This window comes from Carassius auratus, chromosome 49 (genome assembly GCF_003368295.1).
Source record: "Carassius auratus strain Wakin chromosome 49, ASM336829v1, whole genome shotgun sequence".
Lineage (NCBI taxonomy): Eukaryota > Metazoa > Chordata > Actinopteri > Cypriniformes > Cyprinidae > Carassius > Carassius auratus.
Window position 1 is genome coordinate 9805051 of NC_039291.1, and position 66322 is coordinate 9871372.

Consider the following 66322-nt stretch of genomic DNA (forward strand, 5'->3'; position numbering starts at 1 on the left):
GGGATTATGTTCTAAATATGCAAATTGTGGCACTCAAAACTAAACTTTTTTTTTTTTGAACATTCCAACCATCCTGATACGACAACATTGGCTCAACCAATAGTTTGAGTTTAAGGGCAGGCATTTCTCTTTGACTGACCAATGCCTATGGCTTAAGTTCTTTGTTCTAAAATGTTATCTATGTTGTGTGTGTGTGTGTGGGTGTGTGTTCTTGTTTTTGTGACATATCAGGACTCAACTCTGTATAATGACATGGGTATGACACAGGTATTACAAGGAGAGGGTGACTTATGAGGACATAACCCATGTCCCCATTTTTCAAAACGCTTATAAATCATACAGAATTTTTTTTTTTTTTTTTTTTGAGAAAGTAAAAATGCACTTTCCTGTGAGGGTTAGGGTTAGGTGTAGGGTTGGTGTAGGGGCATAGAATATACAGTTTGTACAGTATAAAAACCATAACGACTATGGGATGAACCCGCTTTTCACAAAAGCAAACATTTTGTGTGTGTGTGTATGTTTTTGAAATATATTTTAAGATAATTTTGAATTCAGATATTCAATTAATTTAATTTGTGGTTTTTGTTCTTTCCTACACGCAATATACTGCAAAAAGGATATTATAACATAAATTAATTACAGAAACTTTGAAGCAAAGTTGAATTTTTGCAATCCGTTTGGTGTGATTCTAATGGAACAGAAATTAAACACTTTTTAAGAAATAATGTAAATGGAAAATTAACGTCCAATTGCTATAGATTCTAATTCATCCTTTTATGTCATCCATTTCTCCACTAGAATGCTCAGCTTGATGATTACTGTAGAGGAAATGCAGGCTAAGAGAACAGATGGGTCGGACTGATGAGAGCGAACTGTAGAATCTTACCCATCAATCCTGTATGAACGATCCCCAAGGACTCACATGTGGCCTGCTTCCGTCTGTCGTGTTTCCAAGTATAGGCCCTAAAAACGTACACTCTTTTGCACATACTCTCACCGCTGACTCATGGGTGGGCTTCAGCGGGCCCCAGATATGCAGATGTACACTGCCAGATGAGCATCACTGTTCCACTTACTGCCACATCCTCTTTCGTCTTTGCTTTCACTCCATCCCCCTCTCTGTCCCTTCTATTACCGTTCTCTCCTTTTCCTTCTCAGCAGCTCTGGTCTCTACTATTCTTACATCGTAATCAGGAAACACTTCTCTGCAGCCCCTTGAATGTACCATTTAATTAATCCTGCAATTATTGCATCTGGAGCTTATTAACATATCAAATGAGCAACCACTGGGATGCAAAAGGGAACTGGGGCTTTTTGGGAGGCATTGATTACCTTTTCAATGCACAGCTTGCTTTAGTATGACTCATTGTGTTTAAAGCAGCCTGTTCATTTTCTCCCATGCAAATGTGTTGTAGCACATTTTCTCGGCTCATTAGTTTGAGGTTCACGTCAGCAGCGTGCAGAGATGGAGTTGGTGGATGTGATGCACATATTTCTGCAAGTTTTCTGTGTTGGTTTAATATATGAATAAGTTCTTTTTTGCTGATTATGCCGAGGTTGATCAGCACAGGGCGATAGGTTTCAGTTCATTGTGGCTCGGCAGATGGGACGTTTCTGTCTTTATTGAAGTCAGTACATCATTGAGATGTAGTCAAATTCCAACAGTTATTACAAAATTGATTGTTAGCATTTTAGCTTGTACGTTTCTATTATCCAAACTTTGGTCAGTCGTGTATTTCATTGCTGTAAAAGGGCACTTGATTTCAGATCTGTTCTGTTGAATAACCGCACACGTTTGTGTTTGACCTCTGATGTTGTTCTTTGCATCCACGGCTTAGCACAGATGGTTTTAATTGTGATTTTGCAGGCATGATGAGTTCTGCCCTTAGAAAGACAACAAGGAGCATATGGATAGACTTGTAGGATTGGAGAGGGATACCAGGTGCTGGGGTTCTAGGACTTTTGTTAACCTGTGGGCAACCAATAAAGTCAAAGGCATACCTTGATGAGTAATTTTATCACAAGATTCCTTGTCCTACAAAGAGAGAAGGAGAGGGAGTGAAGGGTGAAGTAGTGAAAGAAAGCAATTATTTCTGGGAGAGGACCCTTTCGGAGCCTGGTGAACATATATAAGATCTCACATATGGAGAGAGGTCTGATTGGCTATGAGCTGATGAGGAAACCTGCACAGGTGTGTTTCTACCAATCTCACAACCCTCAGAGTGTCAGAGACGAACTACAGGTCATTAGAGACACTTCACCGTCTTTTCACGTAACACAAATAACATCTGTCTGGGAGCAAAAAAACTTTTCACACTAACCACGAGGGGTATCATTGCCAACATATCGGTTAAATTTAAATTACTTTCGTTCTTTTTTTTTTCAAATCTTCCTTAACATATGCAATCTAGAAAATACATTTCTTAAAACAATTTGTATAAGCAGCAGCACGAAATGGATCACCTGCAAAAGCCTGCACATTGCTCAAAATCCTTAGTTCATTTCAAATATAAATAGTTATGTCAGTAAGCACAACGATACCATCAGAATGACTAATCCTGGTGTCATTGTACACAAACAAGACTAACAATTCTTATCCATGTTATTATCAGTATAACGATGTACTGTCTATATTTACTTTTGTAAACTGTGGCTACTTTTTTTAATGTCAATTAGGGCTGGGCGATATATCTAACGATATGATCATGCGCATCTAGTCAGTAAATCTGGTTCCGTGATTACAGCTAAATCGCCATCACCTGTTTTTAAAATGGAGCAGCATTTAATAGACAGAGCCGTAGATCGCTGACAAGCTACGCAATATCGCTTTCATTATCGAAGGCGATTCATCTGCGATAATGAACGCGATATTGCGTAGCTTGTCAGCGATCTACGGCTCTGTCTATTAAATGCCACTCCAATTATAAGCAGGTGATGAAGATTTTAGCGGTGATCATGGAAGTAGCTTTACTGATTAGATGCGCATGATCATATCGTCAGATATATTGCCCAGCCCTATAAAGTCAATGATTTAATACATTACTGTATATGGATACTGGATTGCACATATGTGGGATACTGGCTGCAAGACACTGGGCAAGATTTACATTTATGCATTTACTTTTGGTCTGTCAGTAAATGACAGTACAATGTATATACAAAATGGAATGTCGAATCAATTCAGGACAAAAATATCTAATAGAAATGTGTTGAAAAACTATGACCACTGCTTCAACCATTTTGCATTTAATGACTTATGCAATAAACTAATGCTTAGATGTTCTGGGGAGTAAGCCTTTTCAACTGAAAACCAGTGTAATACTGTATGTTTCGATGAACTTGACATTAGCAGCTGATAATGCAGATTTGTACATAATCAGTTGGCAATTGGTTCAAAAAGAATGAAAATTGTTTTTATAGTGTGCACAAGTGACTAGATTGATTGAGTTGTTTGGAGCACTTCAGATGTAATCTGGAAAATACCAAGTGCCTGAAAAAAACTGTCAAGTGGAATAAGAGAAAGTATTTTAACATCATAATTAAACACTACATTAAATAAAGAAATAAAAGAATGTGCTTTAGTAAGAGCCTAGAAGAGCAAAACTGAATGCATTTAAGTGCTTTGGTGTCACACAAGGCGTCTGCAAACATTTTTGCCGTTTCCAGTCTCCTTTTGTGTGAGTGTTTGTAGGTGCATGTTATTTCATTATCTCTGAATGTGTGCTGTTCGAGGTCATGATGGAAAGTATGAATTTAACAACTCTTTGCTTTCATGGCATGCTCGACAAGCCACCTTGTCTCTGGGAGGCGTGTGGATTTGTCTAATCTAATTTTGCTTTGCAGCTGCCTCGCTCTCTGGCATCAGCCCTTTGTGCTTCAAAGGCGAACCCACAGAAACTGAAATATGGAAGGAGTTATTTTGCTACAATTAATCCATGGCCCCAAGCAAATTCATAATTTTCACACTACTGATACGCTGGAGCCAGTGTCTTTGCACTTACTGCCTTTTATAGCTTTCTGAAACGTTCCAGTGCTCAGGCACGCTGAGTCAGAGGAGACATTCATTCTCATTTGTCAATTTAAATGACCAAACTAATCATGCTGGGGAACATCATGGAACATTTGTAACCCTATAGTGACAATAAAAGTCCATTAAATAGAGAAAGTCTCATATTGTTAAAGTGCTCTGGTCAGTTCCGTTGTTGGATTGGTTGCAAACAATGTGAACTTAATGTCTCAACCGTGAAACAGGGTTCAAATTCCACACATGCATTGCTTATATATTGCAAGGTACCCCGAAGTGGACCATTTAAAGTCTGGTTAATGATCAAACATGTTTAACCATTAATACACCATATATTTCTGTCATTCTTTGAAGACTAAGTGTCCACTATACTCTTTTTTTTTTTCATTCTTCGCTAGGGGTAAAAAGAGCATATGTGAAGTATGAGGGTCTTAACTTATTCAGCTTCACTGTCTCTCATTCAGGTGAATTATATCATGTACTACTTTGCCTTTGACAAACTTAAATGTTAAATGCAAATGAATAAATAAAATGTACATGATGAACATCTACCGAAAAACATTTCAGAAAAAAAAAAAACATCATAAATGATGTATTTGTATAAAATATAGTTTTTGTGCCAACATTTTGAGAACATTATTAAAGATCAAATAACGTTGTTAATGTATGCTCTGTTAATGTTACTGGAAGAACATTTGTTCATAACTTTGAGAGAACCTTGCTGAAAACTTTCAGACAATGTTCTGGCAACATTTCCTGATCTCTGGGTAGTCACTTTGGTAATAATTTAATATAGCAAAAAAAAAAAACATATTCTGAAGACATGTACACATTCTCACAGTCAGTACAAGGGTGCAGATGCAATATAACAGGAAGTGCTTCCTGTTCTATGAAACAGTAGATGTTCAGTGCTCAGCTGCATTCAATAGATCTGCTTCTGTTTTAAAAAAAGAGCATTGTGATGTGTGGATGAGTCCTGAATGCATATACACTACATCAGTATATCCTTCAGACCTTTCACTTCTATGGGCATCAATTTGTATTAAAAAGCAGACACATCCTGGCTCATAATTATTACTTTGGTTGTGCAAAAAAATGTAAATATGAACTTCTGCTGCTTTAATAAATAATACTGACTATGGAAACAAAACTCAGAAACTTAATAATCAATAATTATTCTTCTGTATAGAATTAAAAACCATGGTCTGAAACTGCAGTTTTATGTTCTGTCAGGGAAAACTTCTGTAAATGTGGACTAAGTACTATGCTGTGATAAGTTATGCAGAGCAAAATGTGGTGTTTGATGACAAAACATCCCAACAGCAGCAGGGAAACACGCAAGGCACACTTTGCAGCCATGCATGTGCTCTTAAAAAAAGAGAAATATTTCCTCTTTTAATCCAATAAATGCAAACCATCTGCATTACCAAAGAGGCATAATGATTACAAAAAAGTGCATAAGCGACACCAAACATATCGCATGACAGTCTTTTTCCATTTAATATGCTGTTTACCTCGATTTTCCATAATGATCATGACTGGTTTGGGTCAGACTCTATGATCACTGGTCAATAAGAAGAAGAATTAAATGCATTTTAACATTAAGTTGGGTTACTGTGTCCTTGCTCATTATAGGAACTTGAACCACTTTCTTGCTTCAATGCTTTCACCCCTTAAGGCAAATAACAAGGTTAAAGCCAAGGACACTCAGACAATGTTATGAGCAAGGCCAAGTCAGACGCGATGCATTAGACGAACAATTGCAATTGTTAATCTCAGGTCCTTCTTAAAAAACATTTAATTAATTGAGCTCCTAAGCTCTCATGTTCAGATGCCAATGGTTTTTGTTAAATTAAAAGAGGTACCTGAATAGCAGAATATACATACCTAAACTACATACAGAAATAACTTAATTGTGTATTAGAAAAGGGGAGGGGGGAAAGGAAATGTAATCTTCACTTTGCAGGAGTCCAGATGTCTATAATCAGTCGTCTATAATGGAAACTCAATTAAATGCTATATTCTGTCAGGAGATTGAAGGTAAATGTAGTTTGCACAATCAGTATTAGTCATTATCTTTCAGGATACAGGCCGTATTCACAAATCTGTTTACTATGGGCAATGACTTCCTATTGGTCATGTGAATAGAAAGTGAAAGTGAAATTGACGTGACATTCAGCCAAGTATGATGACCCATACTCAGAATTCGTGCTCTGCTTTTAACCCATTCAAAGTGCACACACACAGAGCTGTGAACACACACACACACACACACACCCGGAGCAGTGGGCAGCCATTTATGCTGCGGCGCCTGGGGAGTAAATATTAGAGTAAATGCTTTTCATAAGCCCATCCCCAAACTTGTCCTATGTATGCTGGCGCCTTATGTGAAATGTATATAAATATAAGTACAATACACTCTATGTGTATTATTTAATTTATTTCTACACTTTTTGTACAATGATGGAGGATGTTACTTTTTTGGTTTAAAAATACTTAAAATGTATCCTATTCTAACTATTCAACTATACGTAAGCCGCCTATTGTTTTTGTGGCTATCTGTACTTCTGTTCAGGGTTATTTTGGTTAACAAACTAAAACCATACAAAAATAGTTACTTTAAATAATATTAATCTTAAATTAAATTAGATATTGAAAAACTTTAACTTATTTTATTTCACTTAGTTGCCAAAGCTTGTACTTAACTAAAACCAAAAGCATTTTTTTCTGACTAGTTGCTAAAGCGACACCTAACCTCTCTCATTGTCATTTGTACTAAAGTAACTAAAACAAAAACTGAAATAAAAAATGATTAAAAACTATATTGACATTAAAAATCTAAAAATTACAGATTTAGCAAAAACTAATGTAAAATAAAAAATGAAAAATACTAAAATACAAATGAATTCAAAATTATTTTTAAAAAGTATATATTAAAAATAGTATCTTAATAATGCTAAATTAACACTGCTTTCAATAAATTGCTGATAAATGGCATATTGGGAAGTTGTTTTGAAAACTGCTTATTTTGGATTCCCTCTTTGAGATCTGTTTGAGGATATTTGTAATTGCTTAATAAATTGCTGTAAGATGTGTTGATTTTAATTATAATAATAATAAATATAATAATTATTTTTGGAGTTTGGTGGTGCTAGTGGCACAGGATTTGAAAACATTAATAACATGCGAGTATACAGGTGCTGGCCATATAAATAGAATATCATCAAAAAGTTTATTTATTTCATTAATTCCATTCAAAAAGTGAAACTTGGAAACTTGGAATTTTCTGAGATACTGAATTTGGGATTTTCCTTAGTTGTCAGTTATAATCATCAAAATTAAAAGAAATAAACATTTGAAATATATCAGTCTGTGTGTGATGAATGAATATAATATACAAGTTTCACTTTTTGAATGGACTTAGTGAAATAAATACACTTTTTCATGATATTCTAATTATATGACCAGCACCATGTATGTTTGCTGATAGAAGGCTAGTTTGTAAAAAAAAATCATATTCTTTTATGCATAATTTAACCATTTAAAATGCTGTGATGGTTCCGCTGCATGATATCATTTCATTTATTTGCTAATGGACTCTCTCCAGAGATAAATAAAGAGATATAGAAAAAAAAGAAAAACACAGCTGATTGCTTCATTGAAGTGACAAAAGAGATAGTTCACCTCTGTATTGTCAACAAATATGCCTGGGATCAAGCAATCTATTTCAGCCGAGCTGACATAAACATAGAATATTACATGGGTATGTAGTCAGGTGAACTGTACTGTGAGGCTGACCCTAAAGGTTCATTTAAAGCTCATATTATCATAAGTATTTGAGCTAAAAGGGGTTGAGGTCAGGCTTCCTACAGAAATTTTAGACTGACAAATGGAGCTGGAACACGTGTAAATGACTACGGGGAAAACTGAAGGCAAAGCAGATTTCAATGGAACACCACTCAGAAACTGTACAGCGTCTACGTGGGTTCGTTCACAGTCACGACAGCCACATATAACATGAAATAAGCTTACTTCTAAGCCTTATTGTCCCTGATAGTGGGTTCTGAAATGGAACATTTAAGACCTAAATATATTGCTTTACTTGCACTCAAGCTTAAATTCAAAAGCCTTAGTGGATGAAAAATCCTGTGTCACAAATCATCCATGACCATCCATCACTACTGCTTCTGCTTTTAGATCTACTTTGAAAATAAAGCTTAAATGGCAGAATAAGACATTCATAGGGAGGAATTTTACATGCCATCGTCAGGCCTCGTTCTCTTCTGTGTCGCCCCCTGTCAGTTCTGTGTGGAGTCGCGGAACAACTCTAAATCTCTTCAATTACTGCAGGTTTGATGTTTCGGTTCTCGTTCGAAATTCCTTTATGCTCCGTGCACCGGCATAAAGCTATTTAATTATTTTCAAGTTACTAGTGCAAGTCCACTATAAAACATGACGAAACACAATAAACTTTAAACGAAAATACTATTTATATTAAATGTCTTTTTTAAACAAAATTATTATGATCTAGACCTTTCTTTAGCCTATTTGTATCTCTTGCCTTACACACACACACACAAATATAGAGATGAATAAAATATATAAAAATTAAAGGTCTAGATGATAAGTTAGTATAAAAGTTTTTTTAATAAAATTTGTAATTATATTTCAGATATTAATGTGTGTCTTTTTAATAATTAAATCAAATAAAAGTTAAATATTTTTTTTTTTTAAAAAGTTAACCTAAAAGCTAATTCTGTAAATCCAGTAGCCTATTTTGTTTACACAGTATAAATTGGTCTTTATATGTGAAATAGGGCCCCTTGAAAGCTATCTACATATTTGAGGATCTTTAGAATTAAAAACTGAAAACATGTCTGTTAATAAAATAGTCCACGACTAAAGGCTTCCTCAAAAAAAAAAAAAAAAAAAAACCTGCAAGCGAGAACTCCAAACCGAATTTTCTTCATAGTTACGAGCATGAGGTTGATGTGTGTGCGTGTGTGTGTTGGGGGGAAAGTGGGTGTCGCTGTGTAGAATAATTATACGAGACAAGGGAGGTATTTTCTGACGGGTGGCTTGGCTTCACTCAACAACTCGAGGTTTGAGGACTGCTCTGCCTTCATCTGCAAGAGTCCCTTGAACGGATTCGAACTGGATTTTAGACAGGTAGGACCGGTCGTAATGTGGATATAATGTATCCAAACACACATTGTCTGCAGATTCTGAACTCTTAAGTGGAGCTATGATGATCTGCCTCCGGAGAGACGAGAAGGGTGCAAGCCACCACAGAAGCACCGCGGACTGTTGTTGTCTGAGAAATGATAACAAATGAACGACACGGAAAGGAACATGGTTGAAAGGACCAGTAAATTTCTGTTGATCGTCGTCGGATCAGTCTTCTTCATGCTGATTTTGTACCAGTACGTGGCGCCCGGGGTGATAAACTTCGGCTCCCCGCACGGGTATGAAGAGGACATGACCATTTTCCCCACTCCGGACCCGCACTATGTGAAAAAGTACTACTTCCCTATTAAAGATCTCGAGCGCAAGATAGATTTCGAAATCAAGGGGGAGGACGTGATTGTGTTTCTCCACATCCAAAAGACCGGCGGGACGACCTTCGGGAGGCATCTAGTCCAAAATGTTCGACTTGAGCTTCCTTGTGATTGTAGACCAGGCCAGAAGAAGTGTACTTGCTACCGTCCGAACCGAAAGGAGACCTGGCTGTTCTCTCGCTTCTCCACCGGCTGGAGTTGCGGCTTGCACGCGGACTGGACCGAGCTCACCAGCTGCGTCCCGGGGGTTCTCAACAAGAAAGAAAGCAAGTCGAATAAAACGAGGTGGGTTTGCTTGTTTCACCCTGCAAGTGCTGTAACGTTAGTCGCAAGGTTTTCCAAACATTCAGTGTCGCCGGGAGTTTAAATAGCATAAGTTACCTCTGAGAGATTCGGCGTAAGGGAGATTTGCAAAAAGTCTCAGATATTGGGATTGGCTGTGCCTATATTGATACTATTACCGTTTTAAACATTTTTTCTGTGTAAAATCTCCTCCGTATACATTTTCAGTTGTGCTTAAACCGTAGACTCTGTCTATTATTCTCGCTAAACCGTTCAAGTCGTTGTTTTTTCTCATTCAATATTACTGTATCAGTTTCAGGAAGGAAAATATACTTGAATCGGATACATTGTTATTGAAATAATATAGGTATGATCCGGTTAGGCAATTTAATTATATTATTATTATTATTATTATTTATTTATTTTATTTTTTTTTCATTTACTGCTTCATGACGGGATGAGGTTTCCACTTTAATTTAACTGAAGTTATGCTGGAAAAGTCCAAAGGGACATTCTACATTTTCCATTTTTTAAATGGGAGTTTCTTTTGTTTTTTAATCATTTTCATCAGACATGTAGCTATGTTATGATTTATAGCTAGAGTTCTTTAGCCATTAGTCTTGAGTTCACGGTAGTGGCACTGCAAGGCGTTTGCTAGAAATATTTACACATGCTGATGTTTGTACAAATGTCCATTTTTCAATAACCAGTTGTTAACTGTGAGAAATCATGGTAAAAGGGCCGACTTTTTAAGACCGTTCAGCCAACTCATCTGACATTTATCTTTAAAGTGTCCACTTCCAGAAGGGTTGAAGATGTTATTATGAGAGATTTGTTTGTAATTATTTATAAAATAATACATCATTTTTAGTTGTCACTTTTATGTAGAACTCTTATTTTGACCTGTGGTAATAGTTAATTGTTTCATCCCTTCGGGTTTGAAATTGTCCTTACTCAAATTAATATGTTAACCATAATTTTCTATAATGTCAAAGTTGCTGCAATATAATATAACTCTGTCCCTCTCTCATTGAATATTTTTCTTTCTTTCTTTTGGATGACAGTGGCACCACAATTGACTATAGTTATATTTTGGTATTCTTTTTCTCTTTTTTATGTAAAGGAAAGGATGCAGGGCTTGAACCTACAACCTTTCAGTTCATAGCTTGGAGCTTCAACCACCATGCTATATCTCCCCCTTTCTAACCCTGTGCGCCATTTCTCTGTGTTGAGCACAAAATAAAGTGGCTTGATTATGTTTATTGTCACAAGATCTAGAAAACCAAAGCAGTTGCAGGTTATACACAAGGAAGCTCTCCAGCTGTGTAACCAGTCAGACACGCAACAGGGTGTGTTTTAGCAGGCCTGCAGGGAGAGCTGAAATAACATGTTGATATCTTCCTATTCTGGACAACTTAGACTTCTTTCAAGACTTCTCTGTGCATTTGAAAATCACTGGCCTTAAATGTGATAATGGATACTGTTACTCATGTTTCAGAGTTACTAAGTGCAAGGAAAAAGGCATCCTAGAACTTGCCTTGGCTTTCACTTTCCCAGGTGGTTTTCTATGGACTTTTTTGATTCTGCCGGGGGAACTTTGTGGAATGCCTGTGCATTCCAATGTACTTTTTAGCAAATGGCCAATTAACCTCTTAAACCTTGAACTGACAACCTGTTCATTCATGATGGTGATGATGGTGATAGTACAAATGTGCACTTTTCAGTAAAAACTTTCTACATCCACAGGCATTGCAGCCGTTAAATAGCCAAATTCTGTCAACTGTACACTTGGTTGGTGAAAATTGGGATTTTCATGGGTGGTTATGTCCAGTCTCTGAGAAAGAGGGTTTAAAAGCTGGTCCAGCTAGCCTAATAGGTACCCTGTTGGCTGAGTGCATCACACTTGCCTTGACACAGGCCTAAGTGACTCGCACAACCAAGAGAACTGTCAGTTTTTACTGGATGAGCTCAACGGCCCCACACCATCAGCCACACTTACACTTAGGGCTGCAAAAAGGTGGAAAATTTCCAGTAAATTATGGAAACAATCCAGAAATTTTAAATATTCCAGAGATTTTTTGGAGAATTTCTGGAAATTTACCTAAAATGTTCCTCCCCTTTGCAACCCTAGTCAAACTTAAACAAGTGGAGTGCTGTTCACACTTCCCTGTTGTTGACATGTTTTCGTGTTATGGCACGACCCTTTTACCAGGTGTTTTGAAGGCAGATCGACATTCACGATGGAAAAAAATTGTGCAAACTGTAATGAAGCAGAGATCAGTTCCTCATTTTCTGCGCTTATGCTAGATCGTTCACCAGCTTAAGTTAACGTACCTAGTTTTCAACTCGTAAATTACACGTCACATTCTGATGTCACATGTCTTTACGGGACCTTTATGGGTTGTGTGTGAACGCACGCACATATACCAGGTAATCACTGGCAGTGTGAAAGGGGCAAATTCTAGCAACCCAGGAACAATTGCCGGAACACATTACACGTGTATTTTCTGGAATCGCAGTGTGAAAGAGGCTTGAGTGTCACGGCGGATGCCCAAATAAAATAATAAGGTTTTTGTGTCACGAAATGTAGTTTTGAGAGGTTTTTTTGTACTTGTTTAGACTTCAAATATGCAGTTTGTTTGTTGTTAAGATGTTGTCTATTTGAAAATTTGCTTCAGTGTTTTCAGAGATGTGAGCTCCAGGGCATCTGCTCATGAACCTGCCTAGAGCAGCCTCACCTCGGCCAGATCTTCATTTCAATTAAAATTTTGACTATCTTTGCCATCATCTACTTGCTGATTAAATTTTTTTTAATAAAAATATTGCTAAATGTAAGCAGCAAATCTGAAAAAGAATATCAATTTTTTTATGTTATAATGTTATAGTAATGTTGTAATGCCTAGATTACATTTTAGTATTTAAAATAAAATTATTGCAAGTTTTAAATGCTTCATTATTAATTTATTTATATATAGTAGTGTAGAATTTGAATTTTACTTAATACAGCTATTTATCAGCTCTAACATGAAATTAATATCATCTTACTGGCATCAGACAAAAAATTTACATCTGTGTAAAAACTTTTTGTGCTGCCTGAACATGAGAATTAGAGTTCACTGAAGTCTTGTTTTGACATTTTCAGTTTATATATAAATTCATCTGTTTCTACTCTAGTCGACTGACTATTGATTCTGCCAGAAGTAGTTGAACCTCTTGCTCTAATGGGTTTTATGGTGAGGGCAGTAGCTTGTTAAGATTATCATAAACTCCACACTAAAGGCTCATTATCTGTTCTCCCCCTGGGTAACATCTCAATGACACACACATTTGTATATATGTGTGTGTGTGTGCAGAGAGAGGGAGAGCAATTTGACTCTCAACCAAAAATAGAATAAGGTTAGTTGCACTTGAGGAAGATGTTGTAACTGATAGGTAGGATATGGTCTGTGCACTACTAAATTAATGTTGCAGCATGCAGTTGCATGGCGAGGAGTTATCTGAATGACTGGTCAAGGGGTTTAGCTTCATGGTGACTCATCAGAATTGCATTTGTGGCTGTGTTTCTTTGTGCATCTTGTGTTAGAAATACAGGAGATGCATGTACAAGTTAGTAAGCAGCCTTTAAAACATTTAGGCAAACTTAGCAGATTTCCCAGTGCGTCTGTAAAGAAATAGATTTCTTGTTTTCTGAAGAAAATGTGGGTGTGTGGACAAAAGCAGTCATCACAATACAAAGTTGATGCAAGGGTTGCTTCTATATTGTTTTGGATGGTTTTCCAAGTCAAAAGTAGCGGTTGACCGATATTTTTTGACAGCCAATGCCGATAGTTTGGAAAGCAGGGGGCCGATAGCTGATATAAAGCCGATGTAATTTCCTAAAATTATTATTTTAATTAAGATTTGATAAATTTGAAATCTTTTAATAATGGATTAAAAAAATATGAAAATAAACACACTTTGGAAGACAAAATATATTTTTTAAAATAAATATTTAATAAAAATGTAACTAAAACGCAAGTAAACTCTGTTACAAACAGGGCACTCAGAATTCTGGAAAGTTTGTGCATTGGGAATCATATTTTCTTAAATGAAGCCAGGATAACACTCATTTTACATACAGTACACTGTGAATATGAAATGAATATGACAGCGGGCAAATGCATTAAGCACAGCATAATTTTAAATCATTAAATTAAAAGTATAATGCATTCAATTCACATTGACCGACTGTCACGCAGAGAACACGCGATCAGGCTGGATAAAAATGCTCACGTTACAAGATATAACAGCTGGATTTCGTGAAATATTCATTAGCCATTCAAAGATTTGTTTAAATTATATAAAAGCGTGTTTGCTTTCTGCTGATGGCAAAAAATATTTTTACTAATAATTATTACTAATAATATAAAAGCAATCAATTTAATACTTTTTTTAGACTTTAATTCCTTGTTTTAACTGTTCTATCTGATTATTAGACCGATTTCTATCCGTATAAGACAGAACTGTTAACGACACCAGGGAACAAGAGAGAGAATGTGAGCTGTGTGCACATTCTCACTGGCGTCAAAATAAAAGTCCCGCCTCAAACACATCGGCCAAGCAGAAGAAAATATCGGCCAATGCTGAATTAGAAAAATGCCAAATATCGGCTGATATATATAGGCCTTGGCGATATATCAGTCGACCACTTGTCAAAAGAGCACATCTGTTGGCCTTTGACATTCTGTTTGTGCTTTGATTAAATGTATTTCTTTACTTTCTTTATTCACTCATTTTATTGTAGTTCCAAGGGAATTTCAAAGGTGAATAGTCATCAACAAACTACACTTAGTTGGTCATCGGTCATGTTAATAGCACAATCCGTGAACATTGCAACTTTAATGCTGAGCATTTTGAAGAAGACTCTGTATTCTGGCCCTTTGTTTAACCCATCACCCACACACCGTGTTAGTTTTCACCTAAGCACACAACTATTGACAGCCTTAAGTCCAGTCTGTCTGTAGCTTCTGGCAACAGAGTGTTTACATTGTCTGCATATTTTGAGAGTTGCTTATCTTAACGTTTATGCAGGACTGCAGTTAAAAAGCCTGTGAAAGCATCCATAAACCTTGTCATTATCAGATAATTAGATTGTTGCAGTAATGTTATTTAATAGTTGATGTGTTAAGTATCACCGCACCTCGGTGATGTTGTGCAGTTCAGAGTTGAGGTGCGATGAAATGCTGGCTGTCTCGATTTGGATCAGGCGTGATGGTGACATAGATTTAGACAGAGCTGCTTTTGTGCTAAATTTGGGTCTCTGGATCCACTGGGAACTGTTCAGGGATATTATGTCTAGTTAAGGTCTCTTTGTAGCTGGAATGCTTATAAGAGGATTTATGGACATAAATGCTGATAATCAGTTCGGAAGATCTTCAGCTTGAATTTCTAATACACCTATTAAGAAACTTGTGTGCAGCACAGGTTGATTTATGAATTGCTTTGCTTTATTCATGGTGCTTTTGACGCTTTGGGATAAACGGAGTAGAATGGAGAAACGGAGTTAAAATGGCTTCATTCAAGGATGTACTGTAATTAAAGTGCTTCATGTGTTAAACTGTAGCATCCGGAGAAAGCTATTTGTATTCCCAGTTCTCAGTGTCCAATGTGGGTATTAGGGCGATTTTTTTTAGACATAAGTGTTCATTGAATCGATTGTAAAGTCGATTTTCCATGTCTAAAAAAAGACCTTTCCTTTTTCAACGTCCAATAACGGACGAATGTAAAGAGAGCGCTGGAAACGCACAAGTCAGCAATATTTCTTATTTATTGGCATGAAGTTTCGTGCAGAATAACAAACAACAACAGGAGTGCAACATTCTCGAAAAAATATATATGCAGAGGGGACGGCTGCCATAACAAAAGAAAAACATCACTGCAGGCTTCAACCCGGCTGCATTTATGATTTAGGCAATTCAATTCAAAATCTCCAAGATTATTTTTAATAATGATTCAATCCATTTCAAACAACGGTTAAAAAAATGAAACTTTAAATGGACTTGAGAACAGGCCATGTGTGTTTTTTTTTATTGAACGTAACTGACATAAGGCTAGGGCCATTACAAATTTATTGGACTGGAAAACAAGTCGATCAACATTGTCGGGGTCCAGAGCAGTGCATTTTTAATCCACTAATGTCCAGCTGTTGAGAAGACGTGCTCCGACCGCACTGATGTACCAGGGACACTCGGGTACAGCTGCGCAAGGTGGGGGTATTACTGCCAATTTTCCATCACCAAAGCCGGTCGCTCACAGCTTGCAATGGTCCTTTTCATAACTCAGAATCTCCTGTAACTAAATGCGCGAATGAGGCGAATTTGCTTGTACCGCGGTAATGTTAGCCTAATGTTAAACCTTAAAATGATTAAAGTTGTTATTTAATATTTAAGTAATCATTAAATGTTTGTAATTGTATTTCGAAACTGATGCATTGCAATTTAAAAATGCTTTTAAAAGAAGCCTTTTATGCTTTCCAATGCTGCATTTATTTGATTTAAAATGATGTGAAAGTAGTATTATTGTGAAATAATATTTTAATAAAAATAAAAAAAACACTATTCTAAATGACTACTTTTTAAAGGTCCTTCTTTTTGCTTTTTGCTCTTGATTTAATGTAGTTTTGCCATCTGCCAGTTGGCACTAACTGCTAAACATAACCAGCCAACAATTAAAGCAATGAGCAATGGCAACACGGGGTCAGGAAACCATAGGATCAGAGGTTATAAATGGAATCCCAATGGATGAATCCTCTTTGCCACACTGGTGTAATCTTGGAGAAGGTGCACAGACTGGTAATAATAGTGGTGCTGGCTGTGGGATGTGATTTACTGTGAGCTAGAGAGACAGGACAGCAGTCTGTGAGGGAACAGGCCAGCGGTAAGCCACTAACTACCTGTCCGCAGAGACAAATGATTGCCAAATTCTCTCAGACTTTCCCCCGCTCTTATTTTCTCATTGTGCTCATTGCCTTCCTCACTGTATCTACTCCTCTCACTTTATAGCTTCTCTCTCCCTATCCTTCTCTGTGAGCGTGACTGAAGTGTCTCTTTTAATGTAAAACTACACAAATATAACCATTTTCTTTTGTATTGCTTGTTAAGTAAATAATGTTGGCAGATTAGGGTAAACTACTATATAAATTGTGGTTCCCTTACATATGGGTTTAATGCAGAAGTCCCTTTAACCCTTTAAGGTATGGATTTCCTGTGGTAGGCATGAAACTGGATGAGCAGTGGTCTGTAGCAGCGGTGAGAAGCAGGAGGTTCGTCTCTAAATTCTCTAAACTCTAAACGGTTCAGTGAGAGCCACTCAGAGACACTTTGGAGATAATTGGAGGACTTTTCTCTTCAACCTCACTCGTCCTTTAGATGATTTATCTTAAAATATGACTGTAGTGCTGGTAAAATTTGACACTGATATCACACATTCAGACCCACTTCTGGGTCTGAAGTCTCATGTAGCCTTTTGAAGAGAGCCTTTAAGAAATTGTTACTTAAAATAAATGTCAACTGAAATAAAAACATAAAAAAAAAATGATATAATTTCAAATTTGGTGTAGTTTAACTTGAAATGCAAAAATAACTAAAACTAATAAATAAAAATTATTCTAAACTATAAACACACTTATTCTAAGCACCTTGATTGAGATTCCGAGTGAACCGCACTATTACCAAAACGTGACATGTAAACTCTGCTGATCACGTATTGGCCGGAGAGAATCGTATACAAAACCCAACAGGTTCGCCAGATTTAAATCAGCACATCTAGCAAAGGCTCGAACACAACTATTTTGAACAAGCGCACCTTTTTTTAACAATTTTTGTTTTCTGGTGCTGATACACAGATGTTCCTCTTGTTGGTAGCAGAGGGAGCATATCCAGCGAGAGCTTGATGATGCAACGCGGAATGAATGTTTAGGAGTCATGGCAGTAGAGGCGGTGCAACTATAACGATGTGAATAATCACACCCACTCTAAAGTGATACTAAACTGCAGCGGAAAAGCAAACCAAGCCCGAGCTGTGCTGTACTGAGTCATACCACGCAGTGGAAAAGCGCCATTAGATTCTTGTGGGTCTCTCAGTATTAAGGTCAGTTTATGAGGGGACACGCCTGAACCTTGGGACGTTGGCTGTGTCAAGTGGCCACACATGGCATGATAGCATAGCACACAGCCATGCCCCTGTGAGCCGGGACAGCCTTAGTGTGTTAATCCAATCAGATCAGCAGGGTATTAGAGACCGTTGTCTCCAAAGAAGACCATGGAGTTATGCTAATCTCTTTAGTGATGAGTGCTGGGGCCAGAGCGTCTTTCTCTAGTGAGATGCAGACAGACAGTTGGTTCCTGTTTTGAGAGGGTTATTTAATGCAAAAGCGAACATCCATGATGATGTTGCATGCTTTAGGACTACATAAGCCCCTTTCACACTTCACGTCGGACCCGCAATATTTCCGGAACATTGCCGGGTCGCCTTCTGTGTGAAAGCAACCACGTCCCGGAATTGATTACCGAATTGAACCCGGGTAGGGGACCTAGTAACAATGAGGGGTTTGACCCGGGACGAGCGCTGTGTGAACAAAAGCCAGATCTAATTCCGTGACGAAGTGATGACGCGCGACTCTTTTAGCGGCTGTTTTGAAGGAAGATCAACATTCGCGACGAAAACATATGTGTAAACTGTAATGAAGCAGAGATCAGTTAGTTCCTCACTTTCCGCGCTGACGCAGAGACCGTTTGCTTGCTTCAGTGAAAGTATAACGTGCCTAGCGTTTTTGACTCGTACATTACACGTCACGCACTGATGTCAATGTTAATACACAGAGCCATTGTTAACTGAGAAGATGCACCAAAAAACGCTGAAAATAAAGTGGATTTGCGCATCTTCTCTATTAACAACAGCTCTGTGTAGTAACAGCTGCTCTATGTGAAATCACGCAGCTGATGGAATTAACCGCTGATAACTGGCTTTACTGATGAGATGCGCATAACGATCGGCTGATGGTGATCGGAGCACCCCTACTTCTAATTGAGAAAAGTTCCATTAAACAAAAAGTGCTGGAACTGAATGATGTTCCAAATGACGTGGACAAATGATTCCAATGAGTTTGTTCTCCTTAGTGAAACATATGGCACAACCATTGTGGTCTGATTCCTAGAATAATGATTCTTAGTCATTTCTTTTTAGTAAATCAGAAATATACAGCACATTTAGTGTGGAATGATTTCCAAATGAGTGAATATAATAGATTGGGTCATTTTAGTGAATCCGAAACATACAGTACAGTGCAATCAGTGTAATCCGATTCCTGGTAGAATTAATCTTATGAACTGGTTCTTTTTATTGAATCAAAAACCTACAGCACAACCAGTGTAATCCCATTGAGTTTGTTAATTTTAGACAATTAGAAAAATGCAGAGCAACTAGTGTAATCCGATTCCTAAAACGAAAGTATCTTATAAACTGGTTCTTTTTAGTGAATATAAAACATGCAGCGCAACCAGTGTAATCCAATTCCTGAATGAATGAATCTTATGAGCTGGTCCATTTTAGTCAAGTAGAAACATTCAGAGCAACTGGTGTATTCCGATTCCTGAGTGGATGAATTATTATGAGCTGGTTCATTATAGTAAATCAAAAACTTTGAGCACAACCTGTGTAGTCTGATTCCCAAACAAATGATTCATCTGAATTGGTTCTTCTAGTGAATACAAATACCACATGCAACAATGAGTCCTAATTGTGAGTCACTGACTGATGTATTTAAAGATGCATATTATGTTTATTCCTTTCAAACACTGAAAATGTTGTCAATGAAACCGTTAAAGAACTAAAATCGAATTGAAACCTATGGACATCAGTGTCACGAAAAGGGCACACTTGAAAGTCCTTTTTTAAATATGAAACTCCTTGTCCTTACCAAACTTGTTCTGCATGAAAGTTAAAAAATTGATGCTTGCAAATGCATTACACTTTTAATGGCCAAAAGTCCTGCTCGAATACGCCCCTCGCTGCCTCAGTGACTAGATGACTGATCTTCACATCATTTGCCGGGACTCAGTGCTGTATGAAATTGAATTCAGGGTAAGTATAAACCACAATATGGGGATTTAGAAGCTGATTATTGTATTCTACTGTGTTATCAGTTACTCCCTTCAGGAAAAGCAGGCTTAAACCAAAGCAAACGCACACTGACTTCACCACACAGGAAGTACACGAAAGCTCACCGGTCGATCTGTAAAATAAAAGATTCCCTCACGATCTTTGTTCCTATCATCCTCATCTAGCATCAAGGACGTGAGGGGGATGAGGAATTCTTGTGTTAGTAATCATGACCGTTGTTCTTTTTCAGCTTTAACTCAATCATTTTGCTACAAACTTTGATTTTCTTGGGCCTCATTTGTCTTTGTGTGTCTGCTGTGAATGACATCTCACTTAGCACGTCTTCAGATCTATACCGGTGCGCACAGGAAATGCGAAGTCCTGCTGTCCTGCACTAGATTGATGCTCTACAAGGGCAAATTACAAGGTAATGAGTGGTTAGCAGGAAACACTCTTTAATTACGGCTTGATGGTCTTGAGTAAGTCTGAAGGACAGCTATGGATTGTTGTGAGCCTGTCTATGCATGTCTGGATGTTTCAAGTAGCGGCTTGAAACCGTCTCACACTTTCTCCTGTATTTTTAGTCTATTCCAAATCTGGAGGTTCATCTCAAGGCGGACTAATAATAGCCCAGGGGCCTATTATGACAATGACGTGCAATCTGTCTCTTTCTACTGAACGGCTGGCAGGGCGCAAGCAGACTGCAGAGATTCGGCTCATGCTAGCTGCGATACCCTCATTAAAGTGTGGTCTTATTAAAATATGTGAAAACCGGTGATGAAGGAGAGCAGTTTGTGCGGGAACGATGACAGAACCAAAGCTGTGAACCAAATGGTTGCTCCCAGTGGGATTTCATTATCGAATTGTCGAGCACATGTCAACATATTTACACATGCACACTTAGTGGTGTGTGTAGGATTTTTTTGCTTTGCTTTTTTTGGCTACATTCGGACGTCATTGGTGACATTGGGAAGCACAGGCTGTGTTACCCACAACTGTGTCCACACAGAATCCGCACACTTTTTTTACATTTTCCATACTGGTTGTGGATGGAATTTATTTAAATATGATCATTTTAAACAGAATTTTAGCTTTTTGCTTTGGCACATGGGGGAACATGTGAGAGAAATACTAAATGAAAGCACATTCACTCTCTGACAGAAGATGGCGCAAAACTGCAGAAAATGCAGCCATTACATTGGAAACCCCATAAATAAAGCTACTTTCTAAAACATATTTCAATTATTTAAATAGCCATTGAGATCTGTGGATTTGCTATGGTGTTCATCACAGCGCCAAATAATTACATATTTAGCCTTAATAGGCTATTCATTTTCAAACTTTTTCTTTTCATTTTAATCTAGACTACAACATGCCCAATGAAAAATTCTTCCGAACATTCATAAATCTTAGGTATTCCAATATTTAATAGCACTTTGTTAAAATGGAAAGTTGCAACTGTATTATTTAATGAGCTAACATGAACTAAGATTATTGTATTTTTTTTTAATAACTTCAGTAGCAAATGTCGCTATTGCTCATTGGGAATGTTAATGGTTAACGAGTGAGGTCTTATTGTAAAGTGATAACTATTGGTATTTATAGTTCTTTTGTGCACTAATCTGTGTAAATCGTTTAACTTTTATATATTTTTCTGTATTGCTTTATTGTATTTAAAATATTGAGTTATTTTTGTTGTAAGATAAAAGTTATTAAACCTGTTTAAATACTGTATTATGATCACATTTCAATATCGTAATAATACCGTATACCAGGTGTGTGTTCACGGTAGAGGTGGGAATCTTAAGGCACTTAACGATTCGATCCGATTCCGATTCTGGGAGGAACGATCCGATTCCCAAAACGATTCTTAATTAATTATTCTGCTGTGCAAAAAATACTTGAAACTTTTTATTTTAACCAAAATTGGAGTTACTATGCTTTTTGTATATAGTTAGAATATCTGTTTGACAGTATTGCCAAATTAAAAATGATTATTAATATTTATTTTTCAATACTTTTACACTCACTGTAGAGTGCGGGGACAGCCGTCTCACTAAAATAACGACGTGAGGGCAAAGTGTATCGTGGCTCAAGTACCTGTAACATCGTGCGAAATCCATGGTTTTCCACAACGGAGTACGGGCGCAGATCTTTGGCAATAAAACCTGCCACTGATCGGGTAATTCGTCTTGCCTTTTCAGAATTCGGTGGAAGCTTTGCTACTTGATCCAGGGTCCTTTGAATGTAACCGGGAGTGTTCGTGATTGGAGGAGTGGAAGTGGAACCGCGTAATATGTTTCTTCATGTTAGTCGTGTTGCCGAAATATTTGAATTTGGCGCTACAGACTTTGCACACAGTATGGCTTTTATCAACGACACCTTCGGTGTCTTCAGAAAATCCAAAATGTTGCCACACATCCGATTTTAAATGAGATGGTGCAGGTCGTAGTTTGTCCATTTTATCTTAAACGAAGCTAATTCATCAGCATATGAACGGTCGTCCATCACCGCCTTTTTTGTTTGTTCACGTGAGTCTTGACAGCGCTCGCATTTGAATTGAACACAGAATCGTTCTGAATTTTTGAGAATCGATTCTGGATCGTTAGATAACGAATCGCGATGCATCGATGCATCAAGCTTTTCTCCCACCACTAGTTCACGGTGTGTGTGAGTGCACTTTGGATGGGTTAAATGCAGAGCACAAATTCTGAGTATGGGTCATCATACTTGGCTGTATGTCACATCACTTTTTTACTTTTTTTCAATATATCTATCAGTAGTGCAGGACTTTGTATATATTGACCAAGCTGTGGGTCAGTTGAAGGAAGTGTTGTAAAGTTGACAGGAATAAGGTTTCTGCAGTAAGGAAGTGCCTGGATAATGTGCAATGGTTGAGAAGAATGAGGTCTTCCAGAACAAGTTCGTCACAGAGTTTGCGTATAGTTATTTTAGAGCAGCATGTTTGGCTCTGATTCATTGGATTCACTCTTCCGCAGACGTTTGCCTCCCACTGCCTCTGATATGCTCTGCCAGTCTACATGCGTACAGTAATTCCAGGCTCCCTACGGTTGTTACTGGCTTTACCGTGAGTCCTGGACACAGATCCCGCAAGACTGCACCAGATTGATTCATTTTGCATGCTGTAAATCTTCCCGCACCTCTTCTAATGCCCTGAGAACAGAACTAGGATAGACAGCTATTTATTACCCCAACAGCGGGGCATCCAAACCCACCTGTGACACAGTCGATTCTCAGCACAATCCGCATCTGTTATCCCGAAGTGTAAGATGTTAAATAAAGAAAAGGAAAGGCTGAGCATGTGGAAACTGATCATTTGGCTTGATTCTAGTGTTTGTTTTTTCCCCCATGTTGTTGCTGAGCAGATGTCCTCGGCCAGCTAGAATTGGATTCCGTGAAATTTGGGCTGGCATTGTGTTATTAGACATCTGGATGCTGTTGCCTGATATTTGGCTGTGTGGCAGTTGAGGGATTTAAACCAGCAAATTTTTCGATTTTTGAGCCACTTGCACCCACGGTTGAAAGCTAAACGCTAGAAGTAACATCTGATAAATCGAGGGAGATGGAGCATATGCTGGGAAAACAAAAGCTTAAACTCATATTTTACAGGTTTCCACCTTCCTGATCCTGAAACATAAACCTAGTGTGATTGGGAGAGAAGGAAAACCAATGTGCACATCACTAGATATTATTACCCATTTATGGTACTATTTATACCTCTGCTGGGCCTGCAGAGTACATAGGGGAAGTGAGGTCATATATGTTGGGATTGTAGGAGACTGGTGTACATTCTCCTGAACATGTTTTATTTATTAATAATACTATGATGGAGGTCAGTAACAGGCACTTTTCTGCACATAGAGGAGGCGTTGAGAGCACCGGCTTGCCTGCAGCGATTTGGATGATGTGGGTTGGTTTTGGTTTATGCTCCTACCTGGACTTGGATCAGAAAGGCAACAGGCCATAACAGGCTTTCAGTGGGTTGGTCCCAGGGTTAGGTTTGAGCTGTGTGAGCAGGCCCAAGGGTTGTTGTTGGTGTTGAAACTTGAAGAGGAACGGGAGAAGGAGAGAGAAAGGAGTGATAAATAGATAAACCGTGCCACATTGATAAAAAGATTTGCATTGACCTCCAAAACTGTCTGTGAAGAGTAATTGTGGGAAAAGATTAATGGTCTCCTGCCTCCCTCTAAAGTCACAAAATGACTGTTTGTATCTCCGTCTGTCTGTCTATTAGGGCTGTGACGGTTGCCACCATGGTTGTCTCCTGCCACCGGCGGTAGTGCACGTGACGACACACACGCTATAGCAAGCTTAATACAAAGTTTTGTATACAAGTGTAATAACAGTAATAGTTGCAAATTTTATGGTAAGTCTATGGTAATTCACAAATTACCTCAAACACCATACACAGTGTTTCCTTTAGATTGACAGGTTTGAGCATAGGAAAATACAGTTTATGCATTCAGCAAAGTAATTTAGTGTTGGGTGATGGACCTTGTTGGGAAACTAAATACTACATCACCGATCTGGAGCCATCTCTATTTATGTCACCCATTTGCATTTGCACGTTCCCGTGATTGCAAATGCCTGGCTGGTCAGGTTTGGTGAGGCTTTCTCCAAACTGGCCAAATACAAAAAGACGAAATATATAAACGATAAACGAAAGATGTTAACAAGAAATATGGCAATGATTCCTATTTCAAAGAGAGCGTGCAAATGAGAAGTTAATGAGCTTGCTTGGTGGCGGAAAAGTAAACCGGACACAACACAACCGCGTTGCAACAGGTTTAGTCTGTCTAATGTCTACACAGGACATTTGAACTCTGTGTCAGTACCTCATAGACCGGACGGGGGATTTATCATGTAGTGTCATGCTGCATCCAGTGTAACATCATTGATTATAATGAGTATTTTGTCGCGCTGCGTCGCTCGCATCCGTATTTAACTTTCTTATTTAGGCTACTTGTTTAACTGTTTTATTTCTTTGATATTTATTTTTGTGTTTTGCAGGTGGCATTCACTGATGGAAGTGCTCAAATAAACACGAACTGATGAGTTTAAATAGGGTGTGTTAGATGAGTGAGACAGTGCTGGGCTGATTTCAGAGATGTGTATAAATATATATATATCTATATATATATATATATATATATATCTATATATATATATATCTATATATATATATATATATATATATATATATATATATATATATATATATATATATATATATATATATATATATATATATATATATATACTGTATATAATATATCTAAAATATATTACATGCTTACACAGTTTAAGTCAGCTTTAATCACCTTTTTGATAATTCCATGACTTAACTGACCACGACACTGCATGCACATAGTTTATTTTGTGGTTTGATATGAAAGGATATGCACCGGCGCCTTTGAGAACAGGACCGTTTCCGCGCTCGCTCAACTTGCACACTTACCAATCAAACAGCCGCGTTGCGCGTTTCAGTCTCTCAAAAACCAGTTCGAGAGAGAGAGAGAGCAGGCTAATAATCAACTTAGATATGGATACATTTCTGCTTGGCCTACATGTTTGCATCTTTATCTTTTGCTGGTTTGCAAGCCACTCACACATTTGTTTAGTGAAGTTCACTAAACATTAAGACTTGCTAAAAGAGTTCTGCGTAATGAAAATGTGCGCATTGAATTGATTCAGTCATGTTCAAATGATCACTAAACGTTTGTCATGACATCTCTCTGTTTGTATGATAAATATTATTTTAGAAATTAATAATTATTTTAGTTTAACACGGCATACTTGTTCAGTGATAACTATGAAAAATGATACGAAAAATGTTGTGATTGTTACAGACACAAATACAAATACTGGCTGTCACATGAAAATGTTAATGTAATATCATAATAGTTTTGAATATATATATATATGTAATTGTTGCATATGGCTATGAATTAAAAGCATTTATTGATCACAATGAAGGCATCAAGGGCTATTTGACCAAGAAGGAGAGTGATGGGGTGCTGCTCCAGATGACCTGGCCTCCACAGTCACCGGACCTGAACCCAATCCAGATGGTTTAGGGGTGAGCTGGACCGCAGACAGAAGGCAAAAGGGCCAACAAGTGCTAAGCATCTCTGGGAACTCCTTCAAGACTGTTGAAGACCATTTCAGGTGACTACCTCTTGAAGCTCATCAAAAGAAAGCCAAGAGTGTGCAAAGCAGTAATCAAAGCAAAAGGTGGCTACTTTGAAGAACCTACAATATGACATGTTTTCAGTTGTTTCACACTTTTTTGTTATGTATATAATTCCATATATAATTCCACGTGTTACTTCATAGTTTTGATGCCTTCAGTGTCTACAATTATCATTGTCATGAAAATAAAGAAAACTCTTTGAATGAGAAGGTGTGTCCAAACTTGCAACAACATAAAGATGAGTAAATGATAACATAAGGGTCATTTTTGAGTGAACTATCCCTTTAAGGAGCTTGAGAGAGAGTTGTTTGGTGGTATGTGTGTTTGTTTGAAATTCTTGGCGTGGCCCTGACTGAGGGTTTTTAATATGTCTGGATTTTTATTGCCATTGGGAAAGGATGGAGCTTTTGTGAACTACAGTCTAAATTGACATGTAGATTGAATTTGTGGAATGGATGATGAAATGCTATTGAAATATTCACTTTTCCTTTGTGATGCAGATGGGTCGGGTCACCCACCCACAAGAACTGTCACCGATTCATCACCTCATAGCTGTTCGTTAGAGGATGAGAGTTCCCATAAACAAACACACATTTCTCATGATGATCATATAACTGTAGAACTTGTTCCATTGAACAAAATTAACAGAAACTGAGGGAGCAAACATTCCCAATACAATAACATCCAGTCTTCTCTTATTAAATGTTCTGAGGTGTTGTCTGGAGCTGATGTAATGAGTTTAAAGAAAGAAAAACATTATGTTAATAGTTTTAATAGTTTTAGGCAGTACAGGAATCGCGCAGTCAGGAGGCATTTGAACTAAGCCAGACTTTTCGTCGAGTGTGATAATTGAATTGTTTGAAATGCAAAAGTCCATTTCAACGTCATCTGCATAGAATGACCCCTGCATGCAAATAAAGATCCACCTGTGGAAGCTGTGAGCATGCGTGGGGAGTTGTGGGTAATCATTGCCCTGCAAGCAGACAAATACCCTTTGAATCTCAGCAAGTGCTTTGTGTGTTTTCACCTTATTCAGCCTTTTCATTCTGAACTCGAAGTTGAGACTTATCAAATCTGGCAATCTCTCATCTCTTTCATTCTTCCATCCACAATAGATTGAGTCAGTGTAGATGCCATATTAAATGTTTTAAGGACTTTTTAGTAGGGATACGCTGATATTGAAACTGATATAGTGTTTTGATGTTATGACTGATAACCCTTAAATAGGCCAATATTAAAACGCTATACACTATTTTTCTTAATAAATTAGAAATAAATACTGTTTTAAGTGGTCCAAGTAAATTTAGTCAGCACAACATTATAATGTATGTACAGTTGAAAAAATGTATATTCATTTTGAGATTTGCTAAAGATTACATCCAAAGTGATTTAATGAAAATCCTTTCATTTACTCACCTTCCACTTGTTCCAAACCTGATTTTTTTTTTTCTACTGAATACAAAATAAAATATTTTGACGTTAGCCATTGACTTCCAGGTTTTTTTTTATTTATTTTTTTTACATTTTATGCCTTTTTTTCTTCTTTCTTTCTTTCTTTTTTCTACTATGGAAGTCTATTGCTTTCATCAACTGTTTAGTTACAACAATATTTAAATATAAATTTTTGGTCATCAACAGAAGAAAATCTTTGCTATAAACATCGCAGTCCTTTTAAGCTAATGCTTTAAATTATTCACTTGTTTGTACTGTATTTGTTTGAGCGAGGTTCTAGTTGTTCGAACATGAGTAAATCCAACCATCCATCATTCTCAGCAGTCTCCATTGCACCAAGCCGCCTGTTCCTCCCCAAACTCCTGAGTAGGAGCTGTGGAAAGATTGCTCAATGAAAAAAGTGCTGAAGGTGGTTTTCCTTTTGAAGCGCAGCGGTCATGGCTGTGTACAGGCCTTTGTTGTATGATGACGTGATTGAAAGCTAAACATGGTGGCTTTCTAGTAGATCAAATGATACGAGTTCTTTAAACCCCAGAGCAGTGTTTTCTTTGGCTCAGCGCTGATGTACTGTGGTTTGAATATGCGAGTAGATTGCAGAGCACATTGCAGGCCTCACACTTCAAAGATATCTGTTTATATCTCACACATTATTTAAGGCTGCTTTAATGACCACTGGTGGAGGAAATTGGATGTGATTTACAGGATGTGAGCGAAACCACATGATTTACTTTGCTGCTTCTTACATCATTTCAAAGGAACCCTTCTCCATCTTCTCTTTTGTTCGCCAGTTATGCATGGAGTTTGACAGCCCTGTTGAAGCTTGGTGGCTGTGGCCAAGGGGTTTTTTGGTTTGACATAAGTGTTCGGGTTTTTCCAAAGAATTCAAATTGATGATGCAGCTCAGCAGGAATAAAAAGTGCTGATCTCTGCCAGTAAAATATATTTGTGACAGAGAGAACTGTAACAGAATTTGGTCTTTCTAGCATAGCTGGGTTGACTTCTAATGGTTTTAAGTTTTAACTTGGTGTACATTAATAAGTTTGTTATTGCTCAATTCTCAGTTTTTAAAAAGTTTTGATTTTGGCTTTAATGATTTAAATATATATAGGAGTTTATGAGATATATATATATATTTTTTAGTAGTGGCCTTTTGTTGTTTATCGGACATTCATGAAAATAATAATTTCCTTATCAATATCAGAATATAGAATTTAATATTAGTGCATGCTTAAACCAAAAAGAATAACGGGAGAATTTCAAACTAAGCATCTTTTTCAAGCACAATGTTTTATGAACCAGTTCAGTAGATTTTATACAATAACTGTACTGTCCAAAATAGGGCTGGGCGATATGGCCAAAATTTCACATCCCGATATAGCTCATTTGATATCCCGATAACGATATACAGGTACATAACGAAATAGCAATTTTTCTGTTAATTCAGTTTATGAATAGTCTATATAAAATTGCAATGTGGAAATGCAGTTTGAAATTAAATACAAAACAAATAAAGGTAGTATGGACTAAATATTTATTTTATTTAGAGCCTGTTTTCAAGCAAGACTGTTGGTAATGTTAGCTATGGCTATATGGTGTGCCATGGGTAAAAGCCTGTTGCAGGGTCTGTGTCTGGAGTTTGTTTTGAGCGCTTACGTCACCACTCGACGCTGCTTTTGCAGTTTTTGCTCGTTGAGTCTCTCTGTATTCGTTTTCGTGGTTCTTGTGCAGGTGATAAAATAAATTAGTAGTGTTGGAGTCCGTTGTTGGCACTGGGAGCCGGTGTAGCAGTCGATTATGTTCCCTTCGGAATGTCTGTTCCCCTTTACGCAAACATACTACAATTCTTGCATAGTTGCCGAGTTACTATACGTACGATCAGAACTAGCGTGCGCAAGAAGCATGACTGGATGTACGGCAAGTCAAATAGTTCAAAATACCATCCTAAATTCTAAACTTGAAAATAAATTTAAGACGAGAGGTTTTTCAACTTGAAATGTAAAAACATAAGGCAAAAATAACGGAACAACTGCAAGATGAATAATAATAATAAAAAAAAAAATGGGAGTGTGCGAATCATTTTACTATGCTGCAGTGTAGCAATAAATTTGTCCCTTTTTGCTTTCCTTACATTCAGGTGTGTTTGGTGTATTTGCATGCGGGAATGTTGCCAAATCCGCGGAATTTAGGCTACTTTGGGAAAATGTTTGATTAACTATTTGGTTGGGTTTATTACACGGACCTGGCAACCCGAGGGGAAACAGACATTCCGAGGGGAACAGAATCAACTGCCGAACACCGGCAAACTTAACAAACAACTGAACCGCGTCTACTACCATCTTCCTCCATGTTTGTTTATGTATTGCAGCGTGCATGGGCATGCCGTGGCGTGCGGTGCATCTTGACGTAAAATTCTGCCATAAACGTCTTATCGTGGCGTAAACGATAGAGCCTTATTTAAAACGATAGACATTTTCTATCGTCCAGACGATATATTTCATCATATCGCCCAGCCCTAGTCCAAAACAGCATTTTTGGATACTTGCTGTCAAAAGTTAGAGGATCATATTCATAGTTTAGGTGTTGAACTACACCTGTGTTTACTCTGCTAGGACACCTGTGTGAACTTTTGGAACTGACTTCATGCTTCCACAAAAAATGACACGTGTGTGTGTGTGTGTGTAGTATACTTGTGTCAGTCTGTTTTGCATGTGTGTGGGGTTGAGTAAAGGATGAGAGTGGTCAGGGTACCCAGTAGCTGTTGCCCAGATGGTCTTGTCGTTAAGAGCAGTAAATTACACATTTAAATGGAGTCATTCCAGAACTCTGTATGCGCATACACATGCCTTCTTAAATGAGATGTTCATCTTCGTATTTCACACAAGAAAGAAATTGACAAGTAAATCTCATTACCAATGTCATAAAATCTGACAAATAATATTTGGAGTTGGTTGCAAAGCTTTTTTATTTGGCTTCACCTGTACCGATGAATTTTGGGTACATGATATGTGGGCAAGAGTGTGTGTGTGTGTGTGTGTGTGTGTGTGTGTGTGTGTGCGCACACAATACATGTGTTTGTGCTGATCCTTCTGCTGGCAGCTGCATCCTGTCATAATTTACTAGGGTCAGCAAACCATGTGTGTCTTTGAATAATGGCTTTAGCCTCTTTTAGCAGGTGTTTAATGGAAGAATGAACCAAAGCCTCCTTCCCTTCACCTTCAGTTTAATTTAACCCTCAGACTGGAGCTTTTAAACAGCAGCTGAGGGTTGACTGAAGACAGGATCATAGTTAAGCGTTTTTCAGGGAAGCAGTAGCCTTTCAAAGCATCAAGAGAGGGAAACGGCTCATATGGGATTCTTCCTGAAGGATTTGGGTCAAATAGAATTTACAGAGGGTGGATATTTACCCCCAGATCAGGCCTGATTTCTATTTGCCTGTTTTCTTTTTGTTAATGTTAATGCAGTAATTTTGCATGAAATGTACATGTCCTCTGTCCTGTAGCTGAACTCCAAATAGACCACTTGGCCTTGAGATAAGAGGTCAGGACAATCCAATGTCACCATTCACATGCTAAAAATGCTATTCACTTTTACTCCGTGTGCCATAGTAATGGATCGAGTATCGATTATAGCTGTCATGTTAAGAAACGTCACGGGATGGGCTTCTTTTTTTAAAATGCAATTACAATTCAATGATGGCGGAAGGGTTTTCCCCTCGTAGCTGTCAATAATCAAACATTATATGGAAATGGGACTCGAAGACAGAACGTCAATGGAAATCACTTTACCATCATGTGGTCTATTAGTAGACATGCTGAGTGATTTTTTTTCCAGTGGTCCAGGATTGCTGATAATCTTTTACATTAGTCATTAAAGGCGTAAAATGGTGTTCACACTCACATCAGGATTTGATTAGCTTAAACATTTTATTGATATTATATTTCCTTTCTCATCCAGCTGTTTATTTATTTTATTGGTGAAAAATAACAATGAAATTTAGATGAAAGATTAAAAAGACAAACTTTTAGTTTTTTAGAATAATGTGAATAAATCATGCACCGAAAGACCAGGAACGTTTTACGTAGAAATGAGTTTTTCAACGTTGTCCTGAAAAGCCTTTCTGTTTCCTCTTTGTTTTTGCAGCAGGGCTTGGTTTGGTTTAGCTGCATCTTATTCTTGGTTTCTCTTAATTACATGCTCATCTTCCGCCCCTAACTGTAAGGATGTAATTAACTAGAAAGCGTTTCGGCGAGCAGCTGTTTGTGGTCTGTGGTGTGGGTTTGGTACGAGGCATGACAGCCGAGACTCTGGATTAACAAATCACTGTGTCATGATCTGTAGCTGAACATTATGATAACGGCGGCCATGATGACATGATGTATAGACATGGTGTTTTTTTAACATCGGTCGGAGCTGACAGTGGCAGGTGGCACCGGGGCACCAGAGAGACTCCTTTGTTCATTATTACATTATTCCACCGTTATTCTCTGTGAGTTTCTACATTAGTTGTTTTAGAGCCATCTGGACCCACTCACTCTTGTCTTATACCTCTTTTCTTCAATTTAAAGGTCAGTGGTCAGTAGGAATATGAGCCTGCAAGTGGTCTGGAGTGGTCACCATTAATAACATTATGTGTAGAGGTCAAAGGTTAGACATGGGGTTAGTCCCGGTTGGGGGATAAAAGCAAATTCTTATTTTATGGCGTGCTGCCGCCTTCTCAGAATGATTCCATTGCTTTTCCAGAAGGACACCAAGTCAGAAAGGCCAGAAACAGAAGTATCATGATTTCAATTTAGAGAGTCATAATGCAATTCCAAAGTGATACTCCAATTATTTTAAAATAAAACAAAAAAATTCATAAAAACAATTCGAATATAGTTACTATATAATCATAATTATATAAATGAAATAGAAGTATATAATAAAACTAGTATATTTTATTTTGTTATTAGTTAACTGTCATTTATGTATTATAATATCTATAATCAAAATTATATTAGTAATTTATGTATATGTATGAATACTTTATGTATTATAAAATATAACAATAATACAAATTGCATTAATAATAATAAAAAATATTGATAGTCATATTTCTAATATTTTATTTTTATTACTTATAATGTACTATAATGTATAAAAAATAATACAAAAGTTGAAAAATAAAATAATAAAAGCTAAATTTAACAGTTTTATATTGTGCTTATATAACTACACTTCATTTTTTAGAATATATAACAATAGTGTGTGTATATATATATATATATATATGATAAAAGGCATACTTTTCAATAAACAGAATTATTAAAAATGTATTCTAAATTTGGATCATGATTATTTCTCGATCAAACCAGAAATGCTTGACATAGAATTGTTATTCTCTTGATATTTTTGTGAATCACTGGTGGGTTCAAAAATAGGTTGTTTCCTAAAGCTGAGATCTATTACCCAATGTCTTTATGTGTGACTGTCAAATTACAGCTTTTAGTTTCTACAAAGCAAAAATGTTGAGTTAGTTTACCACAGTTTTTTTGTGGAGACGCCTGCTGTTTGTATTCAGCTTTTCTGAAATGAGCTTTGCCATTTAAAGCCCATTAGGTTGATTGATTGTGTCTGTGTTATGGTAAATGGCAGTGTTGGGTTGGTGCCCCTTTTCATAAACTCTGTTTTTAATCTAGCAGAAAGGTTCACGCATCTGTTCATTTTTCATCCTGGCGGCTGGCTGAGGTTCATCGTGGCTGGGGGCACCATATGGTTGAATTACCCAAAAGCTACTGGTTCATAACCTGTTTTTTACATAAAAAAAAACCTGTGGTTGAGAGCACTGGAGTGGGCAGAGAGGGATAAGGCAGAAGCACAGTCCTGTGAAAAACAACAGATGCAGAGAATGCCTCCTCTGTCTGACTGAATGTCATGCCATACATGAGGAATTCTGGGTGTGTTTGACTAACCCCAAAATGTGTCTGTCACTTTTCCTGCTAATAACGGTGAGCCCTGTTTATATACAGCTTGATAACGCTGCATGCAAGCATGCAAGTCTCAATTTAAGTTAAGATCCTTCCTAACTGTTAGCAAAACATTTAGTGATCATAATAATAATAATAATTATTATTATAGTCACTTTGTCAAGTAAAGGGGCAGGTGAACCTCTGATCAGGTCTTCTTGTCTAAATGGATGGTTGTAGGATAAAATAACCTGCAGTGTGAACCAGGAAGGTGAAGTCTGCCGATGCAAGACTAATAGGAATTTGATAAACTGGTGATGACACCGGTTTACTCTCTACTGCTGGTAATCTGGAGTTCATAGGTCTTTGCGTTTGATGTCGCTCTGTCCTCAGATTATCCCTGTAGATCCTGTTAGTGTGATGTTCACACTGCTAATATGCACATCGCATATTCAGATCCACACACGGCCACCTGCTCATGAGATCACAGCTGCGATAGAGACGAGGAAAGAAATATTTCATTTGACCTCATCAGATGTTATTTTTCTGCAGCGAGCGTTTATCCTCTCATGTTCTCCTCTTTTTGTCTGCATCTCACTGTTTGCATCTTTCAGATCTGAAAAAAAAGATCTGAAATTAACCTGTCACCGTTTCACAACGTCTGTTTGGGAAAGGCACACATTAGCTAATTTCACAAAACAGATACTGAACTGATCTTGCTCTACGTTTGCCTCTTTCTATCTCTGCTGAAAAGAATATCAATATTCCATTTACATGCTTGTTTGGTGCTGGTCTACTCGGTTTTATTCAGATCATTTACCTCAAGTATGAGCAGTATTGAAAGTGATGTTTGCCTGTTTAAGACTAACTTCTCTCTTTCTCTCTTTTCTTTCTCGTGCTGACCATCTCTGCATCTCGACTCAAGGTAAGGACATTTCATTGTTCTCAGTCTCATTCCCTTTCACAGTGTGTCATCTCAGTGTGAGATGTTTCAGGTATCTCTGATCATGTTGCCAGTAATGGTGTCTCATGGGATGCCAGGGTCCTTCTGTGTCAGTGGTCCTGCCTTGAGACCATCTGGGTCTCTAGTTCACTGCCTGTGCATTTTCTGTCATCAAAGACTAATATTATCCAGATTTCTTTGATGTGGACGACTGCATGGTTATACAAGCTGTTTTATTAGTATTTCATTTTTCCTTTTTTGATATTTTATTTTTCCTAAAATAATTACACACTACAATCCAAATATTAAGGTCTGGAAGATATTTTTAAAAAATGTTCACCGTGGTGGTATTTTTTTGATCAAAAATACAGTAAATCCGGCAGTAAAAATCATTATAAAACCGGTAATCTTGTGAAATATTAATATGGTTTAAAATAACTGTTTTCTATTTTAATGTATTTTACAAAGTAATTCTTGTGACAGCGATGCTACATTTTCAAAAGTCATTATACAAGTGACACATGATCCTTCAGAAATATTCAGGATTCTTTGATGAATAGAAAGTTGAAGAACAGCATTTTTGAAATAGAAATATTTTGTAACAAGATTTTAGTTGTAGCACCACTGATGGTGAGTTTAAGCGGTTATTTACAGCTTACTATTATTAGAATGGACAATCAGGCATTTTCATTGCATACCACTGCTGATCCAAGTGTATATCAGATCGTGTTGTAAGGATGGATATGATCTCCACCCAGTGCTTTAAATTTCTGTTGCATTCTATTTTGCCCTTCCCTTTACATTCAGCAAATGATGGAGGATTGTGGAAGGGTTTGAAGGTTTCTGTTGCGATGCAAATGCATATTTGTTTAATGCAAATCTAGCCATAAATAAACAAAAAAACTGTGGCCTGAAGGTTTGGTTTGCACCCAGTGAAGTGTGTTAGGCTCCTGTCAGAAACTGCTCTCCTCATTGAACAGTACTAGGGATGTAAAATATCGATTAATTCCATAATTTGTGGGAAGTCGTGGCCTAATGGTTAGAGGGTTTGATTCTTAATCGAAGGGTTGTGAGTTCTAGTCTCGGGCCGGATGGAATTGTGGGTGGGGGGAGTGCATGTACAGTTCTCTCTCCACCTTCAATACCACGACTTAGGTGCCCTTGAGCAAGGCATCGAACCCCCAACTGCTCCCCGGGCGCCGCAGCATAAATGGCTGCCCACTGCTCCGGGTGTGTGCTCACAGTGTGTGTGTGTGTGTGTTCACTGCTCTGTGTGTGTGCATTTCGGATGGGTTAAATGCAGAGCACAAATTCTGAGTATGGGTCACCATACTTGGCTGAATGTCACTTCACTTTCATAATCGATTGTCGTTTAAATTAACAATCAATTAATCGATTAATAGTTAACCATAATGCTGCAAAATGCATCTAATGCAGGCAGCAGTCACTGCCATGACAGGATGTGCAAAAGTCACACACACACACAAAACGCTTTCTCACTTGAATTAATGGGGTTTTAGTCTGAATAAAATGCTAGCAGTAGGATTCTAAAATTAATAGATGTGATTATGTTGATTTCATAAAATGAAGAGAGCATGCCATACGTTTGAGATCAATTTACTTTGTTAATTTCCCTATCCCACACGGAGACCGGTGACAGCGCCTCTTTTAATGGTGCTTGTTGTTGTATTTTAAAACACAATTGCAATGTTTTCTGCCACTGACATTATGGCATTTAAAATAAAATAATCCCATACGTAACTGTGGCATGCGTGTGACTGCGCTGCGTATTAAGTGAACTGCTTTCATCGGCGCTGCTGCAGCAAAACACACTGTTGCTCACATTAATTTGATCCGGCTGGATTCTGTTCTAGAAAATGTCAGATTTTTAATTTTCGCATTCCGGTAGGCATAGCGGTTTTGTTTGTTTTTTTTTTTGTTTTTTTTTCGACATAAAGTGCACTAGATCATGACAGCGCGTGCGTGCGTGCAGATGAGGATGAGGGAGCAGGGATTTGACTAGATTTATTTGGAGATTACAGCTCATGTCTCATTCAGCACAAATCCAAATGTTTCCATATTCACAATGTATTTGAATGCTAAACTATTATTTATAATGTAAACTACTTACACATTCGCACATAGACAGAAAAGATGATCCTCTTCATATGAGCAAATACGTCCTTGGAACAGCAGATAGGACCAGTATACTGGTCTGTTTTAACTGACCAGTGTAACCTTTTAAATGTTTAGTTGACTTTATTTTATTTTGATAATGAACAGACTGCGATTTAAGTTTGAAACGCTAGAATATACGTGTGCGCCAGGCTCTGACACGATCGAAACAATAAAATAATAATAATGTTAGATCATGACCATTCCTCTGGATGTCGTTCGAGATATAGCCTTCATTAATGTGGCTTTGTTCTGGTTTTCCGTTTTCCTTTCTTAAATCTTCTAATTTCGCAGGTTTATTTTATTATCTTTCACTTTCAATCGCATCGCTTACCGTGTGGGGTAAACATGGGAAGCGAAATTAAGATTTCATGAATTAAGAATTCGTTCTATTTATTAATTTGTTCCCTTATTTCGGTTAATGACTTAGTTACTACATTTCTATTGCTTTTCATGAATAACTTTTGTGTTGTTTCTATTTTAATGTACTTTTAAATCACATTAAAAGCTTAATTAGTACACTGTGAATTAATGATGATGCATTTATATACGCCCGCACGTGTTCTGCACAAGAGCCGCATGCAACACAACATTAAATCAGTTAACCGACCATCGACAGCCTTAATCGATCAATCCCTTATCGACAATTAACCGATAATTAATTACTCGTTTGCATCCCTAAACAGTACAGTTGTCCATTATATTGGGCAGCCAATCGGTGTGAGCGAAAAGAAGTCTATTTATATAGCTTTTCCCTGATTTTTTTTAAACTTCTGAAAGAGTTTATGTATGCTCTGCAAGCAAGGTGGTGCTTCTCTTAGAAATGGGGTTTATTATTGTACACTTTCTCTTTTCTTTTCCTGAAATCAGTCAAATTACACCTGGGTTACAACACCATTTCTCTATCAAAAGTCAGTCTTTTCACTGAGGGATCTAAGTGCCAGCGCTTTTGTCTCAGGATCACAGAGGTTAAATTGAGACTGTGAAATTGAGGAAGGAAAGTGAGCGTTTGAAGAAGGAATTCAGGAGTCCCTTTTTTCTGTTGCTCCGTTTTCATCTATTCATACTTTTATTCGATTCACCGTCTGTGTGTCTCTCATACTCTCACTATTTCCCTGATTTGTTGTTTTTCTCTTTGCATTGAAATGTGAAATCTGATCATTGAAAAACGATAGGATCTGTGTGAGCTAGAAACTTTTCACAAACTGAAATCTGTCATTTATTTACTCACCCTCATGTTGTTCCAACCCCATATGAGTTTATTCCGACCACTCAACATAAAATGAGTGTTTTTGAGTGAAATTAATGTTTTCATGATTTTTCCATGAAATTACAACACAGTGAAGTAATTTCCTTCCAAACTGTACCTTCTATTGCTTCCGAAAGGATTCAAACAAATCATTCCAATTGGTTTTGTGAACCACAGATCTTGAGTAATTAATTTTTTTTTAATTTAAAAACAACTATTTATTCATGAAATTGTAATATTTTCAATATGTAATGTTTTGGGGCTGCAACTAAAAACTATTTTGATAATCGATTAGTTGGCTGATTATTTTTTCGATTAATCGGATTAAAACCCCTATTTTCTTTATTATCATTTTCAATAAATTCCACATTCTGCCCAATGTATGTGTCAACTGAATGCTACTGTGTGTAAACATACAGTGCTACACAATTTATAGGATTCACCTGTCATAAGACAAAATATTTTAGGAATCTGTCAAAAAATCTCATTGTAATTTTTGGACAAATAACAATCTGAAACTACTAAATAGTATTTATTCACATAATAACAAAATTGCCTCCTTTGCTTTTGATAACAGATTGTATGCTTGCTTGCATAACAGCAATAATTATATTATAGCATTAAAAATTGCTTACTACTGTTACTAAAACGCTTACGCATATTTGAGATCTAACCAATACAGAGAGCTAAAAAAAAATATATATTTTGGTAATTACCAATACTGTTAGTTAAGAGCAGGAATGGAACAAACCTTACAAAAATGGTTAAAAACCTAACATTTGTTTTACTAAATTTGTTAATCACTCTATTCTATATAGTAAATATAGTTTAAATCTCGATAACAGTAAAGACAATAAAGATTTACACATAAGGATATGACCGTTAACAAAAAGTTTTTTTGCGCCGAAGACGCAGATTTGAAACCACATTAAGTGAAGACAGATTTTTTTGGTGATCAAATAAAGAATCCTACAAAACAGTCAATCTCTACTTTTTTTTTTCTCTCGCTCTATTTTTTTGACCCTGCTGTCTGACCATCTTTCATCTGAGTGAGGTCAGATGAAATGTGTATGACTTTTTTCATTTGTAACTATTTTTACATGACTAATTCTGAAATTATGTCTCCTGTGTCTTGAGAGAAGCATCGATCTGCAGTAAAGACATTTATAAAATTGAGACTGATCCATGTATAGTGATAGGGGTGCTGTGTCTATCATTCCTAAACATTTGAGGATGGACCTGTTTCTTACATTTTAGTCAGTTGAGACCATCCTGCAAGATGTTTATTCCATGTGTTCGCTACTGATGTAATAGCTTCTCTTTGAACGGATCGTTGGCTCTCATAAGTACCACGTCCTTCTCAGAGGACTTGCTCTGTTTGTGTAGATGTTTGAGAGCATATTTCCCTCTGGTGAATTTTACCTTGAGTTTTTTGAGTAGCCTGAAGAGCGCTGTCAGTCAAGTTGATTGACATGGAGACTGCATTCACACTATGCCTTTGTGTAGGACGTTTTCCTTCTGTCCATTCATGTGTGCCACTGTGTGTCCCTGCAGCCCATGGCACTAATAAGTCTGTCACGGCGGCCTGTGAAAAGTCACGTTCAGCTGTGTGTATGTGTGTGTGACCCGAGGGAATGTGGCACCTCATTCCTCAAATGAGACAACAGAAGCAGCAATCTTCAAAGCCTGCGGTGCCGCTGGAATTGAACCCTGTGTGACTCTGTGACCCCAGTATGGGAGGAAGCTTATACTTTTCGACACTCCCAAACAACTCACACAGAGGAGCTGCCGTCTCCCTCATGTGCTAACTGCTCATAAATGTTTTACATTCAGCATATGTCAAACACACACAATGTTGTTGGCTTGCCAAATAGTAGTGAACATATAGGGATATTGTAGGGTTAGTGCATAATGATTTTTTTGTGTGTTTTTGTGTGAACTCTCTTTAATTAGTTTTGGCAACAATAAGCTCTTCTGTTGGGCAACAATCATTTTTGCACTAAGCAGTGCTGTGTCTGTTAGCTCAGGTGCATAACTGCATCTACACCTCCATCTCTCTTTGTTTTTGTCTCTGTGCTTTGTCTCTCTGACTGCCAATTTTGCTTTAGCCCTGTTCACACCAATAAACGGCACAAAATATTACAAAATAAAGCTATTCTCCTCACCCAAACAAGTCCTGTACAATTTTTTTATTCATTCTCTGAAAGTATTTGCATACAATTTTACTGCTCTGATTGTTTATAGCATCTAAAATGCATTAAATTTGTAATGCAATTCACTGAGATGCAGTTTCATTTTCAAATCCTTTGCTGAAATTTTAGGCTTGGTGTGAACAGACCTCAGCTCTTTATCTTGTGCACGTTGTGTATGTTGGAGGAGTAAGGTGTTCCCGCCAGCACAATCATTTGTTGATGTGTCTCATGGGACTTAAATAAAGTGGAGTTGGGCATGTGTGTGAGTGTGATTGAAGGTGTTAATGCTCCAAGGCCTTGTATATCAGCTCCAGTCCTGATTGGTGAGCTCTGTTAGTGGAGGTGACGGGCTCACGTGAGGTGAGGGGTCTGATTGTGGCAGGATCTCCACCCCAAAGCTGCTCTGTGGCCTCTGCAAATGTTTCTCATTCTCAGCTGTCATCCGCTCCTCACAGGCAGACTGGCACGCCAGGATCTGGAGAGTATGCATGTGAGCTGCCAAACAGAGAGAACTGTGAGAGAGCTCTTTTTAAACTGGATAAAGGGGCAAGACCTCCCCTTTCTTTCACTCTTCCGCTCTAATCGAGTTCAATCCCAGAGTGCAGCTCAAGAGGATTTGGAAGAAGTATAGATTTAGGAATAAGTCCTGCATAATGATCTGTTCATTTATTAATTATCTGTTTAAGAAGAACTTCTCTCCCCCAATGTAAACAATGGACCTCCCTTGGAACCGAATGAAACGTGTGCATATTTACATAGTTTTATTAATTGTCAATAGTGCTAAAATCATTTTAAGTGAACATTTACAAACCACTTTTCCTTTTCAGATTTGTATAATTTATTTCTTTATTTTTCTTTTACTAAAAGGCATTGGGAGCAAGTAGAAGAATGGAATTGGGACTTATTGCAGGTTAGATTTCAGGTGTTACAACACTATTGCCTTTCAGGTAAGATTTCAAGATAATTGTTCGGTGTGCGCGCTCGCTGACTGAATTCTGCTCTCTGGCAAATTCTCTCATCAGAATGCAGTTTAGGGGTGTCGCGATATATATACTAAAAAATAATAAATGATAATGGTGTTGCACAGAATACTGTTACCCACCGAATTATGTAACCATTGTTGGTGCTGTATTGATCTGACCTACTCCTAAAACCAATCCTAAACCGACCCTACCCACAGCGCCTACTAGGGTCACAGAATTTGGTGAATAATATATATTAAATATGAGCAGGCCTAAAAGCTGGGATTGGAAATGCTGCACTGTAATCATAGTTATTTATTTATATTTGTAATTATATTTTATTATATGATATTGGTTTGAGACTGAGAGTATTTTATTTAGTGGAGAACTTTGCAGCAGTATTTTATTTCTTATTATTTTATTTTATTTTATATATATTTTATTAAAAAGTATAAAACAAAAGTGTAAACAAATTGTTGAAAAAAGTTTACAGTAATAAACAACCTGCAGTGTAATGTTTGCATTTCTTTCCCTTATTGTACCGAAAATGAACCAAACCGTGACTTTAAAACCGAGGTACGTACCGAACGTGATTTTTGTGTACCGTTACACCCCTAATATATATATATATATATATATATATATATATATATATATATATATATATATATATATATATATATATATATATATATATATATATTATTGTTTGGTTATCAAACATTTAGTTCGCAATCAAACCTGATCCCATTCCCCTTTCTTTTCTCACTTGTTCCCAGTCGCTATGAATAAAGCGAACTAAAATCATGCGTTTTTATAGTAAAGTGACGTACAGTTTCATTAAAACTCAGACACTGCAATTTTTATTATTATCTCCACTCAAGCTCTGTCTCTCACACACTCAGTCGAATCTAACATTAGCGATGGGAGGTAATTGTGTCAGAGCCTTAGAGGGAGGTAAAATGGAATAATGAGACTCATTATCATACTAAAGAAGAAGAGGGAAGCAGAAGATGGGGAGAAGATGAGAGAATGAAAGAGAGGGAGGGTAGGATGAGAAAGTGCTTCCATCAGTTTGCGAGCGAGAGATTCGTTTAGCTGAAGAACGGTGTCAGTCTGGCTTTACTGAATATTCTCTCTAACGCTGCTGAAATGAAACCACTTTTCCCTTTGCTCCTTCGCTTTGATCTGCCCGCGCCAGTCTTCTTCCACATTGGATGAATATCTGGGAAATAAGACTAGTGGAGCATGTTACCACCGCACAAATGACAGGTGAAGGGCAGTTTCCTCTCGCTCGCTGGCAGAGCTGATCCGGTGACAGACTTTGAAGTTTAGAGGAATCTCCACTTCATGTTGAAACAGGGGCTATAAAACCACTTCAAACTGGGATATTTTTTTGTCTCCTCTCTGGAGTGGGCAAGATTACAGTGTTTTGAGTTTCTTTTAATCCTCACCAAGCCAGCACAATGGAGTCGGAAGTAGAGGAGGAGAGTTGTTCAAGGACAGGGGAAGTTTGTGTCTTTTGAGGCAATTGCAACATGCTTACCGAGATTTAACTGAGACCATGTTTTGTTCTCACATTGCTGCATGATGCTTTAATATCGGAAGCCAGCTGAAATATTTTCTTACATAATGAAAGGGGTAAGGGGAGAGAAAGAGAGAGATAAAAGAATGTGAGTGGTGTTGTTTGATATGATGTCCAATGGTGCAACATTTTGTCAAGCTGAGAGTATGTCAGCACCCAAACTCCTTCTTCTTTCTGTAGTCTCTAGTAGCCAGACTTTTATTTTAATTAAGATAACAAAAATAAACAATACTTTTAGAGGCATTATTAGTCTTCATTAATGCAAACACTACCAGTATGTGTTTATATATGGTAGTCACACAGCATCAGCAAAAGAATTTCTAAACTGGACACGACAAAGGGACAGTTGAAAACCATTTGAAATTTGTGTCAGCACGTCATAAATAGAACCCGGCAAAAGTTTACTGTCAGGGATTTGTGGTGCCACGCCGCATCTAGTGTAGACCACATGACTGATTATGATGACTTCTATTGACTGATTTATATATAATAAATCTCTATTATAGATCAGTGGTTCTATAGTATTTTGTTGCGCTGCTCACATCCAGTGTAGACATGGTGTTAGGAATCGTTAGTTGTTTTCCCTTATAAGGATTCATGCTAAGAAACATGGAATGTATTTGAATGCCAAATTATTATTTATTATAATCTAGGCCTACATCACTCGCATTCCAATATCCATTTAAAACAAAATGTTTTTCATTATATCATGGCGGTATGGTGGTAACACTTAACAGCACAGATTTTATTACATATTTAAACTGAGCAGTGTGTTGTTTTTTTCCATATGTTTGACTGACTGTACTTTATTATGACAATGAACAGGCTGCATTGTCAAAGTAGCTTAACTTTATGCATGCGTTTGGTGCCAGCGCAATCACTTGAGTTTTGAACAGTGGAAGCAACTTCTTTTAGTCATAAAGATAATTGTAATTGTAAACATGTACATTCACAATAAAAACAAATCTTTTCTGCGTAAAATAGGCCTAAATAAAAATAGGATGCCACTTTCTGCTGTCTGTTACTTTTTGTTCAGCACAAAAATTAACCAAAACTCTTTTCATTTTTGTAGTTTTATAAGTCTAGTAAAACACATTTCTCGTATTTATTTGCTATATATAGCCTAGTTGTATTATGTTTTTCTTCGCTTGCTGAAGTGCTGCAGGTGTGTGATATGATGACTCATGTTCTGTTTTTTTTTGCTTTTTGCACATGTAAAGTTAATCCCCAGGAAACAAATGTTAGTATTTTTAACGGGTCACAGACAGTTATCCTTTCTGATTTAATTCAATTCTAATTTAAAATCATCTTGTCGGTTAACGGTTAACAAGTGTCGGTTGTCAGTTAGGAAAAATAACCAAAATGAACATCCCTAGTTTGCAGCTGCTTACAGTAGATTAAACGGCAAATAAATTAGTGAAAATATCTGTAACTTTCATGCAGGAAGCTATTTTTTGGAAATTGCTTTAAGCTAGCTAATCGAAACTGTAGATTTGCAGCCAGTGCTTGCCATTAATGTGTGCAGTGTGCTTCAGACAGTCATTGAATAGATTGTGAATCATCTGTGGGTATGTCATCTGAGGCGGAAACAGCTTTTTATCTTGGTTAGGGGTAATTGTGTAATGGTTTGGAGCAAGGCTTAGATTCAGAGATGTCAGCAGCACTCAAACCTGTGATCACCATGAATCATCACTGTATGAATTTGTATTTGTGAGAGTCTGGCGCTAGATTTCTATGGCCTTTGTCAAGAGAAGATTTAGATGAAACTCAAAAAAATTTAATAATAAAATTGCAAATGACCACTATTTAGAATTTAGTAGTCTCTGATTATCCCCAAGGCTGTAATGGCAAAGCTGAATTTTCAGCTTTCTATTTTTAATATTTATATAATAATTGTAACTGCAATTATAATAATTGTAACTTTTAAAAATCCTTGATAACATTAGTTTTTTTTAGATACGTTGATTTTTGTTCATTGTTTGTTAATGTTTATTCACAATGCGTTAAATGGCGTTAACAGAAAAATAACTTTATTTATTAGTAAATGTTGAATTTAAGAAAAATAAATGCTGTAGAAGGATTGCTCCATATTAGTTATAATGTTCTTATCAAACAGAATTTATATATTATAACATAAATACATTTTTGTATTCTAGAAACTAACATTAGGATTTGGTAAACTGTCAAAAAACAAATGATATATTCTAACATTATAAACATTGTAACACCTTTCTGTTTCTTAACAGTTAGAGATGCTATATTTGTGCGCTTCTGGTGCACCGCAGAGCCGATGAGAATATAATTTGATTAGCTTTTATTGTGTGATGCCAAAAGCTCTTGCTGAAATTATGACTCAGTTTTAATAGTATCATTACTTATTTAGCACATGGAAATGAGTCATTAGTGGTGCAATATATCTACTGTCTTTGGCTTCATTATGTTTCGGCTTTTGTTGTTTATCTGTAATCTTTCATATGAAACCAGCAGAGCCTGTTTACTCTTTATTGTGTGTACCAGTAAATTTGATTTAGATTTAGCATTTTCCACCAAACCTTTGATTACAGGGTGGGCGGCATGGCCTAAATCTTATATTGTCCTATACTATGTATACAATGTTTTATATATTATATAACCATGAAGCTGTCTATGTGAGAAATTACTGTATTTTTTACATTTACAGTTTACAGAAATTACTGTTATGTTTTTTTTTAAGCACTACCGCCATATTGTTTTGCACTAGTATAACTGATTTAAAAGAGACAATTGCACAAAATGGTAGAAAAGAAGTCACTGTACCCTTTCAAAAAGTAATAATATGTGCAATTTAAGGGTAAAATAGGCAAAAAAGTATGCATTTTGAAAGTGTACTGTCGCAGTGACAGCTTTTGGACAATATTTTCTGAGAGTGAATATGATTTTCAGCTCTAAAAAGGTACTGGTTTATTGAATTTGTGTGTTTAAGAGACAGCGACCTGCTCCTGTCCTGATATGTTTGTTGTATCGACACTATAACCAACAAAGTGCTCTGTGTCGTGATTTCAGCTTCACTTTGAAGCCCACTGGCTGTTTTGATGGATCACAAGGAGGACCAAACACACTTCTCATGTCACTGGCTTCTCCAAGGTGTTGTGATTTGAAGAAAACGCTGCGCAGGCTGCATGTCATCTGACACTTTGCCTGAAAAACCTGCTTAAAGCCTAGACGGTGTGCATGGTGCTACCTTGTACTTTGTGCCTGTGTATTGGTCCATGTCCATGATGTTTCTTGAGTGCTTTGACGATATGTCTTATCTTTGCTCAGTGTCTATAGACTACTAAGAGTGTCGAATCTCTGTTCTCCAGCTCTGAGACATGTACTTGTGTTTGACCGCTGTCCTTGGTGCTGAACAACTGTCTGGCTGAAAGCTGGAGTGGTTAAATGGGTGCTCTCATACTTACACAGGTTGAAGTGATGGACCAAATCCCGGGCACAAACAGCACAATATTTAAAGTCATCCGATCGCTGCACATTTCACACTGCACAACTGTCTGGAGCACCATCTAGTTGCTATTGTGTGCACATTAAATGACAGATCGGCGACAGGGGTTCAAACATCACAAACACTTTTTAATAGGAAGAATCTTTAACAGGTCCAGATATTTAACATGCCAAATCAGACCACGATAACACACACACACACAAAAGGAGTGGCTTTGGGAAGGAGAAAAGAGAATCAAAATTCACTGGAACACAAATTGGACTGAGGTGAAGAAGTGTTGTCTGACCGCCAATGACTCCGTAACTGCTATTATTCCCATCCAGTCAAACTCACTCACTGGAATTGGTAATTTCAGGTGTTAGATTATGCTCATATTACACAGACTGATTCCTCTGAAAGGTTTGAAATAATTAACTCAGATGAGAAGCAAAACCAAGAGCCTCTCAGACATGTTAATTAATACGAAAGTCACTTCTTTTTCAGAAGAAAATCTGCATTAGTGTTCTGTAAATTACATAGTAGCCATACTTGACTATTAAACCTATTTGAACAGTTGGAGGTGGAGAACTAGAGACTGTTAGGATGTATAACTGACTCACTAATCCTTTTTTGTCGGATTAGCAAATTAATAATTTAGATTGAATAAAGAACATACTGGTGTCTGATCAATTTAGTTTACTTAAAAGTATGATTTGTTTGTAAATCAGACAACTTTCAGTGCCGTTATTTAGTTCCCTACGATTTACGTTGAGAAAAACCATCAGAAAAGTCTGATGATTGAACTATTGATTTGCAGAAGTATTTTTGTTTTTACTTCTGATATACATTTGTGTACTAAAGCTATTAATTTACAGAGAGCAGTGTGACCTCATCATGAGAGTAAATGTGTTTTCTGGATTAGCTCAATCTATTTGACAAATAACAAGCCGATTAAAACACTTTCATAAACTAACACATTTTTGAATGAGACCATATCTCACGTTTGTTTCAATCTCTTTAGTTTTAGGTTTTAGAGAAGGGCGGGAGACATGTTTGGTTGTCAGGTGTTATACAGAAAAATGTATAAATATTAATCCGATATGATGGAGTTGCCATTCCAAACACTGTGAATCACTCTGTCACACATGATCCACCCCCTGCAGATGGATCCATATTGATCAATGTGGACGTATCCGTTTAGATCCGGATCGGCGCGCTATTGTGACATCAGCGCATCAGTCAGCACAACAGAAACCGTTTATGCAGAACTGATTAGACCACACTAATAGGCATTTGTTCTGCTAGAGATGCAAAAAATCGATTTAATTTACTGATCAGCAGTCTGAACACCACTGTGACTCTATATGTGTAAAAACCTGGTTTTTAGTAGTGGAATTGGAAACCATTTTCCTTACGCTCTTTCCATTCTTTTAATTCATTGTGCAGTCTCTGTTTTTCTTCAGTCTCTCCTTCCTTGTGATTGAGTTGATCAGTGAAAGAATAGACCAGACTGAATTGTGGACCAGTTTGATTGATTTGATGAAAATAACTGAATCATAGAAAGATTCAATTGTGTATCGTACACTATCACATTCCCTTGTTGTCTTGCATCTTTCCATCTTTCTTTCTTTGCTGCTTTCTCACTTTCTTTCTTTTTTACTCCTATAATGGTAAATGGACTGCATTTATATAGCGCTTTCAACAGACCCCATGGCCATCCAAAGCGCTTTACAAGTTGCCTCACATTCACCCACACATTCATACACCGACGGCGATGCCAGCCATGCAAGGCGCTATCTAGCTCATCGGGAGCAGCTGAAGTTAGGTGTCTTGCTCAAGGACACCTCGACACTTGGTCAGGTGGAGCCGGGGATTGAACCACCAACCTTCCGGTTTGTAGACAACCTACATCAACCACTGAGCCACTGCCGCCCCATTATACTCCTAAGAGTTTTGCTCGTTCTGTTTTGGTTATGTATTTGCTTGCATTGTGTGTGTGTGTGTGTGTGTGTGTCAGTGTCTTGTGTTAGTTCAAGTGTGGGAGATTGACAGCTGGCCCTGAAGGGTCTATATGAAGGTTTCTGTCTCACCGCTTACCAAGGATCCTCAATGCATTATAGCAAGGCTGATGTTTCATTTGAGACTTTTTTTTTTTTTATCTTTCTATTGGTTTCTCTCAGCCATCAACTGATAAAGATGCTCTTTGTGCTTTAAAATGACAGAAGTTTTCAAATAATTCAAAAGTGACTCAATTAGCATGATCTTTATTGCACTGAGAGAAAATAAATTCCGCAATTATCCAGGAGTATCTCATGCGTGACAGGCATCCTGAGGAGGTCAAAAACACTTATTAACTTCAAACTGTGTGAGTGTGCATCATGTCTACCTTCTGTTTTTTTTTTCAGTGGCAACTAGGAAACACTAAATACAGTGTTTTTTGTGCAGATTTTTTTTTTTTTTACTCGTGTTCATTTGTTAACTATTTGTAGTTTAAGTACAAACCGATAAAAAGACTTTTAGAATATGTAACAGGTTATTAAGCAGCTGAAAACACCAGCATATATTCTGATTAGCATTAACCAACCCTATAGCAACACAGTGCATACTGGTTTCATTTTTCAGCATTGCAGTAAAATTTATGTTTGTGTTTGGGTCTCAAGCCGGTCACACACTGTACGATTTTGGCGACAAATTTTGCAAATCCTAAAAGATTCCTCCTATCCTAGGCTAAAATCTGTAGTCTTTGATTATTAGTTTGAGATGTTCACCCACAGCCAGTTAATGACCATTGGGATCAAATTCTGGCAGTGTCAGAAGATTTGCTGCACAGTCCTGCAGTGTGTCTTCTACAACAAACGTCAAACTGTATTCATTTTTCAAGACATGATCAGAATTAATGCTAGAGATTTCTTCTAACCATTGCTGTGATAAACAACGGTTGTGCTGCTGTTTTCATGTCGGTTTGGATTGCTGCTTACACTATCATTTTAAATGCGCAGGTATCATCACCATTCATGAACTTTTCACGATCATACAAAGTTACATTAATGACAACTGAGATCCCAGTGTGACATGATCATTATGTTTATACAGTCCGACAAGCAACAGTCGTAAGGCACTATTATCATTTGTACGGTGTGCATCAGGCTTTAAAGAATAGCGTAAAACAAAGCAAAGCACAGTAAATAGACAGTTTAGCCTTAATGGATCGAAGTGCAACACCAGCAGTGATCTGCATTAGCCAGGAAAAAGGAGGGTAGAGCCCCTGGCCTCCTTCCAAACGGCCTGAAAAAGAGGATCTGGAAAGAGAGGGAGGATGAGATGAGCAGAGAGAGGAACCAGCATCTGCTTCGCGCCTCAGTAGTTTTAAAAAAAACAAACGAAGGGAAAAAATGTTGGATGCCAGTGACTATGAATACACCTGACAGTGTGTGACCATAGCAACCTAATTAGAAGGCCAACAGGATGAACAGGAGCTCAAAGACAGTTCAGCAGTGAAGACTGCAGAAAGATGGCTTCAGGTGGGGATGATTTGAAAAGAGAGAGTGATGATTCGTCTTCATCGGTCAACGTCACAACAGAGCCCTGCCTTTTATTTTTAACCCATTTTATAAAGTTATGTCTTTCTTTTTTTGATTCATGAACCCATATTTACTATTGCTTTTTCATTTATTTTATTTATGCTTTTTGTATTTCTACTTCATGCATGTGTGTATGTGTAGTTTTTTTAATTACCGTTTATTAATATTTTTGTATAACCCATATTTATTTACTTGTATAATTTTTTTTATTGTTAAAAAAGAATATATTATTTAATATATAGTTTCATTTATTTATTTAGATTATATTTATTTTTGTCTTTAACCCATATTTGCTATTGCTTTATTATTTTCATTATTTTATGTATACTATTTTAGAACTTTTTTACTTTTTATAGATCAAAAGTTATTAGTTTTTCTAATTTTGTATTATGTTTATTTATTTAGATTTAATATTTATTGTCTTTATAGTATATTTATATTATTTTTATTTTGTTTATAATATGTATTTTCATTTTTATTTTCTTTAGCCCATGTTTACTATTGATTTATCATTATTTTAATATTAGTTTTACATTTTTAAATTGTATACATTATATGTTCAGTTATTGTTTTATTAATATATTTTTGTCTTAAGTTAAATTATAAAAATAAATAATTTGATGTTTAATTCAGAATTTATTACCAAATGTACTTTGTTTTTCCACTTTAGTTGAATGAATTAATTATTATTTATATTATTTTTTATTATATATATGTTCCTGTAGCTCATTGTGCTATCAAGCGCAAGGTTGGGGGTTGCACTGTAAGTCGCTTTGGATAAAAGTGTCTGCTAAATGCATATATATTATATTTCCACATTTTAAAGATGTTTTGTTGCCATTAGTTTTATTGCCTCCAGCTAACCTGCAGCACAAATGTAAGGTTATTTATCATGCAATAAAAGAAATCTCGAACTGAAAGTGAGAGGGATCATTTTAGAGAGATGGACCTGGACAAAGGTCTCTGTCTTTCACTTCCAAGCCCCCTCTCTCGCTCTCTTTCTCTCTTAGCTCTCACTGTCTGTCTGGTAAGACTAATGGTATAAACCAAGCCTGGGGTTAAACACATTCTGTCCTTATCTTCCAGAAGCACTCACTGTTTAAACCGTAACCTTGTTAATCCAGGAATCCAACTCTAAAACAGACACCCCTCTTCTAAAATTAAAATATGATTAGTTTGTTAAACTCAACAGAGAAATCAATTTTAGTCCGTACTGTATCCATTAAATACCCAGGATCGAAGAGATTGTGTTTCCATTTTATCTCAAGCAGTTCTATAGGAATGGTGGAGTTCTGTTGGAATTGCAGTGTGTGTCAGTGAAGGTGAAACGGAGGGATCTCCCCCTCAGGCTGTTAGGGGGTCTCTTCGCTATAAACATTCCTCACATTTCTGCTGCTAATAGGATCAGAACTGTGGAGTTCCTGGAGCAGAGCTCTTTTATTGTGCACTTGGAGTCTTACAAGGATGGTGGTCTGATTCTTCTCTCTCACTCGCTACTGTTTGGACTCCTGATCTGTTTTTTTTTTTTTTAAGGGCACTTGGTGGTTTCGTCAGATTTTGGTTGTATATGGGAAATACACGGAATAATTAATTATTAAGTGAAACACACTAAAATAATATTCACGAAAATGTATTCTTTATCATTATCAGTAGTAGTCATTGACATGATGGTGATGTTTCAGATATAAAATCTTATGTTACTTATACATTTTATATATATATAAAAGCTCACCTAAAGACTGGTTGGTTGGTTCTGCTAGTTTTGTTTAGTTTGCTTTTTGTTTTGATTAGTTTTTGCTCTGTTTTTTTTTCCCCACCCCATAGCACATGATCGAGGAGTAAACATTCTAGATTGAAGGTTAAAGGTCAGGTCATCCTAGACTCTCTCAGGAGAGCATCGCATTATGAGAAGGATTTATGAAATCCTGCATTATTCCCTCTCTAGTCTCCAGTCCTGCCTTAGTCCCTCCTGGATCTACAGTCATACATAAACATGAAGAACCGCATGCAACAATAAGCTCTAGCTTTATTAAAGCCTCTGCTCTTTCTGAACCACTGTATCACTGTTGTCTGTCTCCAACCAGAACTCTCTCTCTCTCTCTCTCTCCTCTGGAGTTCATCAGTGTTGTACTTACCGTATTGTTCAGACTATAAGTCGCATCAGTCCAAAAATACGTCATGCCGAGTAAAAAACATATATAAGTCGCACTGGACTATAAGTCACATTTATTTAGAACCAAGAGAAAACATTTCTGTCTACAGCCGCGAGAGGGTGCTCTTCACAGGACCAGCCAAACTATGAAAAAAGTGTGACTTATAGTCCGGAAAATACGGTAATACATGGCTTTTTAAATTGCACTCTGCTCTTTGGTTGTCTCCTGTTCATTGTCACTAAACATTTTGTGTGTTTGATTATGGTCTATCTACTAATATTTTACAGATTTAGGGTGCTTTCACACTTGGTTCGCTTGCCTTGTCCGAATCTGCGTTCGATTGCTCCCCCCTGCCCCCGCTGGACTGCGTTCATATTATTTTATTTGGGTCCGAACCGCGTTGGGTCCGAACTCCTCTCTGCTTGCAGCACGTCAGTCATGCTCATCAAAAAAGTTTGTGAAACACAGACACGAACATACATTTTCATCAAGTAATACGTCATTAATAGCGGTTCACTTCCGCGATTTAGTATGATTGCGTTCACATCAGCAGCGAATGGAGTTCACATGAACAGTACCCCAGACCGCCCTTTTTAAGCGAACTCGGGTGCAAGTTCGGAAGACAGCGTAGACATTCAAACGAACTGAACTTTGACGTCAATCGAAGACAAAATCACAGGCTGCTGATTTCCCCATGATACCTGTCACAATTCACATCCTGACTGCTTTTTTAATGACACCCATGAGCTCACACAGGGTTCCTTCAGTGTGTTGGTTTAGTGCTCGCCCCGTCCTTGCACATTTGGCAGATCTTAAACCTGCCAGGAGTCTTTCCGCCTGCTAGCATCCTAACATGTTATTTATCACCCACTCTGAAGCGAAACACCTGTGCGGGTTTAAGATTTACGGGACCCCTAGGAAAGACCCAGGACCTGCAGGGGGTCGACACTTCCTGCCTGACTTATTTACCACATTTCCAAGATGCTCTCCATTTCTTTTTGTGGTTCCTTTTGCGGTTCCTAATCTATTTGTGGCACTACTCATGTTATCTTCATAATTGATTTCTTTATACCTCTCTCCTCTTTCCTCATCTCTCTCTCACATACACTGCTGTCTTTATCTGTGTCTCTTCCTCCCACATCCCAAGACGAAATAATGGCCGCTCTGTAGTTAGTCACACTCCCTCAGCTGTTACGGCTAGTGTGTGGCAGCGAGCACCAGGAATCAGGTGGAATTTACATTCACCCAAGCAAAAGTAGTTGTGCCGTCTTTGATAGTCAGAAAAATCTAGTTGAAAACTCATACTTTACTTTAACAGGTTTGATTGTGACATGGCTGAAATTTCCTCCTACTGCTTATCTCTGCACTCTAGGCAGAACGCTGCCTCCGCGAACATTCGAAAAGACACGGCGAGGCCCTCTTATTTCTTATTTGTCTGTGTATATTCACAGATCGGAGTAAAAATAGCTTGTTTTCTTGTTTTGAAGGATTCTGTAAAGCATTGTTTATCGAATGTCTTCATGGAGTGTTATATTATAATTTTAATTATAATGTATTATATGTATTATTTTGATGTAATAAATGAATGTTACTGTCAGATTGGATTTCGGCAGACTTCATTGCACATATTATACTGCTTATTGTTATTAAAAGCTGTATAAGTTTCCATAAAAAAATTATGCAGTCCAACTGTTTTTAACACTGATAATAATAAATCTGCAAAATAGAATAATTTCCAAAGGATCATGTTACTGGAGTAATGGCTGTTGAAAATTAAGCTTTGCATCACAGGAATAAATGACATTTAAAAATTTAAATTCTAATATTATTTCACAATATCACTGTTTGTTTGTTTGATCAAAAAAATATCTTGTTATAAATAAATGTCTTGGTTGAAGGAATAAAATATTGATAAAATAAAATATAAAACATTGGTCACAGATTATTGGTTTCTCTTTATAGATATTAATATTATAGCACATCCACTAGTAATTATATATAAATAAATAGGTTTTTACAAAATATGTTAAACGATGCATTATGATACAAATGCCAAATTGTAGCCAAAATGTGAAAAAGAACCAATGCTTGTAATGATAAAAATATCCATTCTGGTGCCATTGATATGTTACTGTGTTATTTTTGTGTGGTCAGAAAAGGTATTTATGAGTGAGAGAGAGAGATTTATGTGTGTACATAAATGTCCACACTGAATTGCTTTTCTTTGTCCAAGTTTTTTATACTGCGCTGTTACAGAGAAATGGATTTTCAAGTGGACCGTCTCCAGGATGACAGTCTAGAGTCTTTTTGCACAGTCTGGTGCTTTTTGCTGACAAAAAAAATGAGATTTCAATTTCCCAACCCATACTCAGAAGCAGCAAGCATCCCTGATGAAATTAAACCAGTCTGAAACATATTCACCCGGCCTGTCATAGTCGTGTCACCTTCAGATGGTTGTCAGGGGTGATACCAGTGGAGGTTGGATGCCTTGGCGAGGTGAGGGAAAAAGGTGTAGCCAGAGTCAGCAGAGGTCCTGCATCAATAATGCAGCAATGCTCCACTTCCCTAGTTTAAGTGCACCATTGGGAGGGCGGCACTGGGATTGGAATGTCTTAGGAAGCATTTGAATGGCTTTCTCAATATGCATGCGTGAAAACAAGAGCATGTTGACATCAATAAACAATATGGCGGTTAATACACTAATCTAAAGTTTTCAGAGTTTTTCTGCCCATTTCCTTTCTGTGTGAGTGTGTCTGAAAGAGGAAATGGTACTCCCACAGCTGTTTTGTTTCTGGTCTGTCAGAATGGGTGACTGGTCTTTGTGCAGTCATCATATATTTGGATAGAGGCTGATTTGCATTTGGAGTCATGTCAGACAGAGAGTTGTGACGGCTCCACTGTGAGTTGTCAGCCCGAGGAGGAGTCTTCTAGTTTGCTCTGTCTAAAGCTCTGACCTTGAACTCCACATTCTCCAGTGATCCGTTGAGGCCATCTCTCTCAAGGGCCACATTTCCTTTCCCATGTCTCAGTGGGAGAGAGCAAGGTTTTAACCTCAATAATGAGATTTTTAATGACATATTGGATTGTTTTAATATATTTGTTAAGTGTGTTTGATTCTAAAGTTGAAAACCATGGATTGAGATGAGTGACTTTGGAACGAAGCATTCCCCCCAATATTCACATTAGTAGTGTTGGTTTTTCAATCGCTCTTCTTCATAATAGAGAAGATGCGCAAATCATAATAGAGAAGATGCGCAAATCCACTTCATTTTCAGCGTTTTTTGGTGCATCTTCTCAGTTAACAACGGCTCTGTGTAGTAACAGCTGCTCTATGTGAAATCACGCACCTGATGGAATTAACCGCTGATTAGAGAACCGGCTTTACTGACGAGATGCGCATCAACGATCGGCCGATCGTGATCGGAGCACCCCTACAGATTTCTGTGTTTCCCGTTGACTTTGCCAGTGAAGCCTTGCACACAAACACACAAATTGAAGAGCTTCTACCCAAGCTGGCATCAACCAGGTCTTAATTCAATGATGAAAGACTTCTATAAAAATAGACTTGTGTTCAGTAGCTTTAATTTATGAGTCTGCACACTGCAGCAGTCCAAGCTCGTAGTATGACCCTCAGTTATTTTGTGAGGTGCCCCAAGTCTCAGTACTGGGTCCATTTCCATTAATAATGTGGCTATCTCAGTGTGTTATTAGTATTGACTGGCCTTGCAGAGAGCTGGCAGACAGTTATTGGCTGGGATTTGGATCTGCCGTGTGTTTTGATGGGGCCCAGAGTTTAATCACTGTGGAAACATGAGTTATTAAAACGGGAAGCCTTGGCACTGCAGAGGGATCTCGGATGTCTCTCGGGCTCACTAATGATAATAAGCCTTCAGCTTTGTCCCCAAAAATTGAGAAAGGAAGAGAAAATGAATGAAGAGATTTGAAGATACTGAAAATACAGAGTCAAATGATTTAGAGAATTAAGGAAAAGATCAACAAAAGTAAATCAGAAGTCAGAGAGTCATTTTAGCAATGAGCTCACATTCTGGTCTTGCATGTTTGAGAGTGTTCTTGTTGTGGCAGGGAAAGTGTTGAAGTGCTCATAATGATCCTATGCTTTCTGTTAGGGCCTGGTTAATACATGCACACTGCCACCATGTGGTCAGTAAGGGCACTATATGCACAGTGAAAGGATATTTGAATGCACAGTGTGGGCTGGATTGCCACCTCTTGGCCAGAGGCAAGATTATTTCAAATGTGTAACCACCAGCTCTTGGGCATTTTAGAGGGAATCTGTTTCCTTGGCATATTTGGTCACAGGGGTGTGAAGGGGTAATGTAGGGTGAATCACAGCTGGAGCTGGTGGTGAGGGGGTTGTGGAATTTGTAGCTGGGAGCTAAATCTCTCTGTCGTCAGTTGGTTCGAGATTAATCTGCTGAAAACCACCTGCTAGATTGTTGGCAGTGCTTGGTCTCCCTCCCACTCCACAAATCCTTTGCATGGTTCCACCGAAACTCACTTTTCCCTGTGGCTTGTGTCTCTGTAGCATTCTCAGAGTGGCAGAATGCTCTGTTAAATATATTTTTTGTGTATTGTCAGGAAAGGTCTCTATAGTGTGCATGCAAGCAGTGAGTTATTATTATTTTTATTTTTTTTGTGGTTTCATCACCATCATCTGACTGCTCTCACTTCAAAACAGCCTTTCACTAAAAGACTCTGAGCTAGGCTTGTTATTTCACTTAGTTCAGCTCTATATATTGACTGGCAAAGATGTTTGAAGATGTATAGGTATGAGTTTTTTCATGTCTTGTTAAATAGGGAAGTGCGTGCATGGACATATATACTTTTTTTACTCTGTGTGGTGAAAATGCCACTTTTGTGAACATTTTTGAGTGATAACAAATTCATTATTTAATCATAGGTTGTAATCCGTTCCTTGAAACCGATTCATTTGATTGCATTTTAGCAGATGCTTTCATCCAAAATGACTTGGTATGTGCTAAACGTGGTTTTCTTTTTAATCAGCATGTGCACTGTAATAAATAAATATATATATATATATATATATATATATATATATATATATATATATATATATATATATATATATATATATATATATATAAAATAGATTATTATACATTTTTGATAAATAAAATACACAATATGTTATATACATATACTCCAATGTGTACACTTCCAGACCTGGAACGTTCCAGTCCTTATTTTCCTCCTCCTATCAATCAAATGAGTATCAAAACAGACGGGATGTGAAGTGGTGGGAAAGGATTAAGGCATTGGTGCCACAGGGCATGCTTTGAAGTCTCTGAGCAAAAGCATTTATTGAGTCACGGTTTACACCTGTTGCATCCTGTCTTTCAAAACAAAGAATTAATTGTTGGATAAAGATGAAGATGTACACGTACAGGTGGCATTGTGAAAATTTCCTTTTTTTTTTCTACTGTGAATGTTTTGTTGTTGATATTAGCAGTTTATTATAGCTCCAACAGCATAACTTTATTAGCAACACCAAGGTTATGGGTTCGATTCCCATGCAGTGAAAGACACTTTGGATAAAAGAGTCTGCCACATGCTTAAATGTAAATATTTTCATAATCTTGTATGTGATTGTTTTTTTTTTTTTAGTAACTAATGGAGTTGTCCTGTTCTGTTTCCTGCAGAAAGTTCTACTATATCACTCTGCTGAGGGACCCTGTTTCCCGCTACCTTAGTGAATGGAGGCACGTTCAGCGCGGGGCGACGTGGAAGACATCCCTGCACATGTGCGACGGTCGGACTCCCACTCCCGAAGAGTTGCCACCCTGCTACGAGGGCTCAGACTGGTCGGGGTGCAATTTGCAGCAGTTCATGGACTGCCCCTACAACCTCGCCAATAATCGCCAAGTGCGCATGCTGGCCGACCTCAGCCTGGTGGGCTGCTACAACCTCTCCACGGTACCCGAGAAGAGGCGCTCACAGCTCCTGCTCGAATCAGCCAAGAAAAACCTGCGAGACATGGCTTTCTTCGGCTTGACTGAGTTCCAGCGAAAAACACAGTACTTGTTTGAACGCACCTTCCACCTCAAGTTCATCCGGCCCTTCATGCAGTACAACAGCACACGGGCGGCCGGCATCGACCTGGATAACGACACGATACAGCGCATCGAGGAACTCAACGATCTGGACATGAAGCTGTACGACTATGCCAAAGACCTATTTCAGCAGCGCTACCAGTACAAGCACATGCTGGACCGCCGGGAGCAGAGACTACTGAGAGGACAGGCGTCTTTCCACAGCCCGTTCCGAGAGGACGGAGCCGGAGGAGAGGGTACAGCACGCCTGCCAACCGAGGACTACATGAATCACATCATCAACGGATGGTAACCGCCCACCCCTCTCCAGAGAGACCGCAAAAGAGACACAGTAACAAAGGAGAGGGGGAATAAAGAGACCCAAGTGGAATATCCATTCCCAGATCGGAGAATTCTACACCCCTTCCTTTGGGCGGGAATATGGGACCAGAGAACGTTCAAGAAATGAGTCCCTGAGCGTCTCGCTTGGTGCACCATTTCATAGGCCTTTTTTAAATAAAAGTTATGCCATAACATAAAATTATAAGCAATTTTTTTTGTTGTTCAGCAAAGTTTTTCTTAACCTCCATCTGCAGTGTTTCTCAAAATGTGTGATTCAAATGAACAAACAGGTTTTAATATCTGAGAATCTATGAACTCTTCAGGAAATTATAAAGATTGATATATATATAAAATGTATGTATGTATGTATAAATCTTAGATTGCCATTTTTTTTTTTTTTACCTGGTGTGAAGTGGATGGAGCTGAAAATGATTAGCAGGTGTTGTGAGTATGATCTTAATATATATATAACACGGAAGAGTCCTGTTTTTCATGAGCGTTTTTATCATTTTTTTCCCTTTGAGTGTTGATTCCCAAACAGATTCCCAAAAGCCCTGGAGATTGTGTTGAAAAACCATTCCTGACAGATGTTTCAAACTGCAGTACTGGTACCCAATAAAATGATTATACCATCACATAAGCACGTGCTAGTTTATACAGTATGCATTGCATGTGTTTGTTTTTGCACATTTGCTGTGATCCTTTTACCCAATGCAATGCAGTATGCCCACATTTTGCATTGAAAATCATGCACCTTATACAAAATCTTCTTGGTTTTCTGATCAGGATTCACCATTTGTCCTTTAATGGCCATTAATTGTTGCGTTTGCCTGCATGTAAAACATGTTAATTGAACTTGCACTGAGCGTGTTGTGGCTTGACATCCCTCACAGACAGTTCTCGTTTGGCTCTGTGTCTATGGAGACTCCTTAACTCTCATCTTAACACTTCCCTCCAGCTGAAACTCAAAATAAACACTGCAATCGAAGCCATGATTTGAGCCACGTCAAAAATGCTTATGGGAAAACAGTGAAGAATGGATCATATGTTACATTTGTCTCGGATCAGTCAGAACATACAGATCAGTGCTGAAGATAGTGTGACCGCTGCTTTGAGTGTATATGTTAATATGTACGTGTGTGTGTGTGTGTGTGTGTGTGTGCGCGTGTCTGTGAGCAAATGAGGTGTCTTGAGTTTGCTTCCCAACAACGTTCAGTACTGTATTTCTGTTCATGACACCTGGATCTTTAAAATTAATTACCAATAAAAAGATATTTCTTTCCTTCTGTTTTTCTTTCCTTTAAAGAGCACTTAAAGTTAAAAAGTGCAAAATGTGGGCATTACACCAGTCTTCAGTGTCAATTTCCTTCAGAAATCCTTCTAATATGCTGATTTACTACTCAAGAAACTTTTTTTTTTATTAATTACAATGTTGATAACAGTTATGGTATTTTTTGTGGAAACCAGAAGTCCTTTTTTCAGGATTATTTGATGAATTCAGAAGCTCACATAGAAATAGATATCTTCTGTAACATTAAAAATTGTGTTCTTGCTGAGTAAAATGTGTTTCTTAAAAATAAAAAAGTCTTACTGATGCTGTAGCAAAATTTGTATTAATTTACATTCAGTTAGGACTCGTAAACAATTCAGATCATCCCCTAAAATGATTTAATCTCAGGAAACCCAGCAGCTCTGTGTGAAAGTGTTTAAACAATCACAGGTTTTCTCCCAATGTCTTACAAAACAGTGTTTCTGTTGTTTGAGTTAATCAGCAGCTCTCTCCCGAGTGTTAATTATCTCTTCAAGGGTTTGTGTGTGTGTGTGTGTGTGTTAGTGTCCCAGACACTGGCTCTGTGTTATGACTTGCACATTTTTATATGAGGACAGTTTTATAATTACTTTTTGCCTGGCACATCAGATTTGAAGAAGTGCTGTCTACATATTAATTTAGTCAATTTCCTCATAACCGCAATCCTACCAGGTAAATTCAATCTAATTGTGATTATAATTCTATAATTCCAATTCTATCTCTAGTTCTATATATTACTGTATTAAAAAGAAAAGAAAAACAAACCATTGCAAAGCTTTTTCTCAGGTGGCCAAACCCAAACCTCCGTGTGTTCCGCTGAGAGTGGAGCTGAAATCATCAGCTGTTCCTCTGAGATCGTCATCTCTCGCCTCTGCACTGAGATGCTGATGACACTGCTCTGCTGTAACCCCAGAGATCCAGCCCAGCAGATGCACAGGGGTGGCCACTTACCTCATTTGTTGTTGTTTTTTAATTGTTCTTTGTGTGACCAGTGAGATCAACACGGACTTCAGAGGTTTGCAAAGGACACAATGTTACATCCCAGCCTAAAGTTTCATCACTCTCTTTCATGTGTCCATTAAAAGGGTAGTCAGAAGTGGACGCTCTACAGTTGAACATAAAATGGTAATGCACTATAACTAATCATAGAGTAGCCAAGCATTTAGCATAGTAACATAAATGGTCATTTTCAGAATAAACAAACAAACATCCAAGAAATGTTAGAGTTATACCTGCTCTCCGCAGTGTAGTATGAGATGTGATAATCAATTGTGGTAAATTAAGTAAAGGTCCGGGATTGATATCAAATTATATGTAAGGGTGTAAAGTATATAAACAGTGGAAGGAATATGGCAGCAGTGTGTATATTTAGCCCCTTAAATCACATTTGCCTTGTTTGCTTCATCACGGGTGTCAGTGGCGGCCCCAAAAAAGCTTGAATTTCCCCACACACAGCTTTTGTTTTAGTTTCAAAACTTCTAAAGATCAAATCATTCTCTCTATCTGAAACAACAGACCAAAATCTGCTTCAAGCTTTTTAATTGAATCATTAGACTTGAATGGTTCTGCACACCTATACATAATCAAGTCAAGGAAAGGTAAGCTGTAAGTTCAGAATCACATGTGTGCCTGAAAGATGACATTAACCTAACCATCAGACCCACAACCGGTTATACATTTTATTTAAACCAAAGGGAAAAAAAAACTATACTCTTCCTGGGCACCAGAGAGCACTAGAGGACAGGTTTTTTTTATGTTAATCTTTTCTCTCTGCAGATATGTTTTTGTGTTGGTACACAACATACAGATGTATCTATATCTGTGTTTATGTCAGGTTTGAGTCTGTCTATATATTATATATTTTTATGAAGGAAAAGCAGCAACTGAACTCCCATACTCTCAGAGTAATCACAGAACTTCCTTCTCAGCTGTTGATCAAGTGTTCTTCATGTCTGCAGATGTGTAGATGAATATTGTTTTCATACTACATCCATCATCTTGGCATCACGACAGACAACATACAATCAAAAATAGGTTTGTTAAACATGTTAAATTTTACTGTAAGGAACTATTTATTTTTGTATGATATTAATACTCAAAATATTTCACCCAGACCACCTCAACTAAATGTCTCATGAATAGTACTGGAACTACTTATTATTTGCCATTGTTTTTTTCATACTGTGTAGTAGAAAAACACACCTATTCAGATGCAGGAGGTGTGTATGGGTTTATGCAATGTGAAAATGAAGACTTTCTGGTACTGAAATTAATTTAGCCTTCATGGCTACAAGACGCTGACATCAGATGAGATCAATTCCTGCTCAAATAATGACCATCAACTAAAAATAAGTGCTGAATGTCCATAAGATGGAGCTGTAGGCTCAGTTTTGATATGTTCATTTTGTTTGATTCATTTTCAGAAGTGGAGGGTATTTGATTTTAACAGGAGGACTACTAACACAATGATACACAGTGGGACAAAAAAATATATATATTTTGGTAAAAATGTACATATATTTTTCTTGAATTTGTTTATTTTCTTTGTGTCTCCATCTGTCAAGTTCTTCACTGACCTGTACCAAGTACAATATTGATAAAAATTATATACGATTTTTTTTTTTTTTTTTAGATTTGATTTTTATTTGACCTTAAAAAGGAAAATGATGAAATATTTCAGATTTAATTTTAAAATAATGATTAAATACTAAAGCCAAATCTGCGATTTAAAAGCAAAGCGTTTAGTGACGTAATAAACTCATGATTAACCGTCTACACGAAAAGAGAGCGTTGTTTAAGATTAAATGATTCACTACAAATTAGACTTGCTATATAATGAGAAGATGGGGACTTTTAAGCATGAACCGACAAACTTGAAGCAATGTCTTTTCAACAAGACATTAGATAGAGTTCAGTCGTTTCATCCTGAACTCTACTCTAGCTATTACATATCTAAATCAGTCATCTTTTAATCTAAACACATGAATGTAAACATTTATTCAAACAGCATCCACATGAATTATGAACTCCTCAGTGGGCCGTGCCCATTAATATTATATTTCAGTGTCTAAGCGTCCTCAAACTCGCACACACAGACTTATTCCACTGACCTCATCTCAAACACCATCTGGGTGAACAGGAGCCTCTCAAAAATCACAAACTATATGGTCTACAGCCAGAACGGTTACTTCCAATCCATGGAACACACACTTCGTGGATCTTCCCTGTGCTCCAGGCATGACGGTGTTTTTCCCTGCAGCTCTTCTGGCAGATTCTAGATGATTTTTACATCTGTGGGAAGAAAACATTATTTGAGTTTGTAAATAACAAGAGTGTGCCATCAAAACAAAATACATATATAGAATTGGGGATAACGTTAAACGACTATTAAAAGCAACGATGCAACTAACGAACTGCATTTGTAGTACTGTGACAGTACTATAGCATTTTAAATTAGGTAAATCTTAAATATTATTTTCATTTATGGCCTTAGAAGAACATCCATTGTTTAGAACTTGAAATTAAATTAACTAGAAATTAAAAATATTGTAAATATTGTTTTTACCTGCCGGTACCTACTTTTGAGACCCTCACAGAAACCTCCTGCCTCGTTCTTGTTAGAAACTGAGAAACAAAATGATTGCAACACTGTACATAATGATAGCATTAACAAAGAGTTTCATGTTATTTAACTACATATAATTTTATATGCTGAGCCTGGTAATCCCAGGAGAGCACCTAGACATGTAATTGTATACATTTAAACTGTTAACTGTTTAGGCTAATTTCAGCTAGCTAGCTAGCGATGATATATCGTAAAGGACATGGTATTTTTGATCATCAGTAACTGACCTTCATAGTCATGAACACATTTTTAAAACACATAATATTTTAAAGCCTTTATAATTTCTCAAATCTACCACTGTGCAGTAAAATGTACTTAAAGGGGGGGGTGAAATGCTATTTCATGCATACTGAGTTTTTTACACTGTTAAAGAGTTGGATTCCCATGCTAAACATGGGCAAAGTTTCAAAAATTAAGTTGTACGTTTGTCACAAGTTTCGGAAAGTTTTTTTTCGCATGCAGTGAGTAACACTGCTTCAAATATCTCTGTGTTGTTAACTTAGCTATCGGCGCGCGTAAGCACATCAAATAAACAACATGCGATGTTGTCATCACACTGCACTTTCCACATGTACAGCTTAAAAAAAAAAAAAAGACGACATAAAGTGGAACTTAGTCATTTTCCAAAACCGCTAAGCAAATATATACAGTTTCAATACATACAACATAGAGACGTCGTTGCTGATGCTGCTCTTGTGAAATTTCAGCCTCTGGATCTGATTCTGGATCATAAATATGCGCTGAATCTGACTGTTAGCCATGGTTTGTTTTGGATGATGGTTTTGTCCTCACGATAATGTCACAGCTTCCAGCCGCTCTCAACGCAAAAGCTTACTCGTGCTCGTGATTCTTTAGCTCCGCCCACACGTCACACCTCTAGGCGCTCGTGATTCTTCCGGGAAAATAACGGTACAGACTATCTTTCTCTTGTAAATATAATAAAACTAAAGACTTTTTGGAGTCATGAAGGGTGCAGTACTACTCTATAGGTACTCAAGATTAACAGGATATTGAGTGAAAAAAAGCATTTCACCCCCCCTTTAAATACACTTTTCATTCATTCACTTTTCATTCATTCAAAATGTGCCAAAAATGTGTCTCCTGGCAGAAAACAAAGACTTTTAAGATGAAATGACAAATGACATATCCAGTAGATGACCATAGGATCACTCATAGCAGTTGCCATTTCAACTACCTAGTTTTTTTCACGAATTAAATTTTTTTTTTTGGATTTAATAAATGACTGTTATAACAAATGTTAGCACTTTTACAATGATAAAATATAAACTATAGCAAGTGCAGAAAGTTTGAACTTTCCGTATGCACAATGGATAGTGATTTAAATATAATTTTGCCACATCAATTGAATGAAAATGCTTTTATGTAAATGTTAATAAGCATGAAACACGTGGCCAGCATGATTTCAGATAATAATAAAAATTCTGAAAAAACAAAACAAAATATATATATATATCATTTACATGCAAAAAGCCATTACCTTATTGCTAGTGTTCTGCATGGTTTCCACAACTTTCCAGGGTGTTAGTTCATGGTTACTAATGTGATTTTAGCATTTGATATGAGGTTCTATGGTGTTACTTACTGGCAAAATCTGAAGTGAAATACTGTAACCCTTAGGCCCCATTTAAACAAAACCAAGAACACAAAATCAAGCTAGAGCATATATTAACAATTCAAGCTCTAAAATATAGTAGTAAAACACGTATATTTAACATCTGTAAAATCTTTCTTTGGGTCTAGACTGGCAGTGGCTCAGCACTGAATTCAGGCCCGCATTACTCACATTTCAATTACAGATCACATTACTCCCATCATACCTCGCTAGAATACCAATTCATGGGATGATTACCTTTCTTCCTCCCTATCATCTGGAGAAAAATGACTGAACAGCTACTCATGGAGCTTCTTGTCTCCTGAGTGTTGAATGGTTTAGCATTTAGATAGCAGCCATGAAAGAAATTAAAGACGATGGAACGAATGAGAGAGGGAGAGAGAGAGAGAGAGAGAGAGAGAGAGAGAGAGAGATTCTGACTGAGACTGAACCTCAGAGAACAAGAACTGAATTACGATGAAACCCACATAATAAGAATCATGTAAAATCGTGTTGCGTTACAGCATCATGAACAGGTTAATGGGTTTTTGTGCAAAGATAAACACATACCTTTTTGCTTGATCAGTCTGTTGAACTTAACTGGATCTACTAGACCTATAAAATCTAAATAAATACATAAATCAACATAAATCAAAATTGTGTCATAAAATGTTCAGCTACATGGATCAAATGACAATCAACCCTTTGGTAACTGAAATGGAAATCAAGATAAAATGAAAAAAATATATAATAAATAAATATAATTTAAAAGTTTCGGGGTCAGTAAAATGTTTAATGAATTTATACTTCCACAGCTCATTAGTTCACTATAAGTGTTCAATTTTTAAGTGTTAAATTAGAACTTAATTGCATTAAAAAAAATCTAAATAATTGATCACAGCATCATTAGATAAATAAATGAATGACAGCATGAAACCTGACATTTATAAGAGTTTCTCTTAGAAATTAAGGAGCAATAGAACAGACGTTCTTGAAGACGACTGTTAAAGGGTGAAGGAGGGTGTGCAGGGTGTCAGGAGTGTCGTCTACGCTGCATGCTGATGTTGATGGTAATGACAGGTCGGAAGATGAGCATCAGGTGGGTTCATGTTGAGGTCAGGGTCAGCTCACTGTATCTCAACAGAGAGCTTACACTTGCATTTGGAGACTGAACAAATATCTCCAGCACTCCTTTACATTACTGCATTCATTCTGCCGTGAAATGCCCTTCTGCACGACACTGAAAACATCTGACACTCTGCTACAGGTGTGGGCTTTGTCTATTTGTGACATGTATGATTATATTTCAGTAAGAAAACATAAGACATAGTTAGAGTTGGGGTACTCGAACTCGAGTCCGGACTCGAGTCCAATTTTGAATGAACTCGGACTTGTCACGCACTCGGGTGAATTTGTACTCGGACTTGACACGGACTTGAACATTTTGGACTCGGAAA

General features: G+C 37.3%; 1 protein-coding gene across 1 annotated transcript; it reads left to right on the top strand.

Moving 5' to 3' along the window:
• Window positions 1-9021: 9021 nt before the first annotated feature.
• LOC113066146 (heparan-sulfate 6-O-sulfotransferase 1-B-like) lies at window positions 9022-59601 on the top strand. Its single transcript, XM_026237837.1, has 2 exons — window positions 9022-9867; window positions 57588-59601. Exons 1-2 carry the CDS (start codon window positions 9356-9358, stop codon window positions 58288-58290), a joined length of 1215 nt encoding a protein of 404 aa, XP_026093622.1. The 5' UTR covers window positions 9022-9355; the 3' UTR covers window positions 58291-59601.
• The last annotated feature ends 6721 nt before the right edge of the window (window positions 59602-66322 follow it).

What these genes read in the sequence shown, in the direction of transcription:
- LOC113066146 (XM_026237837.1), top strand. Translation starts at nt 9,356, where the DNA reads ATGAACGACACGGAAAGGAACATGGTTGAAAGGACCAGTAAATTTCTG. An exon ending in AGCAAGTCGAATAAAACGAG is followed by an intron (nt 9,868 to 57,587) that starts GTGGGTTTGCTT and finishes TGTTTCCTGCAG; the next exon opens with AAAGTTCTACTATATCACTC.